Consider the following 65417-nt stretch of genomic DNA (forward strand, 5'->3'; position numbering starts at 1 on the left):
TCAACATATTGAACAGTAGGTCAGTTCAAGCAAAGGGTTTCAAGCGTGCTGTTGTTCCCTCAGAGGGCTGCATTGAACGCACAGAAGAAGTATTTGCTGCAAGTGAAGAAATGCCGCAGTCACTTGAACAGCTGGATGGAACACCGCTCCTTGATGGCAGACGCAAGACTGGCCCCATGGGACTGCTCAGCTCCATCCAGGTAGTACGCTGTCTTCTTGCTGAGATGCGTGATGGCATCCTACCTCTCAGGTACCTCCTTACATACAAGCTTTCACAAGATCATATTGAGCTCTTCTTCAGTGCTGTGCGTCTTCGCAATGGCTGTTCATACAATCCAACACCTCGACAATTCCGCACTGCTTTCCGTCGATTGTTGGTCCATGCAGGAAAAGGCGTTGTGGCGACCAATGGTAACTGTCAGGCACAAGATGACACAGCTGTTGTCACATTACCGTGGCGTACTGCTTCATCAGTATCTGATCTACCTCAAGCCAGTGATCATGAAACTTCCTCCCAAGATCAACAAGAGAGTGTTGAAATGCCACACTCTGGGTGCTTTGTCAAGGACTGTAGTGTGTGCTGTGCAGTTGTGGCTTACATAGCTGGTTTTGTTGTGCGGTCAGTTTCAGAGAGAAATCCATGTGCGGACTGCAACTCTGCTATGAGACATTCTTAGGATGATCCATGTCCAGCTTTGTCACTCATCACCATCAAGAACTACAAGACGTATGAAGAGTGCAATTCTGCTTCAGGTCTGATCTACCCTTCTGGTAGCGTGATGACAATTGTCCTAGAGACAGAGCGACAACTCAGATCTACTAGTCATCAGCTGTCTTCAAAGAAATGCATGGCTACAATCACAACCAAATCTCTGGAAAAGCTGGCTAACCAACCTCTTTTTCCAAGACTGAGTGACCACATGTTTGATGCAGAGGGTATCGAGTCACATTTCTGGTTGCTTATGAAGAGTATCATCCGCCGCTATGCCCTCACACGCGTGAAAAAAATGTGTAGGGACAAACAGATGCAGCTGGGCAAAACAGGTCTGGGCAACAAGTTACAAAGGACAAGAATCTTTCTGAATTCATAAGTGTGAACGTCCGGCACATGGTGGCTTGGAGGTTGTATACAGGTCAAACAGAATGGCTGCCAGTACCGATCCTTGTGGCAGGCCGTTCTTCAGGAGCTGCTAGCGTACATGTCGCCCATGTGAACACAGAATTGTTGTTGCAGCAGGAGCTCAACTGTGTCGCCAGCCCAGCGGGGTAGGACTTTGGAGATTTTAAGTACATGTAGTAGACCTTTGTGCCACACAGTATCGTATGCAGAAGTTAAATCGAGGAAGTCAGCGCCAGTCTTTAAGCGTTGCTGGTATCCATTTTTATTCAATTGATCAGCAAATCTGTTCGCTCGAAATAGACCATGGCAAAAAGACTAAGGTTTTAAGATGGCGATGGTTTTCAGTTGTCCAGGTTTTGGGTAGACTTTTCCCCGAAGTAACCCCTGAAAGGGAGAGTGCTAGCCAGTTTTTTGCTGCATGTCCCAGGTGCTTCAGGAACTTGGGGTGGATGTTGTCATATGCTTGGGCTTTCCCACACTTCAGATCTTTCAAGGCTGTGTTGACTTCTTTGTGGTGATTGGAGTTTAATGTTGTTGTAGTTTGATCTACTGGTTTTGACTTCCTGAAGGAATGTATACTTGTGTAATCTCATGTTTGATCTGTCTGTCAGTCACAGTTTTGCCCACGTTGATGAGATTGCTTGCTACTGCATTTGGTTTGATTGATGGTCTGGTTGAATTGGGGGGTTGTTGATTGGAGCCGAGGTTGCGAATGAGGTTCCAGCTTTTCCGACTTGAGTGTGTGAAGTTCAGGTTGCTGGTGGTTTCCTCCCATTTTAGTTGGCGGGCATTGTCAAGACACTCAATGAGGTGATCAGCAATGTCTGGGTCGTCTGAACTATACTCTGCAAGAAGTTGTTGGCATTCAGAGTTTCGGCACGGGATGTAACTGGGTCTTTGAAATGATGCTTTATAACATGTATAAAGTTAAACATTTTAGCAGGAAACAATGCCTGAGCGTTAATTTTCCATGATAAGTTTGCCTATGGAGTAAAATGTTACATGTAAATGTTAAAGTTTTTTCTGGCATACATCATACTGCACATGTAATGTCACAAGGCTCGAGTCGTCTTCTTATTTTTTAATACCAGAATGAATTCACCAGGAGTTTATGGGTACCTGGTAAGGTACGGGAGAGACCAAATTTGATGTAATTGTATGTAAAGCACTTTGAGACCAAGCACCATTATTATTATGTATGCACAAAACACCATAACGGACAACCCTTTCATTAAGTCTTGTGCATGTGTTCATGGGTGCTTGTCACAATTTTATCATCTTGTTTTATGACTTACAAAACTTGTTCTTGTCAAGATCTTTAAGGATATCTTAAGAATTAAAACTAAAGAAATTTCATCTGAGAAAAAGGTTTTTTGGTTACACAAGATATAAAATGCGTGGGTACAGAATAATTTTTTTATTGGGCAATCAGTTGTGCTTACATGTGCTCATACATTTTCATGCTGCTTCATGGCATGGATGTGGTGATGGTTGCGGGTGCATGGAGATTTATATTTTGTTTTGTCAATGATTTTAGCAACTCATGTATATCCTCTGGCGTTAAGAGTGCTTTTTCTGTGCTTAGGTACTGGGTACGGTCTATGTGCAATAGATGGAGGTTCAGTAAGCAAGAAATTTAATGTCAAGTGCTACAAAATTTGGCCAAGGTAGTATTTGTTTTAGATATGTACTTCACATCTAGTGAATAGACCTACATCAAAATGCTTTAAAAAATTGTACACATTTGACTTCAAGCTTTAATGTCCATTGACCTGTAGAATTGTGCTGTTGTTACTTTTGATTAAAAATATTTTGGGATCTTAATAACCAAAGTATAACATTCATTACTCAGCCTTCCTCACTACAGGTCAGAAACTATTTTTTTTTTAAAAACCTTGGAGTAGACAAGGTACTGAATTTGGAAAAAATACAGGTTGCAGTACGTTTTATGATATATTTATTGAAGTTAATGCTTTCATTGTGTATAATTGTACATACAATTTTACAGTTTGTGTTTGTACCCTTCTGTCTTTTCACAATTATATTTATTCCAAGAAAAATTTAATTCCACAACTTTACCTCTAGTTGTTTTTTTATATGTATATCAAATAACAGCTTATTAATTTTGTACAAAACTGCAAAGTGTAATTAAGAAATTGTACTTGTATAAACAAGTGTATACTATACAATGTATATTAGAATTCATTTGTGTTAATATATTGTAGATTTCTATTTATTGGATGCTCAAGTGCAAAATGGAATTAATAACTTGTAATTGTATAGGCCTACATGTATTACAATTAATTTGTGTTTATTGTACCGGGGTATATTTCTATTTTTGTGGACATTCATGTGTATTCACATTCTGAAATGCACATAATCTGCAAACGGATCATATGAATGGGAAAATATAAACGTGAACAAACAACTTTGTATATTTAGGCTATTTTAATTGATATTTTTGCTGTGTATAATTGTACACTGACATTTTGCAATCTGTGTGTACACTATTATCTTTTCAAAATCATACTTATTTATTTGAAAATGTATTTTACCGTGTATATATTTGTACGCAGATGTTGTACATGTAAATAATTTATAGAAATTATAGCCTATATAAAATTTATCCTTCTATGAATGTTGCTTTGTTTGATTTCAATTGTTACAAATAAATTGAATTTTATCTTGAAAGCTAATTGTGTATAAGTAATACATTGTATCACTTACAACCAACATATGGCAGCTAGTGCTTAGTGGACATGCTGTATGAACAGGCCTTTCTTTTTCATTAGTGGGTAAATCACATCTTTGGCTCTCAATAATTCTTTCAAGTTTTATATAAAGTTATTTAATAAAAATAACTATAAATCAGAGATGAGTCTCCCATTGGATCTAAGACATCATGACGTCACGCTTTGTTTACATGTGCGCTTTCCTATTACATGTTCGTCCCTGCTGGCTCAAATAGGGAAGCACACATGTAAACAGAGCATGTCATTATATTTTAGGTCTATTGAAATGATGAACAGAATCTGTTTGAGAACACCACCATGACAATCAGACCCCGCTTTTTGAAGTAACTGGAGGAATCGTGGCTAACAGTAGTGTAGGCATATAGGTGGGGTGGGCGTGGACATTGGCCGATGTAGCTCCCTGACCTACATACATGTACGTTCTAGATCGCCTGAAACTAAAGCTCAATGGTTCTGGACTAGTGCTGAATAGTAACATGACGTAGCAACCAGGGGCAGATCCGGAGGGAGGGTTTGTGGGTCAGAAACACGCCCCCCCCCTTCTTTGACTGGGCTCCCTTAGTAACAATAAAAGAAATAACGTGCCTGACGGGCCCGACCCCCCCCCTCCAAATTTTTCCTGGATCTGCCCATGGCAACCGATTAAAAAGATTTTTGGTGTAATGAATTGGGGGGCGTGGGGGGGGGGGGGGGCAACAGCCCCCCCCATGAAACCTTGTCGCCCCCCCCCCTCAACGAGATTTTGAGTGTTTTAAAAAATTATCATTGATCTACGTGACGCCCCCCCCCCCATGAAATGTTCCAGCCCCCCCCCCCCCTTCACCCTGAAAAATTCCTGGCTATGCCACTGACTCGACCCTTTGACTTCCCTTGTTTTGTTAGGTCTATTTTATACTAGCAAGTAGCCACCGTACGTAGTATCACTAAGGGAATAACAGTGTGAGGAGCCGGTCTTCACTGCGTGATAATGACCGGGTGTGGGGTAGCCCAGGTTGGACGAAGTCTTCATTGCAATACGACTAACAACGTAGGGAGGAAAGGGAGTCCACCAGGGCTAGGGTGTGGGGGTGACCGCTGTTAATGGACCGAGACGAAGTCGAGGTCCATTAACAGCGGTCACCCCCACACCCGGTCATTATCACGCAGTGAAGACCGGATCCACATACTGTTATTCCCATTAATAAATACCTTTATAACGAAATAAACAATTAAAATGCTCCAATTTTGTGACTTTTTTCCGGCGATATTTCCAGACTTTTTTGTGTTCATGTTCATGGGCCATATTTTAGCTTAACAGCTATAACGACGTAAACTCAACAGAAACTGCTGCCGTAGCAAAACAAATTACAACAATGTTTTCATATCTTTACCTGATGGAGGAAGCTGAAATCTCGTTTACACATTCCTTGAGTCCGGAATTACAAAGATGCTTGGTTTAGGAAAGGTAAATATGTCAGTGGATGAAGTGTTTCAAAGAAAATAAATCGTAGATCTACGTTTTCGTCGTAAACATCTTCAGTATATACTGCACTGCTGTACGATGTCGTTTCAAAACTTCCTTACGCGCGCGCACGCACGCATCCCTAGCAACTGTGTTGCGTACGCGCGCGTCAGTCTCACGCGATGGGGGTTGAGCGCATGTGCAGTGCTCAATTGTTAAAAGCTACCGTAGGACTGTTACTATATTTTGACCAATCATTGGCTTGCATGGGGCTGAACGGGGCTTGGTTCAGGGGCCATTTATTCGCTTGATCTTTGAAGCCGGTCCATTATCACCGTTAATGACCGGCCACGTGATCGAGTCTCGACCAATCAGAAACCATCAACTCTCCAAGGTATTTATTAATATCAAGTGAAACAAACGGGCCGATTTCGATTTCCTCAAAGCATGGAGGAAGGAACACAAGGGTAACTCTCAACCAATTAGCGAGCTGGCCGACCAGTGGAAAAGGCATTGAGACCTCCTGCTGCGCAAGATTTACGACCTTGATAAGGATCCTTTACTCACTGTGTGTGTCTTGCCGCTGCACAAAAAGACAACTTACCTCGCGCCGTACGCGTACTATGCACAAACCATAGCACAAACACATAAAATGATGACAACTCACACGATTCAGACGTGTCAGAAATGCATGACCAACGCAGCACCCAGCATGCCGCGTTTCGCGGCGGTTGTAGGCCTAATTAATTTATTTTGAAATAACACACACAAATACATAGCTGTACAGCATTGTGAAGTGAAAGTTTCAAAGGGTTTTCAGTCACCATCAATGCGTTTTCGACCGAAATTGTCGATTTGTATCATTCCTTCCGATGTTATTCCATTGAGTCGTGCACATTTATTCAAAACTCCCGCCCATGGTTTCATATCTAGTCGGGCGCCGTCAAAATTACGGTACCCTGACGTTGATTTCCATAGGCGCTGTCCGTCTATAGGTTCTTTATGTCTATGGTATTCATCACTGCACCATACACAAACCAAATAGCGCCCTCAATATTGTGTCGGCTATAATTATCTCAAATTCGCTCGTATCGCCCGCCTGCGCCGCGTATTTTTTTCCCAGGAGGACAATTCATGAATAACTCAGTTTTTCCTTTGGATCATTGCAAGGTTCTCGTTCTCCCTTAAATTGAAATTATCTCCACAATACATTTGGAGAAGACAAGTAGTCGGTGAAAATAAGCAGCGACGAGGTGGATTCGAACCAGGGATCTTTGTATCCATAGCTCATCTCGCTTTCCACTAAGCTACTGTGTGGCAACCTCGTCCCCAGTGCTTACTTTATTTCCAACCGCGTTTTCAATATTAAACCATAGAGCTAGGACCCAGCTCCTAGCTCTATGATTAAACCCTGGATAGGAAACTTTCTTCCTGTATTCTGATTGGATACCGCAATTGGCTAGTAATGGATTTTTATCGTGTACTTGGTGCTATATATTCACAACGTGCAGTACGTGTTTTCGCGATCATTCGTCCACGCCTTCTCGAAAATACTAATTTCCTTTCCAATTTGCTCATATTAATATGAAATATGATACTGCATGTTGTCTCGATAAGATCGTAACAGTTTGATTTCAAAAATCGTGTTTTCGTAACTCACGCCGTGCTCGCGCTGCTACGAATTGACTCTGTTTTTACCCCAGACACCGCATACAAAAACAAACGCTAATGTGTAACGCATATCCAGGTACCAGACTGTTCCTCATTTGCATACGTGTGCAAAAATCTTGCACATATGCAAATGATCCAATACCAGGGTGAGAGAGCAGGTAGTGGTGGGCGCGTACTGCTCGACACCCTGGGGACGAGGTTGACCGTGTGGTAGCTCGACGACAACTGTTCTTTAAAATGCTTTAATGTAATTGGTTGACTAAATAACAACAATTGCTGTTGTTGTCATGTTCTGTTCTCACGAATGGACATAATTTCAAGCGCTTCAACTGCGTAGGTTTCAAATACTGAAAAGTAATGCCCCTTTTGTAATGCCTCTGTAGGCCTATTGATACACTTTCGAGTTCAGCGAAAATCGAAGCTCATCACCACACAAACGGCACGGTTAGAACTCAGTGTTGCCATTTTGCAATGAGGCTGGTTCCACGCTAAAATTATCGTTGTGATTTTGTATTCAGGGGGCGGGATTCAGACCAAGGCCAGTCCTGCGTATAATTTGCATATATTAGGAGGAAAACGTCCTAATGTATTCGGGATTCATTGATAGCTACCTGGTCCTACATTCGAAGTCCAAAAGATAATGGAGGGACCGGGAACCAGTCTAATAGCTGCAGGTACGATTTCAAAAATAGTAGTGCGCTCCCACATGATATTTTTTACTTACGGGCGGTTCGAACCGCGCTACTATGCTACGGACAAAGTGATCCACTGTGCCAATCTCCATTGTCTTGAACAAAGACTATTTAAAAGTTTCATCTTGCCAGCTTCATGAAGGTTGCATTCGGTGGAAGTTCATTATGTTGTCTTAAAGTCCATGCAAAAACAACAACATTTCTTTCAACTGCTACTTTGTATTTTCTTAGCAATATAAAAGTTATTCAAATTTTGAATGAGACATCGAACGAAATAAAATCCACCCACGTTTAGTTACTGAATTATTTCTTCACACAATTCAATTATTGGCTGCCAGACAATAGTTCGACTCTCGCAGTGCAGGTTTGGTAATGCGAATAATGGCCTTTTTTCAGAGGGTTGCAGACGGAATAATAATAAGAACGAACGAGGAATTCGCACTGATCTTGGGAATTGGACACCACATTGGGGGCGCTGTTGAAAGGGACGATTTTGAACACTATCGCACAACAGGTGGCGCTATTCGTGGCGGAATATTTGCCGCAGATGATTTCGCTAAGACAAAAACGATTCACGCGGGTTGTAAGTTTGTAACCATACCGAACCAAAAAAGGATAATGAAGAAGGAAATATCAGGTCAAAATTTACTGCAGAAACTCGAGCATCAGAAGTGTTCATTTTGAAGACAATGGAACACCGCCTTGTTGTCAGTATTGAGTAGAGGAATTAAAGGGTGCACACCTGTAGGCCTGTAACTAGGCCCGCCGAGCTAATGAATAAAAGTTATACCCTCAAAATATTCTATATTAGAGAGTTCTGAGAGCCATAACATTGGGGTATTGAAGAGATATGGCAATGAACCTCTGGCCCGGACTCGGGGCTTCTAATTCTGGGCATTTTGGATACAATTGGGCTCGAGAGTGGCGCTATTTTGCCATGTTGTGGAGGGATCGTTTTTTAAGATGGCTACCGTTCCGCTTTGGGGAAAACAGGGGTCGTCTTCTTTGGGCGAGAATTTCTCGAAAAGTCAATGGTCAACCCACCAAAAAATGAAAAGAAGTGGAAAGATAACATGTCGATCATCATTTTTCTGTGCAGCTTAAATACCTGTGAGAGTTCTGAGTACTTTAAAACAATTTTGAAGAATGGGCATTTAGCACTAGTGGCTATGGGAATTTTTTTTGCACTGTTGCACCCTTAAACAATTAGCAGGCAGGTTGAGGTTTTGGCCCGATAAGCCATTGAACAAATTGGTTTCGCCTGACCTTTTCACGGCCACAATGTCCAATCCAAAATATTGCTCGCTGGCTCAAAACATTTTAACAAAGGCATGATTGAATTGTATAGCCCTCGCACTTTACGCATGAACAAAGCTCTTGGTTGGTTTCAGATTCCTTAGATGCCACTTGGTCATTATTATATGGTTCGCTTTCAGCCACGACTGCCGCTTGCCACTAGCTCCTATTAAACGTGTGCCTGTGAGTCAGTTTGTGAGTACGCTAGATGTTTCATATTTTTTCAGTTAAAAAAACTCTGAGTTATAATTTGGGTCAGTTGTGATGATGGTAACCATTTTAAAACAACCTGGTAAATATGTGCTGTAGGACAAATAAGGTCGTGTCCGAATTACCTGGCTAAACGGCTTGAAATTACACACGCGTCTTCGGTAGCGGCTGAAGCCACTTTCCATAGGCTCGGCTGTAATTTCAAGTCGACGCCGGCACGGCCTAGGCTAATAATGTCAGTTTTAGAATTATTGTCTGGCAGTCGATATTGAATTTTGTGAAGAAATAATTCAGTAACTTATGCTTTTCGTTCGATGTCTCATTCGAAAGTGCATAACTTTGATATTTTCTGGGTAAATAATTGGAAAAAAAAATCGATATCATATAGATTTTTCAAAAACAAGTGTCGACGTGAATCTCTAAAATAGTATGCGGGGAATCATCTTGAAGTGCCCCGCGCCGGTATGGTGTAAGGCCTATGTAGACGGTAATTCCTTCCCCCGCTAAAACTGTCCGGGGTACAGAATACCTACCGAAAGTTACAAGTTACAAGTGTTCCCCGGTCCGTTTATTCTGTCCATCTTGCGGTTATCACACTGCCGCTGGAATAAATCTTTGCCAGGGGGTGCTGGAATTTCTAAAGGACGGACAAAATTAATACGAAAGCGGAGCGCAAAGCCCTTACGTCGTGGCTTAATTTGGAATATGGATGCTCTGTGGTGCAATCTGAGGCGATTCCTGGCCACTTTCATTTGACGTTTTTAGCAATAGTTTGCTGGGATTATAAAGACAATTTATTTATTATTTTGTTTTAGATTATACTGTTTCTCTTAAAACGTTTAACTGTGCTGAAAAGTGGAGAACCCTGTATTTTTATCTCCATTTTTTGTTACATTTAATTCTGGAAAAAGAATTGTATCATTATGCACGACATCGCATGTAAATATTATTGTTGCAAGGCTGCTTTCTTACATTTAGTAAATTCCGTCGTGTATGTTTTGTTTTATTTTCCGAGCCCTTACGGCGTGGGGCCACAGGGCCAGGGGTCCGCTTTAAGGCCCGGAAAATGTTGGATTCTGGATGCACTGTGATGAAATATACTGAAGTATACTGAAACTTACAAAACAAGAAAGGATTTTTTTGGGTTCAAGTTAAAACAAATGGTTCCACTGGAAGTGGATGAATTTCTGTTCATAAAAATATTCACATAGTTCTAACTCGCCAAACGATGTAGCTCTCGATATATTTGCAGTTGTATTTGTTTGTTACAGAGAATGGCAGATATAAAAGATTAAAAGACCATATGCATCTTTTGTTTATGATCGGTAGATGGCAGGTTTGGGGCTAGGCAAGGATTTATCGGTATACTGAGTTTTATGAGGAAAAACTTGCAGAGGGTAAAAAACATATGAGGCGCCATGTGTAAATAAATTATTTAACAAAATTATTTATATATAATTTATTATAAATTATATATAAATAAAAAAAGTGTGCAAAAATTATATATAAATAATAAGTTTGCAAATAAATTATATATAAATAAAAAAAGTGTGCAAAAATTATATATAAATAATAAGTTTGCAAATAAATTATATATAAATAAAAAAAGTGTGCAAAAATTATATATATATAATAAGGTTGCAAATAAATTATATATAAATAAAAAAAGTGTGCAAAAATTATATATATATAATAAGGTTGCAAATAAATTATATATAAATAATTCTAGTTTGCCCAAAGTCATATGTAAATAATTAGGTTGCAAAAAAAATTATATATAAATAATGCAGTGGCAAATAAATTTATTTACATATAATGCAAACTGCCAAACAATTATTTACATATAATTGTCCGGGGGGGGGGGGGGGGGGGGGGGGCTCATGCCATATTTCAATGGGGAGCGCCAATAAAATCCTAAAATCATTCACACTATATTAACTAATGCACCCTTGTCAAGGCTATTTCTTCTTTAGGGGCAGATCGTTCGCATGTCAACAAAATCCTTCTTTTTGCTAATGCAATTTTTTTTTTACGGAATTTATTTTTGGGGGGCTAGATGATCTGTATATGCTCTGTGCAGTGTGGTGCAATCTGAGGCATCTCCTGGCCACTTTCTTGAATGAAATGTGCTCTTGTTTAAGGAGATGGGGGTCGGTCATCAAAGCTGATATATCACAAACGTCACATCAAAACTGTAGTTTGACTTTCTTTCGAGATTTGCCCTCTTTAGCTTGATCCATGATTTTGAGTGGTCACTTAGAATCAGTTAAATTCTTAACTGCCTGCGAGCGAGCACGTGCTAGTGTTTTGCACAGCTATGTAGCTGTAAACCTCCGTATATGAAGCGACCTCGCGCGGCATGGCAGCTCGTGCCGACATGACAAAGTGTACAATCTTTTGCCATGGGGTTTTAGAACCAGGTTTTGAGCAGCGGTGTTTATTATTTACATTCTCCATTGTTTCTTCCTTTCCCCTTCTTTCTCATTCCTTCATTTTCTATTTTGCCGACAGCACCATGATTTTGCCGACAAAACTGACTAAGGGGGGGGGGGGGGCATACGATTGTTGTGTAAAGGTTTGTCGACTCGATCATGGAGCTATAAAACACATATGTTTTTTATAGCATGTGTTTTATAGCTCCATTATGAAGCCCGGGAAGGGACAGGGTGGATTTTTTTTTTGGAATTTCCTAATTCGTTCGCACGAATAACTAATTCGTTCGCACGAATTGCTAATTCGTTCGCACGAATTCCTAATTCGTTCGCACGAATTAGTAATTCGTTCGCACGAATTCCCATTTCGTTCGCACGAATTCCTATTTCGTTCGCACGAATTCCTATTTCGTTCGCAAGAATTCCTATTTCGTTCGCACGAATTACTAATTCGTGGGAACGAATTAGTAATTCGTGCGAACGAATTACTGGAGTTATTCGTGCGAACGAATTGGTAATTCGTGCGAACGAATTACTGGAGTTTGCTAATTCGTTCCCACGAATTAGTAATTCGTGGGAACGAATTAGTAATTCGTTGGCACGAATTACTAATTCGTTCCCACGAATTAGTAATTCGTGCGAACGAATTACTAATTCGTTCCCACGAATTAGGAAATTCCAAAAAAAAATTCCACCCTGTCCCTTCCCGGGCTTCATACTCCATGACTCGATACACTTGATAAGGTCAAAAAAAAAAGTCTCCGGTTTCTGGTATGCGCGCGCGTCGCCGCAGCCATGCGCGTCGGCAAAATGAAAACGTTTGTTTTTCAATACAAGATGATGTCTGAAAACCGCCAAACTCACTGGTTTGACTGGAATCCTACTGCTGCACAATTTTAATGTGTTTTTAGATGGGGTTATGATCGAGAATAAGCTTTATGTGGCCTCTCTGGCCTACCATATATTTGCACTAAGTTTAGTCGGGCACCATTTGCAGTCATCAGCCGACATTTGAAGCCAAAAAAAAAAAAAAAAACTGGTAAAAAAAAAAAAAAGCCGCGTCCACTTTTGGGGCAAGCTCCATACCAGAAACCGGAGACTTTTTTGGGGGGCCTAAGGGATGTACTTACGTGAAGCCTTCTCGAAACTTTGCCTGATCTGGTCATGATCGACGTAAGTGTTCAGGGGCAGATCCAGGAATTGTTGCAGTACCATACTTTCAATGGGAGCGCTGGTCAAATCTACGGAAGACGGATAGTGCCACTCAATAAGTCTGACTGTATTTTTTTGGACACGTGAACATATTTTTTGTGTACAGCGGCCGCCACTAATATGTGGTGGCCGCCACATAATAAGTGGCGGCCGCTGTACAAAAAAAATATTTTCACACGTACAAAAGTCTGAATATATATTTTTTTGTACGTGTGAAAATATTTTTTTGTACAGAGGATAAGTGGCGGCCGCCACATAATACACGTAATAAGTGGCGGCCGCTGTACAAAAAAAAAAATTTTTCACACGTACAAATTATTCAGACTTACTGAGTGGCACTATCCGTCTTCCGTACAAATCAGACAATCATGAACACTATATTACATAATAGTTCACAAATATCACCGTACCCCAGCTGCATGGGCGTCGCGAGGGAGGGGCAAGAGGGGGAAACTTGCCCCCCCCCCCCCTGGAAAAGAAAAGAAAAAAAAAAAAAAAAAAAAAAAAAAGAGGCGCGAAGACAAAGTGGTGTAAATTTAATGAGTTGGGGGGGGGGGGGAAATGTCCCTGCCCCCTCTAAAACTGATAAATCGAGAATGTGTTGAGAAATACAAGCATTTTTTGGCAAAACATTTTTTTGCCCCCTCTAGAAAAAATCCTGGCGACGCCCATGCCCAGCTGGCTCAGTCCGAATGTTGGGCACAGGCGGACATTATTACTGGTAAACTTCTCATCATTTGTGGGTGTCAGAGCAGGGATGGGGGTGGGTTTTTTTTTTTTTTTTTTTACATTGTTTTAAATATATATCTATAAAAAAATCGAGTCAGAGCTGTTTTTTTTAACCCCAAACCCCCCTTCTGGATCCGCGCCTGGTGTGTTGTACAGTTAACAGTCCCTTTTCTGTTAATATTTTTTTTATAACTTTTGTTCCAATCCTCAACAAAAGCTGAAGTCTCACAAAATCATGTCTTTCCTATCCTGCCTCTCTATCTAGGCAGCAGCAGAGTAGTCAGTGCTATATATAAAATAGTATTAAACTATTAAATTATAAAATATTATGACTCAAACCTCCTCCATATAACCCTAACCCCCCCCCATCCACCATAAAATAATATTAAACTATTATATTATAAAATATTATGACTCAAACCTCCTCCATATCACCCTACCCCCCCCCCCCCCCCCAATCCACCATAAAATAATATTAAACTATTATATTATAAAATATTATGACTCAAACTTCCTCCATATCACCCTACACCCCCCCCCCAATCCACCATAAAATAATATTAAACTATTATATTATAAAATATTATGACTCAAACCTCCTCCATCACCCCGAGTAACACCCCCCCCCCCACCCCAAATGGGTTAACAAGGAATTATAGTCTTTGTATTCAGGCTCTTAGCAATAGGTAAGAGTGTGATTATTTGGGGAGGGAAACATGTTCAGGTAAATGCAAAACATCTCACACATGGCGCGCGTGTTGGGACTATTGACTATTGAAGAGTCAAATTGTATGGTAAGTCATACAAAACGAACACAATGTCATTGATGGTTGCTCGGTACAATGCACATTTCCAATGCTTTGTAAAATCGGAGGCTAAAGTTCAGTTACAGTCCACTTATCGTCATAGGGCTATACAGTGACGTTCGTTATTGTAGCAGCTGGGGAGCAAGGGCGGATCCAGGGGGGGGGGCCAAAGGGGGCCATGGCCCCCCCCCCAAAACGAAACCAATTTTTTTTTTTTTTAATGTGACATCGCAATAATGGCAGGCAATGAGTACACCACCATCTTTTCCTCAAAAAAATTTGTTAAAGTGGTCAGAAATTGCCTCAGATCGCACCACAGAGCATCTAGAATCCAAAATTTTTTGGCCCCGAACCCCACGCCGTAATTTTTTAGACCCACTTTTTACAAATTTTTTTTTTGGCCCCCCCAAAAATTGTGTTCTGGATCCGCCCTTGCTGGGGAGGGGGGTGCTGGAGGGGCTTTAGCCTCCCCCCCCCCATTTTTTAGTTAGGCCCCCACCCAAAAAATCCATAAAAAAAGAAATTGCACTACCAAAATGTAAGAATGTGACGTACATGCGAACGGTCTCTCCCGGCCCCTGAATAACTAGTCGTGAAAAGGGTGCATTTGTACACTTTCAGTTAATATAGTGTGCCTGATTGTAGGGTTTTATCAGCGCTCCATATTGAAAATATGGCACGAGCCCCCATGTGTATTTCAGTCGAATGGACCACGGATCCTACACACAAGGATAAACGATTTTAACTGTTCCGAGCTCCAGTACAAAATGCATTGAGCGGGCTTGCCCTAATTGGTTAGACGCGGAGGCAATGTCAAATTACAATAACAAAAATAATACTCTATTCCGTTCTAAAGTTTCCCCCCGGAGCACGATCACAATATCGCATTGCATGCCGCATGCAGACGTTGCTGTTTAAGTCGAGTCCAAAAAATACAAATGTGTATTTCAGTCGCATGGACCACGGAGGATAAACGATTTTAACTGTTCCGAGCTCCAGTACAAAATGCATTGAGCGGGCTTGCCCTAATTGGTTAGACGCGGAGGCAATGTCTAGAACATAACAAAAATTAGAACGCTACTCTATTCCGTTCTAAAGTTATAATTAAAAGTAATTTTTTAAACTCTTTGTAATTTGATACCCGATGACGGCATGATGACGTCAAAGTTGTCGTCATTCTTCGACCAGGTTTCAAGTTCATACTAGGTTTATCATCCCGCGAATCGTTTGAAAGAAATTATGTTCGTTTTGAAATTTGAGACCCGTGTTGTCTGTATTTTAAATCCTCCTGAATTGACCTTCCGGTAGACCCGGAAATAAAGGTCAAGTGACTTGACGTACGCAACCAAAAATATTTATCAATTAATGATCTATGAACATAATTGATCGTTTTTGTTCAAGAGTTACAAGTTAAGTTTGTCAATTTTGAAATAAAAATCGCTTGTACTTTGATACCTGATGACGTCATCATTACGTCAGAGTAATATGCACCACTCGGGATCAGGGTTGATATATGTTCAAAGTTATAAGTTTATACTATAAAGAAAACAGAAAACAGCGGAGAATTATTGTCCGGAAAAAGAAGATTAATTTGTACCAGTTTAAAACGGTGACCGGGTCGTACCCGAATTAACCTGATCACGCAATTAACATCGCCAGCTGTCACTTTGCTTGTACAAAATTATACTCCTAATTCTATTATATGTAAAATGTATCATATTCAGCTTCATTTTCGCTACCCTTCAGCAACTAATTTTTTTTTTTTTTGGATTAATTGTACCATGCAGTATTTAACTATTGACCAATATTTTTGCGACTTCCCGGTATTTATTTCGGTTAGACTATCGTTTCCCGACAGCTGTGTATATGCGCGTTAATTATAATGGTCTTCCCTTCCGAATTTATTTATGCAGCAAATGCGGCCTTGTTCAAATTCGCACGGAATGTATATATTGGTTCCTTTCTGTATATTTTGGTTTCGTTCTATATATTTTGGTTTCGTTCTATATATATTTGTTTCGTAATAAAGTCATAAAGGGCGCCTCATAGGAATGTAATGACGCTTAAGATTAACATATTCAACTATATACTAAAGCTCATTCAACTCTAACGTGTCACTGTGTGTACACATGAACACTTAAAGGTATAGTCCATCATTTGTAATTTGTGCAATTTGTTCGTGTGAAGCAACACACCTACTCAAAATCTGAAGAAGGGTGCTGAACAACTAACCTGATGAAGTTTCAGCTCAGCTTCAGCTGTATATTTCGAGAAAAACAGCATTCTAGGATCTCGATTTCAAATCAAAAGCTGCTGAATCATGTTTTGAATTGGGCCTGAATTCAGCGTCCAAGACCTTAGATATAGAACTTAAAATAACTAGATCGGACGCGCGTTCGAATGCGCCATTCGCTGTGCACAAAACTTCTGGGTTATTCATGGACGCGCTGCATGCAAAGTCACGTGAATAGGGACACGCGCAAAGGGCAGCTGGTGAATGATGGACGGAAAAATATCGCCAACACTCCCACCTGAATTCAGCTATGCGTTGAAGTTCTTAAACAACAGGTTGACATTTTTAACTACGATTTTTGACAATGTGACATTTCACATTCCTTTGAAAAGTTACACATGGGTTTGCCTCTGTGTCTTATTTGGGGCTAAATTGGCGACTGTGTTGAAGGTAATTGATTTTCAGCCTAGGATACTAATATGTACCGAAAAGTAGCCACATTGTGTTCTCATATCTTTAACAAAGGCAAATGTCAAAAGCGTAATTAAATGTCAACCTGTTTTATGAGATTTCCCCCTCTTTTTGGCGAGCTGCGAAGCAGAAGCGAGCCTATGTAATACCAATTTCCGTCCGTCTGTCCGGGCGCCCGGACGTCCGTCCGTCCGTCCGTCTGTCCGGCCGTCCGCGTTCAGATAAAAATGTTGAAGTTTTTGGTTCTAGTTAACTTGGGGAAAAAAAATAAAAGCAGTTGTCATGTATCATCTCTATAACTTCAGTTAGGTTCATATCATTGCAGTAAATTCAATGATTTTTTTGAGGAATTTTAATTCAAGGAAATGTTAAAGTTTTTAATTGTTACATGTTCATGTATACTGGTATAACATGTACATGTGTGTATACCGGTATAACATGTACATGTACATTATGCATTTTGGGGATGTGCATGAGCTTCTGGTTTGATCTTTTAGTTTATGGGGTTGGAGTAGGGATGGGGTAGGGGAAGGTGGGGTGGGGTGGGTTGGGGGATAGGGGTTGGAGTTAGGGTTTGTGTGAGTAGGATGAGTAGGGGAGCTAGGATGGGTGGGGCGGGGTGGGTGGGGTGGGGTGGGGTGGGGAGAGGGGTTGGAATACTGGGTTTGGGTGGGGTGGGGATTTGTAGGGGTGGGGTGGGAACAGGTAGGGAGAGACAGGTAGGGGGAGACAGGTAGGGAGAGGATGGGCATGGATGTAGGGGTTGGGTTAGGAGGGGGTTGGGCAGGGGGCGGGATATAGGATCGGAGTAGGGTTGGGTTGGGGATGGGTTGTTGTAGGGGTTGGATAAGGGGAGGGGGCAGTATATAGGGATCAGAGTAGGGGTTGCATGGGGGTCAGGTGGGATGTATGGGTGGGGGAATGGGGTGGGCGGGATATTGGAATTCGAGTAAGGGTTAGGGTGGGGATGTGTAGGGTGGGTAAGGACAGATAGGGGAAGATAGGGTAGGTGGGTGTAGGGGGTTGGGGTAGGGGAGTGTACGGGTCAGGGGAGGGGGAAGGAGATAGGGATTGGAGTTTGGGTGGGGTTGGGATGTGTAGGTGATAGGGTGGGGATGGTTAGGGGAGGATGGAATGGGTGTGGGTAGGGGGTTGGGTGGTGGAGGGGGCGGGTTGGGGATGGGGTAAGGTTTTGGGATGGGGTAAGGTTTGGGGGAGGTGGTGATGGTGCTGTGTCTACATGTACATGTATACCCATTCTTGTTCTGCATTTGTGGCGACTGCACAATAATACAGTGACGGCTAACCTATATACACATGTATTTATTAGGTAATCTGTTGACTTTTTATGTTGACATTTAAAAACTGACCCCTACACCTAGGCACATCAACAAGAATCCTGATCCCCTTCCATCATGCCCATCCCCAACCCTACCTTCAGCCTCCCTTCCTGCCTTGAACAGCGAGCCATGGCGGCTTCGCCGTTCTAGTTTAAAATGTGCAATAAAAATCAACCGTTACTTGCCTATCAGACAAAACATAAACTTTTAATTTTACCAACATCAAAATGAAATAACAGAAAATCATTTTGTAAATGAGCAACGATAAAAACGGGCACTCGAAATATTGCTTTGCTTTAATACTGCTAACATCAATAGGAACATTACATTTGAAATGAATGGATGACTACAAAAACAAGTCTCTGGCCATCTGTTGTGAATACTGAACAAACTAATACTTAAATAACTTTTAGGTAATAAACAATTTATATACAATGAAAAATTACTCGTTAGCTAATAAATACACTGATGAAATGGCAGTTCCATATCCATAGCCATTAATCAAGGTGTCAAGAATATCATTGCTCATGAAAAAAATACATTTGGTTGTCACCATCCGAATATTTATATAAAGGTCTAGCCTATGCAACTACCAGCAGGTGAGTATTGCTTCCCATAAATTTATGAACCAGAATAAGTAATCCAATATATCTTCCTCATATGCATGAACGCAAACAGAGGGCTATTCAATCTTTCAATTTCTGAGGAGCAACAATAAGACGATAACGAAATACTAAGCGAAACTTGTTAAATTTTAGCTATGGTCCACGCACGAGGCCCAGTTATGCATGCGTGGCCAGCTATCTCCTCACTGTACGCACAGTCGGCAGTGCAATCTTCTTTCTGACGAAGACGTACGCTTTTGTCGAGCAGTGCAAACTTCTTCATCTGTTCACTATGATTGTGATTCGTTGAGCAAGGCGCAGTTTTCCCAGCTCCAGCAAAGTGACTTCCAATTGCAGAATAGGAAACTGTGTTTCCATCTGGTCGGCCATCTCTGGAGTAACAAGTTGCTCCTCTTACAGGCCTTTTACCACCTCTTTGACGGATAAGATCTTTTTCGACATGATCGTCGATTTTCCTGCCGGAGTTGTCTGTTTTCCTGTTCAAGCTTGGAATATATAGCCTTCCTGCTACTTCCGAGGGTAGATCCATTTCTGGTGGTAGACTGTATGCATGCTCTATCGCTGATGTTTGTTTTGCCGGTACAGCCGTGCACTGAAGCAATATCTTCGACGGGGGCTTGGGTCGGTTCTTTCCTTGCTGTTGGCAGCTTTTCTCTCTCGTGCTGAAGTCCATACACGAGACTGTAGTCTTTCTACGAAATATTTAAATACATGACAGTAATTATCGATAGCCTATCCTGGCCCCAAGGCTCATTGTAATACTTACAGGCTTCAAATGAGTCGGGTAGTCTTCAAAGATTGACGGTATGGCATCGACACGCAGACGTGTTTTCCCCCATTCCACCTTGAAGCACTCTGCAGGGAAATGGTCGCTGCAAAGACGATGGTGCTTTGTTGGATTCCATTTGCTGCCATTTGGAATATTTCTCATTGATGTGTTCAAACTAGGAGAATGGTGCATTTTCTTTAATCACCCACATCCCACAACAAAAAGTGACTCCCAATCCTCGTTCCCCGCGGACTATTATTGAAAAGCAGGAGAGGGGAGGGTGATGTTAGGCCAGAAATAATTGTTATTCGATGTTCAGGATCAGGGGTACCATCTTAACTTTTAAAACAATACACTGAAAATATTTTAAGTAGGCCCTGCGCGGTTATTACAAAATTCGGAGGATCCTTTGGATCACACATGGGGGTTTTCTCCACCGCCCATTCCTGTGATTTATGCCCATTTGGCATTGCGTAACGTAGCTTATATTGAGTTAATTTTTATAAAAGCTGTCTTGTTCGAAATGCACTCTCAAGAGATAAATTCTGTGTATTAAGTTACTCACACATGATGTTAACTTCTTGAGAGACTGTCCTCCGGGTCCCTTTCTCCGTCTTCGTTGAACTTTGCTGCCGCACAGATTGCCACCATTTTCAAGCAGTGATGGAGTACAGTACAAGTGATCGTCATGCCGAAGAAATGCGCGTTTAAACTTTTGACCCTATTCACGTGACCAATGGCAGCGTCCTGTCAAAACGCGCGTATCATACGCGTGTCCGATCTAGTTTTTTAAGTTCTATATCTATGTCCAAGACACGTTCTTATTACTGAGCCGAATGCAGCTACCCGATGTCGCGCACTGATCCGACGAATTATAGCAACCGCACGCGTGCGTGTGCGTCGTGTCAACGCTTGCGCGCGCTTCGCTGAATAAAAAAAACGAACTACTAACGGAAATTTCCAACAGTGCGTCTTAAGAAGCACAGTTGGAAAGGCCTTCTTTCGTTGATTTCTTCAAAATAACAGCATGCCAGAAAGAATAATTTCCCAGGGAGTTTAGTCCCCTTACTATCTTTCAGCTAAATACGTTTTTCAACACTAATTACGTCAGTCACTTTTTGAATAGCTGCAAATGATGAACTACAGCTTTAATTAACTAAAGCATATGCGTCCAATACAAGAAAATAAGATGTACACTTTATGCAGCATTTTTGACCAGGCTTTGCAAGGCGTACAGTAAGTCATTTAATACATTTATAATCAAGCTTTTGTGATGATCCAGGCAAATTAACGTAGGTCCTATTTAAAATTTCCGTTCTACTTTCGTCACGAATTGTTCGTCCATTCAAGTTAATGGTAACTGGAACGCGAAATTGCTTTATGGGGCAAATCCACACCGACTAAATTTGAATGCCAATTTGATGGAGACATTTTCGCTCGTACCCCCGCCCTGCAAACAGGACGCTGTGATACTCTGATGAATCGCAGAATCTTGTGAAGGAAGTGGCCTATGACCTAATATATATAAAGCATCTGGCTGCAGCTGTTCAAGACCGCAGTTAGACAATGTGCGCAAATGCCATCCGAAAACTTCCCATAGAATTGCGCACATTCCATACCGGATGTGATTTCTGTTTCATTGCGGACCATGTGGACACAATATTGAGCGTCGCATAATGCAATCCGACCGTTCGTGATTCGAAATGGAGCCTGAGCGAGTGACGGGAATTGTAAATTTACAACACAGATAAGTTTTACAAAATTTCCTACATTATGACGCTTTTCAACGAGAAAAAACATCTCTAAACTGGAATTAAAGAGTAATGAATCAGTCTTAACGGCCGTTGCAAACCTTGCAGAGTCATAACCTTGATGACGCGCAGATCACTGGTCACGCAAAATCCATGAATTCATCAGAGTATCCCAACGTCCTGTTTGCAGGGCGGGGTACGAGCGAAGGAGACATTGAGCTGCGCGTACATCTCCAGAGGGCGCGAATGCTTATGGTTGCAGACCAGTAAATAAACTTCCATAGACCCCAATGGTAAATGCTCACACTTCAGAAATTCGGGAAAAATACTCACAACTCTCCAAGGTGTTCGAGACACACATCAAATTAAAGCTTATTTCATCATCTTTCATTTTTTTTTGGGGGGGGGTGGTTAACTGATGACTTTTAGGAGAAATTTCCATCCGAAGATGATCACCCCTGAAAATAGTCCTCAAGCCCATCGCCATGTTGAAAAACGATGCCTACACTCCATTGCAAAATAGAGCGCTTTAAGGGCCCCAATTTCATCCAGATTGAACGGAACTACAAGCTCACAGTCCTGTGCACGGCTTCCACCCATATTTCCACAAACCCTCAAGTTCATGGCCCACAGCATGCTCAAATACTGCAGATTTTGAGGGCTTGCAAATCGTGATTTGGCCGGCGCAGGCAATTCGGACCGATTTACTGGTCTGCAACCTATATGAAATTTATCCGAATATGTTTAGCCGTCACTGGGCCCCGTGGATCATAGGGCGTTGCGTGCGGGCGAAGGAGTCGTCCACTTTTTAGAGTATTACTCACTCGCACTTTCGTAACCACGGGAAGAGCATCCAATCAACGGTTCATTGAGCGGGAAGGGGCTGGAACAGGAGCCTAGTCTTGCTAAAGAACAGTCCTCCTCAGCTATACTCATAATTTTGATAAGAAAACAAGATTTTTGAAAGAACGGAGTCGCGGTATAACGCCGCAATTATTGTTTGCGTACAGGCTACAAACAGAAATATCACGCGTACGTTTATTGAAGCCATCATTCGCTCAAATATATGCCATAGCTTATCATCGTGGAGGTTATAGCTTTCTGGTTACCCTTCATTGCAGTGTTGGAGCAACTATGGGTTGTCTGTCGGCTCAAGTTCGATCGGGATGGTGTGCTGTGCTCTCCCTGCACATGACCTGGCTGGTCTGGACTGGTCTCATCAAGGGCCTTGGCGTGATGCTGCCCGTCTTGCAGGAAGAGTTTCAATCGAGTACGTGGCTGGTAGGCTGGACTATCGCCATCATCAACGGAATCAGCGACTTTGTGGGTAGGTCGAGAGGTTACTTCAAGTATAGATAAGCACTTAATTAATAAGGATGAGAGAATGTACTATCCAGGCGCCACTTCTGAGTTTGTGTACAAAGTCTATGGAGAGATAGTCGAGTGCACTTTCAAAGTATTTTCTAACAAAATTGGAAATGTTTCTCAGTCCAAAATTCATGTCTTTTCAAAATTTTTTGCAGTGACTGACCTGCGATGAATATGACAAAAAGTGGCGTCAGGATGCAACATTTTTTCCAGTTGCTATACTTAGTTTCGACCCTCTGAACAAAATGTTGCATTTGTAAATCAAAAGGAAGCGAAATATTTGCGCAAACGAAATGACCATACTCTTCCAGATATCAAATCATTTATGAATGAGGCGATATTAAAGTATGCTCCTTTTTATTATTCACGCGGAAAATCTGTACTAATTTTGGGGAATCTGGTAATATTCAGTCAACAATGTCAGTGTGACAGCTATAAAGTGGAGATTTTAGCGAGGTACGTTTATTTTAACGCCAGCTTTAATTTCTATGCACAATTTCCACCATGTAGAATAATTCATTCTGTTTGCCAGAATTAAATTAAGCATCATATTTCGTGAAACATAGATTTTTTGTCTTCTGGTTTGCAATACTTGTGTTTCCTGAAGTCAATTTTTGTGTAGTTTATTTGAGCAACCTCTAATTCTCCACTGAGGCACTGATATGGCAATATAACGATTTACTTGAAAAGAAGCACCCTCGGTTTTGTTCAAGTTATCTTGTATTCGTGGTGATTAATGATGTGCGACAAAAAGGTTCAAAATGACGTAACATTGTTTGCGAAACATACGTGTTGTGCGTACCACTTCCCTGAACAGCTGTTAAAGTGTTATTAAAATGAATAATATGCATGAGGTGACATGCGTAATTTTTGCTAATTTAAATCATCGTTACCAGCAAATAATATCAAAATTATCTTGTATTCGTGTGCGACATAAACGTTCGCATACGACATCAATTAATCTGTAATAATTGCGAAAGGAAACATACATGTTCTGCATACCATTTTCAGTTGTAATATTAAATGAATAACAGCATGCAGTATAAATTAAGGTAAATTAATCTTCGTTCCTTTTTGGGGGGATGGGGAGGGGGATACAATGAGTGTTGCACTAGGTCGCTCGTCCTGTGAATCGCACGGGCTGGGCTCTCGGGCGACGATCATGGCCCAATTTCACGGCTTTTCAGTATGAAAAGAATTTGCACTAACTAGGCCTATTCCAGAAAGTTCCGCGTAAGCGTATTTTCGCGTGGTAGCAAGTAGTCTGGTTCCGAGAACAAAATATTCTGACTTAATTTTTCTGATCTTCAGAAATACTAATAATCTGTTGGTCTGGGAACCAGACTAGGTAGCAATGACTTTTTACGTGTGCGCGCATGCGCACATCTTGTGCTTACAAACAGGACGACGCTGGGAACGGCTGATCTTGTTTGAGCTCTGACTGGATACATTTTGCGTGACCTGTGACATAGATGCTGCACACAAACTCGCTAGAGCTGTGAAGCATACTTAGCGCGCAACCTCGTCCCCAGGGCTTACTTGATTTCCAACCTCGTTTCCAATAGTATGCCTTGTAGAGGAAACGTTCTTCCTGTATCCTGATTCCATACCGCAATGAGCAAGAACTGGATTTATATCGTGTAGTTGGTGTTGTTATTTCCAACGTGTTTTCACGTTCATTGTAATTATAACGTCCACACCTTCTCAACAAGAATCCTTTCCTTTCCAATTCGTTCATTTTAATATGAAATTTGAAACTGCATATTGACTGGATAAGATAACATGTTTACTTTGAAAAACATCGTGTTTTCGTAACTCACGCCATGCTCACGCCGCGACGAATTGATCGTGCCCTTACCCCATACACCACAAACCAATAATACAAAAAACGCGCTGATGTAAAGCACGGGATGACACCAGAGAATTCCTCATTTTGCATCCGTTTTAAAACAATTTTCACCATGCAAATGATCCAATACCAGGGTAAGTAGTGGAGCTGCTAAGCGAAAAATCGTGCACTTTGTGGTAAAAGCATGAAATTTGGCATGTGGGGTCAAAATGGGCTAAAAATCATTTTGAGATCGGGACCCATCCTGGATCTTGCCCATTTTGGGGGCGGAGCTTGATTTTTCAAAAAAAGGGGGTGCAAACAATACAAACTCATGAAAACTGAATTTAACATCAAATTTCCTTGTTTTTTTTACGCTTTGAAATAAACTCAAGTAGAAATAAGACATTCTAGAATTCTAACACCTGTTATTTTCCACCCATTTTGTGGGCGTGGTCTAAATGGTAAAAGAGGCGGTATATCTTAGCAGTTTGGTTCTAATATGGAAAACATCATTCAGTTTGGTGGTAAAATTCTAAAAATTGGCATGTCCAATTGAAATGGGCTACACATAATTTTTAGAGGTGAACGCATCTTGGATCTTGCCCATTTGGGTGGCGGAGCTTGATTTTTCAAAAGGGGAGTGCAAAAATAGAAAACTCAGAAAACTGTATTTTACATCCACTTTGTTTCTCATGCTTTGAAACAAAGTGGATGTAAATTCTAACATTCTAACACGTGTTATTTTCACCCTTTGCGGGCGTGGCCTAAATATGTAAAGAGGCGGTACATTAGAGCAGCTTGATTCAAACGAGGGAAAATCATCTTTCTTCTCATTGTCTTCTCTATAGGTTTTTTTTTTTGGGGGGGGGGGTTGCGAGCTACAGTGCCTGGGGCATGCACTTTTGAGAAATCCTTGGTTTCATTACCAGAAAAAAATTATTTAACGTTTATACTTCGTTTCGTATGAATAAAAAGGAGTAAATGCTTCAGATTTCAAATATGCACTTGTCATTCACAAGGCTGGGTTGGGGCAACCTTGAAATTATAAAGCAAATAATTATATGTTAATCGCGTAAAATTAATATTAACTAAGTTCATAGGGTACAAATGATACCATGTTCGTATGAATAAAACATGGCATTTGCTTTTACTTCCAATTTTGAAGCAGTTTACTCGCATCTGTATGAATGAAAATTAAGCAAACACTTTTACTCAAAACCATTTGCTAAAATCTGAAAATAATTAGTTTTTACCTTTTAGGTTTTGCTACACTATAAGCGTTTACTAGTATGAATATAAAAGAAGTAAATGCTTCAGATTTCAAATATTTACTTGTCATATTTCTGAAGTTCTTAATCTACAGAACTGTAAGTCCGATTGGGTTGAAACTTGGTATGTGGCCAGACCGGGATGTGTTATAGATAAAAAAAAAATGAAGTGACGTCTGATGACACCATCCTGAGATTTTTTATGAATATTTGAATTTTTGGACCGTTTAGCCATATCTCACGAACGCAACATGCAAAGTTAAAAATTCTTTTTTGTATTTGGTTTGTTAGGTAATAGGTATTTGCACAACATTTTTGAAAAACTTGGGTAGGTAGATATGGTACTTGTATGCAAAGTCCGAAGTGACGTCACGATGACGTCATCATTTGATTTTTTTAATGATTTTTAAATATTTATGATTTTATTCTGCTTCCAAAATTGCACACTTTCTTTCATCGGATAACCATTAAACTTGGTTCAAACCAAGACCACAATGACAAAATGTGTATTGAGAAGGGTTTTACAGATGACGTCATTGCAGGGCATGTGACGTATGTGACGTCAAGTGATAACATTATATTTTAGGAATTATTCTAAGCATTTGAACAACCTTTAACTGCATGAAGCACTATGACAAGTGACTGCAAAAGGACCAACGAAACATAAACATTTGTAAAATGCCAAAAGCCCTGTGTTCTGTTTGCAAACAGACATGGTGTTTCATTTTTTTATTTTTAATATGACGTCACGTGACATGTGACGCCATATTAAAATTGCATATTTTGAAGGCCAATATCTACAGAACCACTGGTCCGATTGGGTTGAAAGTTGGTATGTACCTAGACCGGGATGTGTTATAGATGAAAATTGAAGTGACTCATGATGACCTCATAATGGGTTACGTGACGTCTCGTTAGAGATTAATAGATTTGATCTTTAAAAATCAATATAAAAAAAATCAATATAAAATCAATATGATTTTCGTGGGATATGATAGAATTATCGAGGGTCTTCATTTTTTATATTATGTGCAAAATGTTATTTTGTAATAAAGTTTTGCATGTAGTACTTTCAAAATCTAGGATATGAAAGCCGATTCATAAGCTTTCTTTTAGTACAAGAATCATTCAAATCACTCATTATGTACTTTTCAAGTTACGGAATTTTAAACACAACCACTGTTTTAAAGTTCTGTCCACGTATCACAAAAAATGGTGTGTGTTCTTTCAGCAAAACGAAAACAATTCCAGCGCATCCCCCTATATGTGAAGTGTTTTCGTTTTGCTGACAGAACTTTGAAGACGGTGTTTGTGTTTAAAATTCTGTAACTTGAAAAGTACATAAGTGATTTGAATGATTCTTGTACTAAAACAAAGCTTATAAATTGGGCTTTCATATCTTGATTTTGATAGTGCTTCATGCAGAACTTCATTAAAAAAATGTGTCCTGCCATTTGGATTTCCTTTTTTTTGATTCACCCTGTGTAAGTTACTTGTAGACAATCATACCAATTTAGATATGATTTTTTTTATAGCCGCCTACCTTAAAATGTAGCTCCACCCCTAAAGGGCAACAATTAGTCTTGCAACCGTTTAAACTTATCTTTACAGTGTATGGTAAACATAGTTAAAAGAAATGGAAAAGTTGTGTTTTTACCAGCAAAAATTTACAGTTTTAGAGGTGGGAGGAAAACCCCAGAAGAATAGTCTGGGGAAAACCCACGGAATCAGGTAGGGACTGAAAACCCAATCCACGTGTAGACCATGGGTGCCGATGCACAGCGCATTGTGCACGTAAACGGCATTGCGTTCGTCACGTTTGATGCGCTTTTTTTGTATCGGTCATCCAGCACGTGACCCTCCCCTGTGCCGCTTTCCGTTTCGGTTACGATAGTTTTATTTTCTGCAAACCTATAAACGTGTAAAGCTTTACATTTTGCAGGCCATTTACTCAAGAGCAAATGGTTTTTAGTAAAAGCCTTTGCTTAATTTTTATTCATACCGATGGGAGTAATGCAAATGCCAGTTTTTATTCATACGAACTACCGTATGGTATTATTTGTACTTTTTCGCGATTAACATTAATAAATGCAGTAATTTTTGCGCAGAATTATGTACTTTTATATTTTTAAGGTAGCCCCAACCCAACCTTGAAATATGACAAGTAAATATTTGAAATCTGAAGCATTTATTCCTTTTTATTCATAAGAAACGAAGTAAACGCTTATAGTGTAGCAAAAGCTTAAAGGTAAAAAGTAATTATTTTCAGAATTTAGCAAACGGTTTTTAGTAAAAGTGTTTGCGTAATTGTCATTCATACAGATGCGAGTAAATGCTTCAAAGTGGTAGCAAAAGCAAATGCCATGTTTTATTCATACAAACATGGTATCATTTGTACTTTATGAACTTTTATTAAATGCAGTATTTTTTTTGCAGAATTATTTTACTTTATAATTTCAAGGTTGCCCCAACCCAGCCTTGTAAATGACAAGTGCATATTTAAAATCTGAAGCATTTACTCCTTTATATTCATACGAAACGAAGTAATCCTCAAAAGTGCATGCCCCAAGCACTGTAGCTCGCAAACCCCGGAAAAAACCGTAGAGAGAAGACAATGAGAAGAAATTACAGTTTTAGAGGTGGGAGGAAAACCCCAGAAGAATAGTCTGGGGAAAACCCACGGAATCAGGTAGGGACTGAAAACCCAATCCACGTGTAGACCATGGGTGCCGATGCACAGCGCATTGTGCCCGTAAACGGCATTGCGTTCGTCACGTTTGATGCGCTTTTTTTGTATCGGTCCTCCAGCACGTGACCCTCCCCTGTGCCGCTTTCCGTTTCGGTTACGATAGTTTTATTTTCTGCAAACCTATAAACGTGTAAAGCTTTACATTTTGCAGGCCATTTACTCAAGAGCAAATGGTTTTTAGTAAAAGTGTTTGCTTAATTTTCATTCATACAGATGCGAGTAAATGCTTTGAAAGTGGTAGAAAAAGCAAATGCCATGCTTTATTCATACAAACATATGGTATCATTTGTACTTTATGAACTTTATGAATACAGTAGTTTATGAGCAGAATTATTTTGCTTTATGATTTCAAGGTTGCCCCAACCCAGCCTTGTAAATGACAAGTGCATATTTGAAATCTGAAGCATTTACTCCTTTTTATTCATACGAAACGAAGTAAACGATTATTAGGCCAAAAAAGGCTCTGGTTTCTGGTATGCGCGCGCGTCGCCATAGCCATGCGCGTTGGCAATGTAATATGATGTCTTTCAATGTAAGATGATGTCTCAAACCACCAAACTCACTGGTTCGACTGGAATCCTGCTGCTGCACAATTTTAACGTGTTATTTCTCATAAAGTTATTTCTCACGTCTAAGTTTATTTCAAGCATGAAGAACAAAGGAAAATGGATGTTAAATACAGTTTTTCTGAGTTTTTTTATTTTTTGCACTCCCTTTTTGAAAAATCAAGCTCCGCCCCCCAAAATTGTGCAAGATCCAAGATGTGTTCACCTCTTAAAATTATTTTCAGCCCATTTTAACTGGACCTGCCAATTTTCAGGATTTTACTACCAAACCGAAAAATGTTTTCCATATTAGAACCAAACTGCTGATATATACTGCCTCTTTTGTACATTTAGGCCACGCCCACAAAATGGGTGGAAATTAACTGGTGTTAGAATGCTAGAATGTTATATTTTATGTTTAAGTTTATTTCAAACCATAGAAAAACAAGGAAAATGGATGTTAAATACAGTTTTTATGAGTTTGTATTGTTTGCGCCCCCTTTTAAAAAAAATCAAGCTCCGCCCCCAAAATGGGCAAGATCCAGGATGGTTCCCGATCTTAAAATGAATTCTAGCCCATTTTGACCCCATTTGCTAAATTTCATGCTTTTACCACAAAGTGCACGATTTGGGCCAAAAATGGACCTAAGCAGCTCCACTAAAGAGAGCAGGTAGTGGAAGGCGCGTACTGCTCGACACTACTGGGGACGAGGTTGCGTAGCGCGCTAGTTGCATATGCGATGCGTGCGAAAGTCATGATACGTTACACAGAATGTCATTCATACTTCCTTCACAAGATTCTTTGAAGCTCATCAACCCCTCCCAGCGCCCTGTTTGCAGGGGAGGGGGGGGGGGGGGGCTACGAGCGAAACACGGGATTAGCGCACAAGTTCGTCGGTATACAGGATGAGTAAAACAATTTCCGAAACCCAAATATCGGGACCATTGTTTTAGTGAAGTTCTGCATGTAACACTTTCAAACGAAAAAAAAAAATCACATAATGTGATTTTTTTTTCGTTTTGAAAGTGCTACATGCAGAAAGTCGTTCTGGAAATGGTTTAAGTTTTAGCGAGACACTCGAAAAGTTTCCCTGATGCCCAGTGTCTTCCTATAATGTCAAATAATTCACTACAACGTGTCTCCATGAGATATTTGTTGTTTTTGCATTTCAACAGAATGCCTATTTAAGTTATGAGATCTTACACGTTATACAAACAATAATCAAAATGTGTTTGTTTGTTGGTTTCATTGTTGGTAGTTTGTTTTTATTTTGGCTGACATGTGAAGGCGATGATGTCATGCATCCCAGCGATTTTTAATTTAATATGTTGCATAACATCCATGGCGCGTGGTGCAATCGCCACTGCTCTCTCGCCCTATAGTAGCATGTAGCACTTTCCAAATCTAGGATATGAAAGCCCAATTCATAAGCTTTCTTTTAGTACACGAATCATTGAAATCATTCATGTACTTTTTAAGTTACGGAATTTTAAACACAACGGTACCACCGTTTTAATTAAAGTTCTGTCCACGGATCACACAAAAAGGTGTGCGTTCTTTCAGCAAAACGAAAAACAATTCACACACATCCCTAATAGCAACATATTAAAGAACGACTTTTGGTGTCGAAAGTTTTCTAAACCGTTTCCCGGGGTCGAGAATTTAGTAAAAATTATAAGTTCGGGGAAAGGAACGTATTTAGAAATGGTGTTATAGGTGGGAGTTTGTTGGGCTTTTATTCAGTAAACAAGTCTATTCTCGGTAAACGTTATGTGCCACAGGATTGTGAGTTGGAGTTCTACACCCAACCAAGCGGTTCTTCTCAGAACCACACTTCTTGATAATAATAATGATAATAATAATACCGGAGTCTTATGTAGCGCACGTATCTACCATAGTACCAACTCTTGGGTACTCAAGGCGCTGGAAGTTATGTAGATTATTAAAGACAGGTAAATTAAGTTTTATGAGAAATATGACGCCCACTAAGTAGCACCTTATAAGGGTTTACAAGGTGCTGCGGCGCATATTGCAGCCACTGCCAGAAATACTGGGGCAAAGCCCTTCTCTGAGCGATAAGTGTTGCTGGGTTCTTTAACGTGCACTACACAACACACGGGACCTACGGCTTTACGTCCCATCCGAAGGACGAAGCAATAATGGTAAAGAGAGCACAAGCACCATGTTCCCACGCTCAGGATTCGAACCCATGTACCACGGCACACGAGTCGAACACCATAACCATCGGACCACAGTACCCCAAGAAGAGATTACTTTCCACATGGTGTTACCCGCAATCTTTCTACTTTAGAATATTGACGATGCTTACCAACATTTTGTTATATTCTTGATATAAATAGGACCTTTTGCCGGGCCGCTGGAGATGAAATTTGGACCCCGGATGGTCATTATGATGAGCGGTGTGCTGATTGGTGGATCTCTAGTGGTGGCCTCCTTGGCAACATCTGTCATACAATTTGCTGTGTCTTTGACTCTGCTCTCAGGTAACGAAACTGGTCGATAGTAATGTGGATGCTAAGCTGCACCTCACGAATTCAGAATGGCACACAAGTCACCCATGTTGAATCATCCATTGCCTCCTTAAAAAACATTAATGTTTAAACCATTGATTCTTCCATTGGAGATGAGCCTTTGACTTTCCGAAGTCCCGTCTAAATTATACAAAATACCTATTCTACAGACTTTGAACAGGCCTTTGCAGGTTTATTCAGATACTGATTTTATAGCTGCTCAATAATCATTGATTAATTGATTATAATTTGGAAGAGCTTGTGCAAACGAAACACACTGGTTTTAGAGACCGAGTCCAAACTGAACCATCTCCCTGAATGTGGCTCACTTTCACCAACATTGAATCGTGAAGTATTTTGGGTTTTTTGTGTTCCGACACCCCTATGTTCCGACAACTCAACCTATGTTCCGACACCCCTATGTTCCGACACCCCTATGTTCCGACACCCCTATGTTCGGACAACTCAACCTATGTTCCTACACTCCTACGTTCCTTCACCCTATGTTCCGACACCCCTATGTTCCGACAACTCAACCTATGTTCCGACACACCTGTGTTCCGACACCCCTATGTTCCGACACCCCTATGTTCGGACAACTCAACCTATGTTCCTACACTCCTATGTTCCTACACCCCTATGTTCCGACACCCCTATGTTCCGAAAACTCAACCTATGTTCCGACACACCTGTGTTCCGACACCCCTATGTTCCGACACCCCTATGTTCGGACAACTCAACCTATGTTCCTACACCCCTATGTTCCGACACCCTATGTTCCGACACCACTATGTTCCGACTACTCAACCTATGTTCCGACACCCCTGTATTCCGACACCCCTATGTTCCGACACCCCTATGTTCGGACTACTCAACCTATGTTCCTATACCCCTATGTTCCTACCCCCTATGTTCCGACACCCCTATGTTCGGACTACTCAACCTATGTTCCTACACCCCTATGTTCCTACACCCTATGTTCGGACTACTCAACCTATGTTCCGACACCCCTATGTTCCGACACCCCTATGTTCGGACTACTTAACCTATGTTCGGACTACTCAACCTATGTCCCTACACCCCTATGTTCCTACACCCTATGTTCCGACACCCCTATGTTCGGACTACTCAACCTATGTTCCTACACCCCTATGTTCCTACACCCTATGTTCGGACTACTCAACCTATGTTCCGACACCCCTATGTTCCGACACCCCTATGTTCGGACTACTTAACCTATGTTCGGACTACTCAACCTATGTCCCTACACCCCTATGTTCCTACATCCTATGTTCCGACACCCCTATGTTCGGACTACTCAACCTATGTCCCTACACCCCTATGTTCCTACACCCTATGTTCCGACACCCCTATGTTCCGACTACTCAACCTATGTTCCGACACCCCTGTGTTCCGACATAAATGTTCCGACAACCTGCACATAAGATTGTGTTTCTCCCGGTGAGGGTTAGGGGTAGGATTAGAGATATGGATAGGGATAGGGATCGGGATAAGGATAAGAAAATGTGCAGTCGGAACATTGGGGTGTCGGAACATAGGGTTGTCGAAACATAGGGGTGTAACCAATACAACTGTACGTTTTGTTGGAAATGCTATTTTTTTTCTGAATGGGGAAGACCGGCCTGTTGATCTCCTTACGTTATTTACAAACTGAAATAATTTGGGTTGAATTTGTTTAAATGTTTCCTCTCCGCAGGCTGTGGTATAAGTTTTGCCAATATCCTGACCAGGGCGATGGTGGGGCGGTACTTCACGACACACTACACCGCAGCTAACGGCATCGGGCACGCGGGCCATTCGGTAGCTCTCATTGTCTTCGCACCTCTGACTCAACTCCTCCTGGACACCTATGGTTGGAGGGGAGCCATGCTGCTCCTGGGCGGGATCTGCATGCACCTTGTCCCGTGCGGGACCCTCTTTACCGACAGGCCGACGGCGCGAAGACACGGTGGTGCGAGTGGCGACGAGTACGAGCCGCTCCCTGGCGATTCCGAGTCTCCGCCCCACAGTTCCAAATGCTGCTGCTGCTGCCTCGAACTCCAGTTCAGTGGTGCGCGTTGCGCTCAGAATTTCGGCCTGGAGGTCTTTGAGAAAGCCTCATTTTACCTGACGGCGGTCCTCTTCATTTGCAACCGCTTAGTCAACGACCTGTGGGTTATCTACTTCGTGGACCACGTTTACGCTAAAGGATTATCCGGGCAAGACGCCGTGACTTTCACCGCAGCGGCTGGAGTGGCTAATCTGGTTGCGAAGGTAGCTCACGGACCTGTGGTGGACAGGGGTTGGATGGGGCTCCGGACAATGATGGTCGTGACAATAACCGTGGCTGCCGCTTGCCTCTTCACTGATCCATGGATGAACACCTACTGGTGGCTAATGGTCAATGCTGTGGTTTTCATGGGTGCAGCTGGCGTGATTGGTGCGCTGCTAGATGTGTATACCAAAGACCTGCTCGGTGCGGATTATCTTGTCAGTGCTTTCAGTTGGATGGGAGTCTTGAGTGGATTTGCCACAACCAGCCTTGGATTCTTACCGGGTAAACTTTAACAACTTCCCTTGTTAACATCAGCAAACATCCATTTTTGGAGAAGCCTTAATGGACTCCCGGCCAGAGAGTTACTTTGTCAATACCGATTATGCTTGTTAAAATAGTCCGTGCACGGACATTCAATATCCATGTACGTGCGATGAGTTCTCGTCTCCACATTTTGCAGACTGGACTTGATATTATAAAAGCAACCTTAAACCCTATTATATTTGTCTGACAATCTGTCGAAGACGATTAATATACTGCCGAGCATTCAATTAATGATTTTCTTGTTCGGTATGATTCAACCGGCTAGCCCCCCCCCCAAAAAAAGGTGTGCGTTCTTTCAGCAAAACGAAAGCAAATCACACATCCTTTAATGTGATTTGTTTTCGTTTTGTTGAAAGAACACTTACCTTTTGGTGATCCGTGGACAAAACTTTAAAACGGTGGTTGTGTTTAAATTCCATAACTTTAAAAGTACATGATGATTTGAATGATTCTCGTACTAAAAGAAAGTTTATGAAATGGGCTTTCATTTACTAGATTTTGAAAGTGCTACATGCAGAACTTCACTAAAACAATGATCCCGACATTTGGGGTTGTTTTGTTACTCACCCTGTATTACAGTTAAATGCTCTTTCATTTGCCTTGAGAAACTAGAGGAAACGCATGGCAGTGAAATGTTTTTATTAAGCCTGAAGCGTACTTAATCCAAAGAACAAATCTTGAGTTGATTTTGGCTGGTCTATTTTCAGGTTGGATGTATGATGTAAGCGGAAGTTACGACGGCGCGTTTATTCTGATGGGAGGTATCTGGTCCGTGTCACTCGTTGTCATGGTGATGGAAGGTGTGATGTACAAACTAGGGTGGATCACCAGAGATTCCGACAAGAAGTGAACCATATTTACCTCGGGTCACCGAATTGTATTGAATGGTCAACGGTTTGACTTCAACTGGTTGTATCACTCAAATGATTGTATCACTCCAACCGATAAAGACCTCGTATATTATATATAGGCCTAGTAGACAAACAGCGGATGGTGCTATGTGGTCTACTCCAGTGGCGTAGCCACGGGGGGCGGGCCCCCCCCCCCCCCCCCCACTGAAAAATTCCTGGCTACGCCACTGGTCTACTCACAAGAGGCCACTGCTCTTCATGTAAACAATCCTTAATGCCATTACAGCCGTATGGTTGCAAAGTGCGATTTCTAAAGGTTACGTAACACTTTATTTTGAATAAAACTATAAATGCACAAAGGACTTGTTCACACAGGCGGGCGAAATCTTTGAAAATTAATTTCTCCCGTTTGGAAGCCCGTATCTTCTTGCAAATTTTAGGGTTTACTTCCCTTAAAATGATCCAATTATGTGCTAAAATCGTTGTGATATGTTCATTACCTTTCGTTGAAATTGGAAAAATAGGCCTGCCTACGTGCATTTTTGAAAGTTGTAGCACCGAACATGGCGTTTGCAAGATTTGTCAATCTTTTCAAGCCTCACGAATATTAATAAGGTTCCTAATATCCATTATGGTGTACAGCACACATTTGGAGAAAAGCCTCCTTCACGAGTTATTAAGGGAATAAAATGTGTGTAAGGGAGGTATTAAAACACTCTGTTTAAGACCGGTGGGAATCTGGATGGGTGATAAATACCCTCGGCTTCGCCTCGGTTAATTATCACCCATCCAGACTCCCACCGGTCTTAAACAGAGTGTTTAATACCGACCGAACACATATTTATTCCCATTCATAAATACCTTTTTGGTCGAAAAAAAATCTTTTCCCTCCAAAATTCAAAACATGTCAAAAACTAGACGTCACCAACCATTTTGTTCAACAAGTTTACTTCGTGTTTCACGAAACACCCCTCTGACTATAATATGGAATGCCCCTCCACAACTCGTTACCTTTTATAGACATTGGCGTGCGCGTCGCGCGTACTGCGCGATGTCGTGCAAAACGCAGCTGGGCTGGTGTAGTGTGAATTTCGGACCATGAAATACTGATTCACTGGTAGTACATTGCGCATGCGTTAGTGAGGAATGTGAACTTTCAACCAATGAAACGTTAAAAGGCACTGGATTTCATGGGAGTCCAAATTTCATGTGACACTGGGAAAGTTTTTAAGACCAGCTTGCCATGTCTTTATCATCCGTTTAAGACCGGCACGTGACGGGCTTTCGACCAATAGGAATGCGTAAACTGTCTTAGGTATTTATGAATAATTGATAAATCGGTCAACCGTAGCGAATACGGTGCTTTGCTGCACCATACAGGTGGGTTGGGTCGGAAAGAAATCCTCGTCGACATTTTCCTTGGAGACAGTTCAAGGTGTAATCCCAGCGTTTGCAACAACAGATTAAGCTGAATTTCGGAATATACTTAGATGATGTAAGTGTCCAATTACTCGTGAAATAACAACTTGGAGAAATTCCTAGAAATTGATGTAAATACATATATTTGGGGACGTTTTCGAACGATTTCTTCCCGACTTCAAGTCAGCTTTACCAGTAACCAGTATTGAGGTTTTGACATCGATGACGTCGATTTTTTCACTGACATGAACTTAAGACTTTCTTCTTCCGTTTTAATTTAACATTTCAATCATAATAAGCTAAGTTTTCTGAGGAACACAACGTTCAAAATGCCATTTTTTGGGGGTGCATGAATTTCACTGCTCTGTTATAGCGTCTAAGTACGTAATCGGATTAGCTTAGCTCATCAACGGCAGAAACTTCGCTTTCGCAACCATAGGGCTGATTATTAGGCTGTTCAAAGTGAGATTATTAGGCTGTTCAAAGTGAAGCCATATTATACACCCACCTCAACAACGATGGAATTACTTGCATAAACAAACTTTACATAATTACAAGGTATTCCTATTCGACTGAATGTATTTATTCTCTGAAAGACAATAATTACATTATGTTAATAACAATATATTGTTTTGCAAAATTTCATATTTACATGAAAATGGTTGTATGTTAAATGTATTTATTCTATCACACCATGGGAGTATAGTTATACACTGGCTCCCGCACCACATTCAAATGGAGGGATTGGGAACCAGCGCGTAGCTTCGTTTGAATTTTTTTGTTCAGGGCGGAATGGCTAATGAACTATGCAGATTCTTCACATGATGTTGTTGTTGTTGTTGTTGTTGTTGTTGTTGTTGTTGTTGTTGTTGTTGTTGTTGTTGTTGTTGTTTCTTAGCGAATTGTTAGTTCTGTGTGCTCAATTTTAACGGAACAAAAAACCTACTTTTTCCCCCTATTTTGTGAGTTTGCAACCCTCTGAAAACAGGTGTTTTGGGGTTGCTTTTTGCGGCTCTAATGCACCAAAACCGTCTGTATTATTGTTCGAGCATAAAACTAATACGACATTTTGTACATACATGTATTTATTCTTCCGTAACTAAAAATGGTCTGGTTTTGTTTTGGTTTGTTGTCTCATTCAGAAAAAGATAAGTTTTGTATAGCCAGAAAAAGAAATCAAAGGGAGATACACTTCGAAAGGGAAACTTGATTCGGCGAAAACAATCCCTCCAAAAGTACAACCGATTTCAAAACCTCTTGATCCTACTTCAGTAAGTTCTAAGAGCGATTTGTGATTGCAAACTATTTCTTGTAATCGATAGATTGCATAATCATATGGAATATATTATATGTTTCTTTTACGTTGGTGGAGGAAACAAGGTTTTGTATTGCAATAAACTTATGAAGTTGTCCGAAGAAGGGCAACAACGGTCTTTCAATTTCAGTTTAAATAAAATGTTTCTGCCCCTCCCCCTTCCAATGAACCACTTGGGATGGGCGTCATCTGAGTGGTTCTTCCCACTTTTATCTAACCAATAGGGCTCTCTCATTGACCCACGCCTATATTCGGAAACTGGGAAAGTCAGCGTCGCCATTGTAGTAGGCAAAGATAGTAGACTAGCGCCTGTGCCGCGCGTAGTAGCTGTATTAGTTGAGATGGATGGCAAAAACTGTAAGAAAACGCGTGCCAACACCCAGTGCTAGGTCAGCAATTTAATATGACCACTACAGCCCCGATTATCCAATAGGCACAGTAGGCACTGTGTATAGGGCCTACGAAAAAATCGGGGGCCCACGAAAAAATCGGGGGCCCACGAAAAAATCGGGGGCCCACGAACAAATCGGGGGCCCACGAACAAATCGGGGGCCCACGAACACATCGGGGGCCCACGAACACATCGGGGGCCCACGAACACATCGGGGGCCCACGAACACATCGGGGGCCCACGAACACATCGGGGGCCCACGAACACATCGGGGGCCCACGAACACATCGGGGGCCCACGAACAAATCGGGGGCCCACGAAAAAATCGGGGGCCTACGAAAAAACCGCAGTGTGCCATAAAACACATTATAAGCCTACACACACACCCACACGCAGAGAAAAGTTTTTAAAAACTTTTAGGGTCTCTCTCAGAATTTTCGATTTCACCAACTGACGCTGTACATTTAGACCCTACGTATACAATTTACGTTTAAAGTCCGTCGTTCTGAAGCACGGTGCCAACCATCGGTGGGGGACGGCGGGACATGTCGTCCCCCTCCCCCTAACTCTTTTCGTCCCCGAATAAAAACAATTAAAGCCTATACATTTGATTTTATAGCTCAGAATAGCTGATTCGATGACTCCAAAGTCGAAAATGATGGTTAAATAATGATCTTTTGCAAACCTTTTGTTGTTTAAAGTTTTCAGAAATTGTCTTAGATCGCACCCCAGAGCGTCTATAATCAAAAAAAATTGTCGGGGCCCTTTATAAGTGGGCCCCGAAGCCCACGCCCTTTAGGCTTCGCACTAACATTAGTTCTGATCAAGAAACACCATCCCCCACTTTTGACAAGCGCTTTGACGCCCTTGGTGAACACTGGTCTTCGAAACACCTAATCCTGTCCTAATTATGACAACCGTACACGGCACATGATCAATGTGTCATTTTATAAAGAATTCGCAGTCATTTTTGCGTGAATATTAGCCCTACTGTCTAGTTTACAATGCACGATGTCGTTGCTACATGTAAGTGCTAACCAAACGCTAACTGCAATGATGGCCAATCACCGGGAAATCGGATGGTCACGTGATACTTTAACGTCATACGATCGGACCCTATATTAATATAAGTACTTATTACTATCAACAAAAACCCTTCCCTGATACAAAGCTATACAATAATATTACAAATGTTATGCAAATCTTAGTTCATTGCTTATGGCCTTATAGTTCTCTCTATATGTGGTGACTTGGACGCCTCAAGCCCAGCGATCACTTCCCTTTCTTAATAGTCTCTGCCCCTCCCTCTCCAATGAACCATTGGGATGGGCTTCATTTGTGTGGTTCTTCCCACTTTCATCTAACCAATAGGGCCCTCTCATTGAGACACGTGACCCGGTCTTAACTGGAAAGTCGGCGTCGCCATTGTAGTAGGCAATTCTAAAGTTTAAAATATCTTAGTGTAGGCAATTCAAAAGTTGAAAATTTCTTATATAAGTGATTAACAACATGCAAAGATTGTGGCATGGCCCTGCACCGAGGAGATCCTCGGAGCACTGGGAGCAGAAACACGACGGTCTCGCTCCCAAAAATAATTCATCATCGGCATTTAGCTAATTCTCCGTCCCGTTTATCAAACCATTTTTGTGGCCAAAAGTAAGTCCCTTGATTTAAATAGTTTAACATTTACTGCAGTTCAAAACTCGCTCGATCCGACTGAACCAGACGATTCCGCGTGAAATTCATTCAATGGAAGCGATCGAGTTTTCATTCAAGTTTTCACTGGAGTGGTTCCAGTGGCGTAAGTCCGTGTCGGCCACTAGGAGGAAGTGGGAGGGGGTTGATGGGGGTAAAAAAAAAAGGGATGAGCATAATACTGTAAAATCAAAAAATAAATCGGGACAGTAGGGGGCGCTGTTCATGATAAACAGCACATTTATAACTTGCACGTTTAAACTTAAATGAAAACGGGGCACTTAAAGCTTTTCTACGGCTTGTTCTCCGTTTTTCAAAACCATTTAATACATTTGAACCGTTGAAAAGTTACGTCATAACCTACTAACATCACGTAGCAATCTCGGCGCTGGTATATATAACCTTAACCTTACAAATAAAATGGTGCACCGATAGCTTTTCTACAGCGTGTCCCAATAAACATTGTGCATGAGGAAATCACTGATTTTCTCAAAAGTTGGTCAGACTAGCTAATCAAGTGTTATAGAATTTTTAAGCCTATGGTCATGTTTATAATTGGTGAAAAAAATTAACAAAATCCAAGGATGCAAACCAGAGATATCTTTGATTTGGTAAGGCTATGTGTTTTTCGACCTGCACAATGTAATTTCCACACTTACTATTTGCTTGTATTACATTGGGTTATTGGTATGTGTTACGCAGTGCTTTAAATCATTGCATGGCCTTTATGTTGCATTTGGATAAGAGTGTTCATAGATAATAATCAAATCAATACCACTTGGAATGCCTATTATCAGGTTTTTAGGACCTGAAAGGACATGAACATGCGATCTTCTTTGACAGCTGAAATGTATTGGCCTAAGCTTAACTACAGGATTCTAATTGTGCAGGAGGAAAATAATAAAGCCTTACAAAATCAACGATATCTTTGGTTTGCATTTATTATCAGTCGTGGTCACAGAAGATAATGTCTTTATTTGAACCAGGCATCAATCCTCGGTAGTATAGTAGTTAGTATCTCTGACTGTCACTCAGGAGACCGGGGTTCGATTCCCCACCGGGGAGGTAAAGATTTATTTTGTGTTGAAATTTTGAAATATCTGTTGTGGTCAAAGAAGATAATGTCTTTATTTAAACCAGTCATCAATCCTCGGTAGTATAGTGGTAAGTATCTCTGACTGTCACTCAGGAGACCGGGGTTCGATTCCCCGCCGGGGAGGCAAGGGTTTATTTTTGTTGTTAACATTTTGCAATATCTGTCGTGGTCAAAGAAGATAATGTCTTCATTTAAACCAGTCATCAATCCTCGGTAGTATAGTGGTTGGTATCTCTGACTGTCACTCAGGAGACCAGGGTTCGATTCCCTGCCGGGAGGCAAGGGTTTATTTTGTGTTGACATTTTGCAATATCTGTCGTGGTCAAAGAAGATAATGTCTTCATTTAAACCAGTCATCAATCCTCGGTAGTATAGTGGTTAGTATCTCTGACTGTCACTCAGGAGACCGGGGTTCGATTCCCTGCCGGGAGGCAAGGATTTATTTTGTGTTGACATTTTGCAATATCTGTCGTGGACAAAGAAGATAATGTCTTTATTTAAACCAGTCATCAATCCTCGGTGGTATAGTGGTTAGTGTCTCTGACTGTCACACAGGAGACCGGGGTTCGATTCCCCGCCGGAGAGGTAATATTGTTTGTTTTGTTTTGACATTTTGCAGTATCGGTCGTGGTCAAAGAAGATAATGTTTTTATTAAAACCAGTCATCAATCCTCGGTAGTATAGTGGTTAGTATCTCTGACTGTCACTCAGGAGACCGGGGTTCGATTCCCCGCCGGGGTGGTAATGTTGTTTGTTTTGTTTTGACATTTTGCAATATCTGTTGTGGTCAAAGAAGAAAATGTCTTTATTTGAACCATTCATCAATCCTCTGTAGTTTAGTGGTTAGTATCTCTGACTGTCACTCAGGAGACCGGGGTTCGATTCCCCGCTGGGGAGGCAAGGAATGTTTTTGTTATTGACATTTTGCAATATCTGTTGTGGTCAAAGAAATTAATGTCTATATTTATACCATTCATCAATCCTCGGTAGTAAAGTGGTTAGTATCTCTGACTGTCACTCAGGAGACCGGGGTTCGATTCCCCGCTGGGGAGGCAAGGATTTCTTTTTGTTGTTGACATTTTGCAATATCTGTCGTGTTCAAAGAAGATAATGTCTTTATATAAACCAGTCATCAATCCTCGGTAGTATAGTGGTTAGTATCTCTGACTGTCACTCAGAAGACCGGGGTTCGGTTCCCCGCCAGGGAGGCAAGGGTTTATTTTTGTTGTTGACATTTTGCAATATCTGTCGTGGTCAAAGAAATTAATGTCTATATTTAAACCAGTCAACAATCCTCGGTAGTATAGTGGTTAGTATCTCTGACTGTCACTCAGGAGACCGGGTTCGATTCCCCGCCGGGGAGGCAAGGGTTTATTTTTGTTGTTAACATTTTGCAATATCTGTCGTGGTCAAAGAAGATAATGCCTTTATTTAAACCGAGTCATCAATCCTCGGTAGTATAGTGGTAAGTATCTCTGACTGTCACTCAAGAGACCGGGGTTCGATTCCCCGCTGGGGAGGTAGGGTTATTTGTTTTGTTTTGACATTTTGCAATATCTGTCGTGGTCAAAGAAGATAATGTCTTTATTTAAACCAGTCATCAATCCTCGGTAGTATAGTAGTTAGTATTTCTGACTGTCACTCAGGAGACCGGGGTTCGATTCCCCGCCGGAGAGGCAAGGGTTTATTTTTGTTGTTAACATTTTGCAATATCTGTCGTGGTCAAAGAAGATAATGTCCATATTTGAACCATTCATCAATCCTCAGTAGTATAGTGGTTAGTATCTCTGACTGTCACTCAGGAGACCGGGGTTCGATTCCCCGCCGGGGAGGCAAGGAATGTTTTTGTTGTTGACATTTTGCAATATCTGTCGTGGTCAAAGAAGATAATGCCTTTATTTAAACCGAGTCATCAATCCTTGGTAGTATAGTGGTCAGTATCTCTGACTGTCACTCAGGAGACCGGGGTTCGATTCCCGCCGGGGAGGCAAAGATTTATTTTGTGTTGATATTTTGCAATATCTGTTGCGTTAATATACAAATAACGAATGTTTGTGAGTGCGATGGTAAGAATAATTTCATGAGGTGACAGATTGAATGTTCTATTCCACGAGGCGAAGCCGAGTGGAATAGAACATTCAATCTGTCACCGAATGAAATTATTCTTTCCATCGCACGAACGTAAAACATTCGTTATTTGTTTTATACAACACCTGAATAAATTCTCGTCATTTGATTGGTAAATTATAAACTACAATTTGCTTTGATTTAAAGATGTTGAACTACCCCTTCACGAAAATGTTTGAACCCAACGCTGTAAGGCTGGCTCTTTGGAACAATACGCGCTACGCTGAACGCGCACACCAGCATGCATTTTGCACGCAAATACCGCGTCATGGAACAAGCGCAAACTGAAACGGTATAACGCATGGGTATAACGCATGGTCGCACCGTGCATTATACCGAATAATAATATGTCACATGATCTACAATTCACCAATCAGATGACGGGGATTTATTCAGGTGTTGTATAAAAGAAGATAATGTCTTCATTTAAACCAGTCATCAATCCTCGGTAGTATAGTGGTTAGTATCTCTGACTGTCACTCAGGAGACCGGGGTTCGATTCCCCGCCGGGGAGGCAAGGATTTATTTTTGTTGTTGACATTTTGCAATATCTGTCGTGGTCAAAGAAGATAATGTCTTTATTTAAACCAGTCAACAATCCTCGGCAGTATAGTGGTTAGTATTACCGTCTGTTTCTAAATAATGGACCGGGGTTCCGTTCCCCGCCCGGGAACTTTGTTTTGAAAAAAACCTTCTAGGGTCTTTTGATGCATTAAAGCTATGTGTGTTTTCCAAACGTCGGCCTCGTTGCGTTGCGTTTCAGGGTTTTGGTTTCCACTCGGCTCTGAAGTCCATGTCGTTTTCGGCTTCAGAAAAAATAACCTTTAAATTATCAAACTATAACGTTTTATCTCTTTTATTTTATTTAGATTTCAATTGCAGAAAATGGACCCGATACTGAGATTTGCGTTTCCATGTTATTACGGAAACCACTTATTTGAAAGGATTTGAAAACCCATGATTGATTATTTGTTGAGCCCATAGACATAAAGAACCTATAGACGGACAACAGGGGGCGCAAGACCGTAATTTCAGTGAAGCCGCCATTTTTAAAAACCATGGGCAAACTTGTTCGGCACGTCACACATAAAGCGCACACAATACGCGGCTGTCTGGTGAGGTCCTCCAAGCAGAACGTCACAGTGAAGGGTAAGTTGTAGTATTATCGCCTTTTATGACAGTAGAACCAACCTGAAAATGTGTACATATCATGTATGAAATATCTGGGCATTGAGCAAGGGGGAAAAAAGCAAGTTTTTTAGGGAATTTCATTGGATATTTTGCAAATAAAAATTGATCCAGACGCCACTTTTCTGGTTGACATGGTTGTGCACGATTCAATTGTAGCATTTGTTATCATCTGTCCCAGTCACTCACTCACTCAGGCATGTCAGGAAAGAATGTTGTAACCTGACGCTACTTCAATTCAGCGGTTGTGTACAAAGTCTATGGAGAGTCAAGACAATTTTCTAAATATTTCCTAACAAATTTGTGTTTCTCAGTCCCAGATTCATATCTAATGTCTTATCATCATTTTCGCAATTACTGACATTCATTGAGACAATATATGAAGAAACAAAAAACAGCGTCAGGTTGCAACATTCCTTTCCTCACGGAGTCATGGCAATGTTTAGTCCGAAAATTTGGGACTCTCTGTATGAGAGTCCCAAAACTTAAGGTATTGAAAACATGCAAAACAAGAAAATAGACTGGCACCTCAAACAACCAGTCTTTCAGTACTGCATCAATCAACCATGCCAAAAGAATTTAAGAAACATGTGGCATGAAGCGGGAACTAGTCTCAATTTACTACACATTTCTCCATAGTAAAGCCACCAGACTATTGACACTGAATGAAGAGGTCAGTCTTTCCAAATAGTTGGACCATGGTTGGACATGTACCAGTCTAGTATTTAGTCCCATTGTGGAATCACTTGACTGCCCTCTCATGTGCAAAATATTGAAGAAAAGTCTCCTTTAAAAATTGAATTGAGTCTGCAAACTTGGTAGGTGAAATACTGAGGACATATTCTTTGCCCCAGTGCAATTTTTGGAGAAATTTGCTGGCTAAACTGTGAGTAAAGTGGGCCTGATTTAGTTTTGCACGTTTCAGAGCACTCCAGAGCCCTGTCTGGGCAATGTTGAGCAGATTAATTTAAAACTTGCACAAATTTGCAAGAGTGGACCCTTTTCCTTTGTCAGGATTGTCAACAATTTGCATAACAGTTATTAAGAACTTAATAACAATGTCACAATGTGGCCAACCAGAACATATCAACTGCCAGAAGAGCATAGAATGATCTAAAGAATACAGCATTAGTGTATTCAAATTTTGTTGGAATACTGTCAAGCTATAAGTAATAGGAGTGTGTCACATGATGTTTTACATTTTACATGACTTTTGAATTTTTTTAAGTAATTTTTTAAGCGGCTTAAAAAGATTTGAATGGAAAGATTGCCATTTATATACGAAGTTCACTCAACACCCTGTGTACAAACCCTATGAGATTGGACTGAAAAATTCTAAGTGTTTTCTAAGAAAATGCTTGTATTTTCTCACTGCTCAAATTGACTTTGATGGCATGAAATTGCTATCTGGGGGCTTGTTAGTCAATACAGAGGAAAATTAGTGAACTTCGTAAATGGAAATCTTTCCGATTTGAATCAAATCATTTAAATCAAACAACCCTGGCCTTTGTCCTTTATAAATATTCATGAGTTCATTATCTTGTTAATAATGCCATTGAAATGTGCATGTACACAGATTTAAAGATCGCTTGGGGAAAAAATGTTGCAATCTGACGCCACTTTTTTCTTCATACATAATCTCAAAGAAGGGCCATTCATTGCAAAAATGGTAATAAGACATGATCCTGGGACTGAGAAACATTTCCAATTTTGTTAGTAAATAGCCTACTAAAAAACTTCTTGATTCGATAGATTTTGTGCACAACTGCTAAAGTAGCGTCAGGTTACATTGTTCTTTCTGATCGCGCATACACATTTTGAATTTGCACAAGTTCTAAATTTGTGTTCAACACCATTAAAAGTCATTCATTTCTTTGCTACTTGCAGTCAAGTCTGAAGTTTGGACAACTTTCAGTGACATTCTATTTTCCTATTCCGTGTTCATCCTCAACTTAGCTCTAATTTGGAAGTGCCTATAATTATAAAGATATTACATACACCATGTAACTTGATAACGAAATATTTTTGTAATAATATAAGATCATTTTTAATAAACCTTTGTTTTCTTTTGTATTTGTTTTGCAGAATCTAAAGTGATGCACAAACAATGCCTCGAACCTGTGTAGCATGGGGGTGTAAACAGCAATATTCACAAGAATCAAAAGCGAATGGAATTACATTCCACTATATTCCGAAGGACCTCACCAGACGACGCCAGTGGCTTCATAACATGCGTTGGGATGGCTACGATCCAGCAAGGCAAGATGGAGAGATAAGTGAACAACTGGAGAGATAAGTGCGAATCTCTGCAAGCCAAGATCAATGCACTCCGAGTCAAAAACTGTCGAAAATCCCTCGCAAACTCAGCACTCCGAGGGCTTCTGACAGACATAAAGCGCAAGGAGCTGCTAAGCGAAGAAGATGCCTTGGCATTGGAAGAGCACTTTGAAGGTAAAATTATAACAATATTTTTTGATGCATGGAAACACTACAATGTACCTATGTCACATATCAGAAAAAAAACAGTTCTAGTACAAAATGTACATATGAAGTTAATAGTTTGGATAATGGAATACCAGATATCCATTAAACAAGCTTTGAGAAAATAACTTCAAAAAGAACTTTTATACCGTGCACAATTGTGAAATTTGCATAATTAATAATTTCATGAAAGTCCTGAAAAATTTAATTTAAAAACTGTTCGAATTGTCAGGTGCATGGGCTTTGTGCATTTCTTTTCTGTAAAATTGGCTCTATGTTTATAAATCTTAATTCAATCAGGCTACTCCTTAATGCAGTCTGAAAAGCACTTTTCTTTTAATTTGTGTTGAAGAAATTGATGAAGGTGATATGCATGTAGAGGGATAACAAGTTAAAGGCAAAACTTATTTTACAAACGATGGTTCTCTTTGCACTGTCCACACTTAGGTTCAAAGCTGACTCTGGTGAAATCTCTGATGAGCAAAGGCAAGCATGTGACAGAATACGGGAAGGAGGTACGTCAGTTTGCAACAACACTGTACTTCTACTCTCCAAGAGCCTACACATATGTACGGAGGCTCTTCCAGCTGCCATCTGTGAGTACACTGCGATCTTGGGTCACAAACATCCATGCTCTCCCAGGCTTTTCACAACATGCTCTCAACTATCTGAAGGAGAAGTGTACATCTGGAGATGAGACCTACCAGGTGAGGGCTCATTTTTTTAAGAAGTTTTTGCAAGGTATTCAATAAATGTGAATCATTATAGGTTTTGCCCTTCACCGATATAAACACTGTATACTTGGTGTGTTACCACACAAGTAAAAGTTGGAAAAAATCACTCATGTAGGACTCAAACCCACGGCCTCCTGCTTTCTACACGTAGTGCAGACGTCTTACCACTCCACCTCAGAGCTTGCTTGATCAGTTGGCTGGTTCCTCTTGTAATTGCTGTACCAGCTGCTATATGTACATGTACATGTACATCAGATTCAAAGCAGTCAACGATCCCGCAGTCTCTGTGGTCAAGTGGTAGGACGTCTGCACTAGAAAGCATGAGGCCATGGGTTTGAGTCCCACCCAAGTGATTCAAAGCATAACTGTTATTCAGCGTTACAGTAAATAATCGTCCGATATTCATCAAAGAGTCGTCGGATTTCATCTCAAAAAGTGTTTAAAACAAAAAAGGGCAGGGGTATGATGCAGTTTTAAAGAAAAAACAAGTTGGCGGTGGACTGTATAGCTACAGTGTACTTCGAAATTTCAACTGCTATTTTCGAGGCTAATTCATAATTATTTCAATGAATTTTCCATTTACAACTTTACACATTGTATCGGTATTATAGTCTCGTTTACATAATTTTATGGCATAAAACTGGCTAACAAAGGGCGCTTCTTATTTTGCGATGACCACTAGACACGTTGTAACTCGAGTTGTGATGTGTCGTAGTGCTTCGTGAAATCAGTTGCAGGGGTGTTGCTGGACACCAATGAAATGTCAATGAAGCCATCTCACATGAAGAGTTTCATACTTTGAAGAAAATTACCTAATGAAAGAATAAACAAACTATAATTTTTTTCAACCCTGTACATTTTAAAATTAAAACTGAGGATAAGCATTCAATCAGTAATGCCCACGATCATTGAATGATATCTTCTGTTGTTTTAACAGGTTGCTGCTCTGGTAATAGATATTATGCATCTTAAGCAACACATAGAGTATGATCAAGGTCTGAAGCGAGCATTTGGATACGTTGACTTGGGCATCTTGGCAGAGGAAGACAGTGAAGAAGTTGCTAAAGAGGCTGTGGTTGTCATGCTTGTAGGACTAAGGGGTCATTGGAAAATACCAGTGGCCTATTACCTGGTTAATGGCATCACAGCCGCTCTACAAGCAGGCATAGTGCGAGACACAATCATCCAGTGCCAAGCGTTCAACCTGCGTGTGCTGTCGGTGACTTGCGATGGGACTGAGCACAACATCAAGTCAATGAAGCTTCTAGGTGCAGGTTTCAATAAGGATCAACTCCGGCCTTACTTTGAACATCCCACACGCCGAGGCACATCGGTCTACGTGTTCCTTGACCCGCCACACATGATCAAGCTGATCAGAAACCTGCTGCACAAATTCAAATCACTGAAGTGGCCTGGCCATGGAGTTGTCCAATGGGAGATGCTGGAGCGGCTGAACAGCCTTCAAGAGACTCATCAACTTCAACTGGCTAACAAAGTCACCAAGAGGTGAGTTGATTAAGCAACTATTTATAATGCTCACAAAAACTGGCAACATTTTAGAAAGCTGTAAACTGGTAAGCAAATAATTTTGTTCACTTTAGAATTTGAGGTTGTTTTTAACAATAAGCACAAGTTTAGTTTACAAAATTGGTTATTTGTGTTGCCCATTTGTTAGAAAAAGAATTGCTGACAAGTTAGTATGAGTTTCCCACTCCAATGTTATAGATAACAGCAATTTAGAATCAAAACCAAACAAGACAAAAATTCCTGCTTACCAGTCTTACAAAATTGGGCCATGTATAACAAATAATGACTGTTTCAGATTTTCCTTAATACGCTTGTGTTTTTACCGAAGAAATTTTATTAAAAACTTTTCATGGGACACTTCAATTTTCTAGAGGAGTGAAAGTCAATTCAATTCAAAAATTCAATCCCAAATACATGTACTTTATTTATCATTAAAAAAAGGCAATTGCAAATAAGTTACAAGTGTTTGACCAAGCGCTTTTATTTTTTGATCTAGAAGATTGTCCTCATGTACTATAGATTGTGAAAGATTATTAAATGAATGTTTGTCATTTTTACAGACACATCAACTTTGACTACCAGAAGATGACGGTCAAACTAGCTGTGCAGTGTGTTGCAAGCCGCTCAGTAGCATGTGCCTTGAGGTTTTGTCATTTCAGTAGTGTGCCTGGTTTTGAGAGTGCTGATGCTCTAGCTACAGCAGATGCAATTGATCTGTTAGATAAAACCTTCAACATATTGAACAGTAGGTCAGTTCAAGCAAAGGGTTTCAAGCGTGCTGTTGTTCCCTCAGAGGGCTGCATTGAACGCACAGAAGAAGTATTTGCTGCAAGTGAAGAAATGCCGCAGTCACTTGAACAGCTGGATGGAACACCGCTCCTTGATGGCAGACGCAAGACTGGCCCCATGGGACTGCTCAGCTCCATCCAGGTAGTACGCTGTCTTCTTGCTGAGATGCGTGATGGCATCCTACCTCTCAGGTACCTCCTTACATACAAGCTTTCACAAGATCATATTGAGCTCTTCTTCAGTGCTGTGCGTCTTCGCAATGGCTGTTCATACAGTCCAACACCTCGACAATTCCGCACTGCTTTCCGTCGATTGTTGGTCCATGCAGGAAAAGGCGTTGTGGCGACCAATGGTAACTGTCAGGCACAAGATGACACAGCTGTTGTCACATTACCGTGGCGTACTGCTTCATCAGTATCTGATCTACCTCAAGCCAGTGATCATGAAACTTCCTCCCAAGATCAACAAGAGAGTGTTGAAATGCCACACTCTGGGTGCTTTGTCAAGGACTGTAGTGTGTGCTGTGCAGTTGTGGCTTACATAGCTGGTTTTGTTGTGCGGTCAGTTTCAGAGAGAAATCCATGTGCGGACTGCAACTCTGCTATGAGACATTCTTAGGATGATCCATGTCCAGCTTTGTCACTCATCACCATCAAGAACTACAAGACGTATGAAGAGTGCAATTCTGCTTCAGGTCTGATCTACCCTTCTGGTAGCGTGATGACAATTGTCCTAGAGACAGAGCGACAACTCAGATCTACTAGTCATCAGCTGTCTTCAAAGAAATGCATGGCTACAATCACAACCAAATCTCTGGAAAAGCTGGCTAACCAACCTCTTTTTCCAAGACTGAGTGACCACATGTTTGATGCAGAGGGTATCGAGTCACATTTCTGGTTGCTTATGAAGAGTATCATCCGCCGCTATGCCCTCACACGCGTGAAAAAAATGTGTAGGGACAAACAGATGCAGCTGGGCAAAACAGGTCTGGGCAACAAGTTACAAAGGACAAGAATCTTTCTGAATTCATAAGTGTGAACGTCCGGCACATGGTGGCTTGGAGGTTGTATACAGGTCAAACAGAATGGCTGCCAGTACCGATCCTTGTGGCAGGCCGTTCTTCAGGAGCTGCTAGCGTACATGTCGCCCATGTGAACACAGAATTGTTGTTGCAGCAGGAGCTCAACTGTGTCGCCAGCCCAGCGGGGTAGGACTTTGGAGATTTTAAGTACATGTAGTAGACCTTTGTGCCACACAGTATCGTATGCAGAAGTTAAATCGAGGAAGTCAGCGCCAGTCTTTAAGCGTTGCTGGTATCCATTTTTATTCAATTGATCAGCAAATCTGTTCGCTCGAAATAGACCATGGCAAAAAGACTAAGGTTTTAAGATGGCGATGGTTTTCAGTTGTCCAGGTTTTGGGTAGACTTTTCCCCGAAGTAACCCCTGAAAGGGAGAGTGCTAGCCAGTTTTTTGCTGCATGTCCCAGGTGCTTCAGGAACTTGGGGTGGATGTTGTCATATGCTTGGGCTTTCCCACACTTCAGATCTTTCAAGGCTGTGTTGACTTCTTTGTGGTGATTGGAGTTTAATGTTGTTGTAGTTTGATCTACTGGTTTTGACTTCCTGAAGGAATGTATACTTGTGTAATCTCATGTTTGATCTGTCTGTCAGTCACAGTTTTGCCCACGTTGATGAGATTGCTTGCTACTGCATTTGGTTTGATTGATGGTCTGGTTGAATTGGGGGGTTGTTGATTGGAGCCGAGGTTGCGAATGAGGTTCCAGCTTTTCCGACTTGAGTGTGTGAAGTTCAGGTTGCTGGTGGTTTCCTCCCATTTTAGTTGGCGGGCATTGTCAAGACACTCAATGAGGTGATCAGCAATGTCTGGGTCGTCTGAACTATACTCTGCAAGAAGTTGTTGGCATTCAGAGTTTCGGCACGGGATGTAACTGGGTCTTTGAAATGATGCTTTATAACATGTATAAAGTTAAACATTTTAGCAGGAAACAATGCCTGAGCGTTAATTTTCCATGATAAGTTTGCCTATGGAGTAAAATGTTACATGTAAATGTTAAAGTTTTTTCTGGCATACATCATACTGCACATGTAATGTCACAAGGCTCGAGTCGTCTTCTTATTTTTTAATACCAGAATGAATTCACCCAGGAGTTTATGGGTACCTGGTAAGGTACGGGAGAGACCAAATTTGATGTAATTGTATGTAAAGCACTTTGAGACCAAGCACCATTATTATTATGTATGCACAAAACACCATAACGGACAACCCTTTCATTAAGTCTTGTGCATGTGTTCATGGGTGCTTGTCACAATTTTATCATCTTGTTTTATGACTTACAAAACTTGTTCTTGTCAAGATCTTTAAGGATATCTTAAGAATTAAAACTAAAGAAATTTCATCTGAGAAAAAGGTTTTTTGGTTACACAAGATATAAAATGCGTGGGTACAGAATAATTTTTTTATTGGGCAATCAGTTGTGCTTACATGTGCTCATACATTTTCATGCTGCTTCATGGCATGGATGTGGTGATGGTTGCGGGTGCATGGAGATTTATATTTTGTTTTGTCAATGATTTTAGCAACTCATGTATATCCTCTGGCGTTAAGAGTGCTTTTTCTGTGCTTAGGTACTGGGTACGGTCTATGTGCAATAGATGGAGGTTCAGTAAGCAAGAAATTTAATGTCAAGTGCTACAAAATTTGGCCAAGGTAGTATTTGTTTTAGATATGTACTTCACATCTAGTGAATAGACCTACATCAAAATGCTTTAAAAAATTGTACACATTTGACTTCAAGCTTTAATGTCCATTGACCTGTAGAATTGTGCTGTTGTTACTTTTGATTAAAAATATTTTGGGATCTTAATAACCAAAGTATAACATTCATTACTCAGCCTTCCTCACTACAGGTCAGAAACTATTTTTTTTTAAAAACCTTGGAGTAGACAAGGTACTGAATTTGGAAAAAATACAGGTTGCAGTACGTTTTATGATATATTTATTGAAGTTAATGCTTTCATTGTGTATAATTGTACATACAATTTTACAGTTTGTGTTTGTACCCTTCTGTCTTTTCACAATTATATTTATTCCAAGAAAAATTTAATTCCACAACTTTACCTCTAGTTGTTTTTTTATATGTATATCAAATAACAGCTTATTAATTTTGTACAAAACTGCAAAGTGTAATTAAGAAATTGTACTTGTATAAACAAGTGTATACTATACAATGTATATTAGAATTCATTTGTGTTAATATATTGTAGATTTCTATTTATTGGATGCTCAAGTGCAAAATGGAATTAATAACTTGTAATTGTATAGGCCTACATGTATTACAATTAATTTGTGTTTATTGTACCGGGGTATATTTCTATTTTTGTGGACATTCATGTGTATTCACATTCTGAAATGCACATAATCTGCAAACGGATCATATGAATGGGAAAATATAAACGTGAACAAACAACTTTGTATATTTAGGCTATTTTAATTGATATTTTTGCTGTGTATAATTGTACACTGACATTTTGCAATCTGTGTGTACACTATTATCTTTTCAAAATCATACTTATTTATTTGAAAATGTATTTTACCGTGTATATATTTGTACGCAGATGTTGTACATGTAAATAATTTATAGAAATTATAGCCTATATAAAATTTATCCTTCTATGAATGTTGCTTTGTTTGATTTCAATTGTTACAAATAAATTGAATTTTATCTTGAAAGCTAATTGTGTATAAGTAATACATTGTATCACTTACAACCAACATATGGCAGCTAGTGCTTAGTGGACATGCTGTATGAACAGGCCTTTCTTTTTCATTAGTGGGTAAATCACATCTTTGGCTCTCAATAATTCTTTCAAGTTTTATATAAAGTTATTTAATAAAAATAACTATAAATCAGAGATGAGTCTCCCATTGGATCTAAGACATCATGACGTCACGCTTTGTTTACATGTGCGCTTTCCTATTACATGTTCGTCCCTGCTGGCTCAAATAGGGAAGCACACATGTAAACAGAGCATGTCATTATATTTTAGGTCTATTGAAATGATGAACAGAATCTGTTTGAGAACACCACCATGACAATCAGACCCCGCTTTTTGAAGTAACTGGAGGAATCGTGGCTAACAGTAGTGTAGGCATATAGGTGGGGTGGGCGTGGACATTGGCCGATGTAGCTCCCTGACCTACATACATGTACGTTCTAGATCGCCTGAAACTAAAGCTCAATGGTTCTGGACTAGTGCTGAATAGTAACATGACGTAGCAACCAGGGGCAGATCCGGAGGGAGGGTTTGTGGGTCAGAAACACGCCCCCCCCCTTCTTTGACTGGGCTCCCTTAGTAACAATAAAAGAAATAACGTGCCTGACGGGCCCGACCCCCCCCCCCTCCAAATTTTTCCTGGATCTGCCCATGGCAACCGATTAAAAAGATTTTTGGTGTAATGAATTGGGGGGCGTGGGGGGGGGGGGGGGGCAACAGCCCCCCCATGAAACCTTGTCGCCCCCCCCCCTCAACGAGATTTTGAGTGTTTTAAAAAATTATCATTGATCTACGTGACGCCCCCCCCCCCCCCCATGAAATGTTCCAGCCCCCCCCCCCCTTCACCCTGAAAAATTCCTGGCTATGCCACTGACTCGACCCTTTGACTTCCCTTGTTTTGTTAGGTCTATTTTATACTAGCAAGTAGCCACCGTACGTAGTATCACTAAGGGAATAACAGTGTGAGGAGCCGGTCTTCACTGCGTGATAATGACCGGGTGTGGGGTAGCCCAGGTTGGACGAAGTCTTCATTGCAATACGACTAACAACGTAGGGAGGAAAGGGAGTCCACCAGGGCTAGGGTGTGGGGGTGACCGCTGTTAATGGACCGAGACGAAGTCGAGGTCCATTAACAGCGGTCACCCCCACACCCGGTCATTATCACGCAGTGAAGACCGGATCCACATACTGTTATTCCCATTAATAAATACCTTTATAACGAAATAAACAATTAAAATGCTCCAATTTTGTGACTTTTTTCCGGCGATATTTCCAGACTTTTTTGTGTTCATGTTCATGGGCCATATTTTAGCTTAACAGCTATAACGACGTAAACTCAACAGAAACTGCTGCCGTAGCAAAACAAATTACAACAATGTTTTCATATCTTTACCTGATGGAGGAAGCTGAAATCTCGTTTACACATTCCTTGAGTCCGGAATTACAAAGATGCTTGGTTTAGGAAAGGTAAATATGTCAGTGGATGAAGTGTTTCAAAGAAAATAAATCGTAGATCTACGTTTTCGTCGTAAACATCTTCAGTATATGGTGGTGTACCCTAACGTGGCGCACTTCGAAGCATACCCAAATTTCCTCGTGTAGTGTTGCCAAACCTTTGTTGACAAACCTCAAATTCATGCAGTGAAATACTGGTACTTTTACCTTATTAATGCTTGCTATTTAACCTCTGTGAACAATTTCGGTTTCATAAAATTTAAGCCGAAATTAAAAAACGGTGGCGTCCGGAAATTGGGCACAATTTGGCGGAGTGTTCCCTAACGTGGCGCACTTAAATAAATCTCGGGAAATTCCAAATTAACATTTAAGAATTTCTGAAAACTTGATAAATTCTGATAAATCATTATTATCTCTACTTACATACCCAGCCAGATGTTTGTCACAAAATTATTTTCTTATTTTTCGGGGCATTTTCAAAGGGTTAACTTTGCACTTGAAAATAAAATCGGAAATCACGCCAAAATAAGTTTTCTTTTAACTTTGTAGCGGGTAAATAAATTCGCGATTTATGAACGGGAGTGTTTATAACTTGATGAAATTTCACTGTCTGTGAAATTTCAGTTAAAACTTTTGCTCTAGCTAGGCGCTACAGGCGAGAAATCGAAAGTGCGCCACGTTAGGGGGCGCGCCACGTTAGGGTACATCAACAATATACTGCACTGCTGTACGATGTCGTTTCAAAACTTCCTTACGCGCGCGCACGCACGCATCCCTAGCAACTGTGTTGCGTACGCGCGCGTCAGTCTCACGCGATGGGGGTTGAGCGCATGTGCAGTGCTCAATTGTTAAAAGCTACCGTAGGACTGTTACTATATTTTGACCAATCATTGGCTTGCATGGGGCTGAACGGGGCTTGGTTCAGGGGCCATTTATTCGCTTGATCTTTGAAGCCGGTCCATTATCACCGTTAATGACCGGCCACGTGATCGAGTCTCGACCAATCAGAAACCATCAACTCTCCAAGGTATTTATTAATATCAAGTGAAACAAACGGGCCGATTTCGATTTCCTCAAAGCATGGAGGAAGGAACACAAGGGTAACTCTCAACCAATTAGCGAGCTGGCCGACCAGTGGAAAAGGCATTGAGACCTCCTGCTGCGCAAGATTTACGACCTTGATAAGGATCCTTTACTCACTGTGTGTGTCTTGCCGCTGCACAAAAAGACAACTTACCTCGCGCCGTACGCGTACTATGCACAAACCATAGCACAAACACATAAAATGATGACAACTCACACGATTCAGACGTGTCAGAAATGCATGACCAACGCAGCACCCAGCATGCCGCGTTTCGCGGCGGTTGTAGGCCTAATTAATTTATTTTGAAATAACACACACAAATACATAGCTGTACAGCATTGTGAAGTGAAAGTTTCAAAGGGTTTTCAGTCACCATCAATGCGTTTTCGACCGAAATTGTCGATTTGTATCATTCCTTCCGATGTTATTCCATTGAGTCGTGCACATTTATTCAAAACTCCCGCCCATGGTTTCATATCTAGTCGGGCGCCGTCAAAATTACGGTACCCTGACGTTGATTTCCATAGGCGCTGTCCGTCTATAGGTTCTTTATGTCTATGGTATTCATCACTGCACCATACACAAACCAAATAGCGCCCTCAATATTGTGTCGGCTATAATTATCTCAAATTCGCTCGTATCGCCCGCCTGCGCCGCGTATTTTTTTCCCAGGAGGACAATTCATGAATAACTCAGTTTTTCCTTTGGATCATTGCAAGGTTCTCGTTCTCCCTTAAATTGAAATTATCTCCACAATACATTTGGAGAAGACAAGTAGTCGGTGAAAATAAGCAGCGACGAGGTGGATTCGAACCAGGGATCTTTGTATCCATAGCTCATCTCGCTTTCCACTAAGCTACTGTGTGGCAACCTCGTCCCCAGTGCTTACTTTATTTCCAACCGCGTTTTCAATATTAAACCATAGAGCTAGGACCCAGCTCCTAGCTCTATGATTAAACCCTGGATAGGAAACTTTCTTCCTGTATTCTGATTGGATACCGCAATTGGCTAGTAATGGATTTTTATCGTGTACTTGGTGCTATATATTCACAACGTGCAGTACGTGTTTTCGCGATCATTCGTCCACGCCTTCTCGAAAATACTAATTTCCTTTCCAATTTGCTCATATTAATATGAAATATGATACTGCATGTTGTCTCGATAAGATCGTAACAGTTTGATTTCAAAAATCGTGTTTTCGTAACTCACGCCGTGCTCGCGCTGCTACGAATTGACTCTGTTTTTACCCCAGACACCGCATACAAAAACAAACGCTAATGTGTAACGCATATCCAGGTACCAGACTGTTCCTCATTTGCATACGTGTGCAAAAATCTTGCACATATGCAAATGATCCAATACCAGGGTGAGAGAGCAGGTAGTGGTGGGCGCGTACTGCTCGACACCCTGGGGACGAGGTTGACCGTGTGGTAGCTCGACGACAACTGTTCTTTAAAATGCTTTAATGTAATTGGTTGACTAAATAACAACAATTGCTGTTGTTGTCATGTTCTGTTCTCACGAATGGACATAATTTCAAGCGCTTCAACTGCGTAGGTTTCAAATACTGAAAAGTAATGCCCCTTTTGTAATGCCTCTGTAGGCCTATTGATACACTTTCGAGTTCAGCGAAAATCGAAGCTCATCACCACACAAACGGCACGGTTAGAACTCAGTGTTGCCATTTTGCAATGAGGCTGGTTCCACGCTAAAATTATCGTTGTGATTTTGTATTCAGGGGGCGGGATTCAGACCAAGGCCAGTCCTGCGTATAATTTGCATATATTAGGAGGAAAACGTCCTAATGTATTCGGGATTCATTGATAGCTACCTGGTCCTACATTCGAAGTCCAAAAGATAATGGAGGGACCGGGAACCAGTCTAATAGCTGCAGGTACGATTTCAAAAATAGTAGTGCGCTCCCACATGATATTTTTTACTTACGGGCGGTTCGAACCGCGCTACTATGCTACGGACAAAGTGATCCACTGTGCCAATCTCCATTGTCTTGAACAAAGACTATTTAAAAGTTTCATCTTGCCAGCTTCATGAAGGTTGCATTCGGTGGAAGTTCATTATGTTGTCTTAAAGTCCATGCAAAAACAACAACATTTCTTTCAACTGCTACTTTGTATTTTCTTAGCAATATAAAAGTTATTCAAATTTTGAATGAGACATCGAACGAAATAAAATCCACCCACGTTTAGTTACTGAATTATTTCTTCACACAATTCAATTATTGGCTGCCAGACAATAGTTCGACTCTCGCAGTGCAGGTTTGGTAATGCGAATAATGGCCTTTTTTCAGAGGGTTGCAGACGGAATAATAATAAGAACGAACGAGGAATTCGCACTGATCTTGGGAATTGGACACCACATTGGGGGCGCTGTTGAAAGGGACGATTTTGAACACTATCGCACAACAGGTGGCGCTATTCGTGGCGGAATATTTGCCGCAGATGATTTCGCTAAGACAAAAACGATTCACGCGGGTTGTAAGTTTGTAACCATACCGAACCAAAAAAGGATAATGAAGAAGGAAATATCAGGTCAAAATTTACTGCAGAAACTCGAGCATCAGAAGTGTTCATTTTGAAGACAATGGAACACCGCCTTGTTGTCAGTATTGAGTAGAGGAATTAAAGGGTGCACACCTGTAGGCCTGTAACTAGGCCCGCCGAGCTAATGAATAAAAGTTATACCCTCAAAATATTCTATATTAGAGAGTTCTGAGAGCCATAACATTGGGGTATTGAAGAGATATGGCAATGAACCTCTGGCCCGGACTCGGGGCTTCTAATTCTGGGCATTTTGGATACAATTGGGCTCGAGAGTGGCGCTATTTTGCCATGTTGTGGAGGGATCGTTTTTTAAGATGGCTACCGTTCCGCTTTGGGGAAAACAGGGGTCGTCTTCTTTGGGCGAGAATTTCTCGAAAAGTCAATGGTCAACCCACCAAAAAATGAAAAGAAGTGGAAAGATAACATGTCGATCATCATTTTTCTGTGCAGCTTAAATACCTGTGAGAGTTCTGAGTACTTTAAAACAATTTTGAAGAATGGGCATTTAGCACTAGTGGCTATGGGAATTTTTTTTGCACTGTTGCACCCTTAAACAATTAGCAGGCAGGTTGAGGTTTTGGCCCGATAAGCCATTGAACAAATTGGTTTCGCCTGACCTTTTCACGGCCACAATGTCCAATCCAAAATATTGCTCGCTGGCTCAAAACATTTTAACAAAGGCATGATTGAATTGTATAGCCCTCGCACTTTACGCATGAACAAAGCTCTTGGTTGGTTTCAGATTCCTTAGATGCCACTTGGTCATTATTATATGGTTCGCTTTCAGCCACGACTGCCGCTTGCCACTAGCTCCTATTAAACGTGTGCCTGTGAGTCAGTTTGTGAGTACGCTAGATGTTTCATATTTTTTCAGTTAAAAAAACTCTGAGTTATAATTTGGGTCAGTTGTGATGATGGTAACCATTTTAAAACAACCTGGTAAATATGTGCTGTAGGACAAATAAGGTCGTGTCCGAATTACCTGGCTAAACGGCTTGAAATTACACACGCGTCTTCGGTAGCGGCTGAAGCCACTTTCCATAGGCTCGGCTGTAATTTCAAGTCGACGCCGGCACGGCCTAGGCTAATAATGTCAGTTTTAGAATTATTGTCTGGCAGTCGATATTGAATTTTGTGAAGAAATAATTCAGTAACTTATGCTTTTCGTTCGATGTCTCATTCGAAAGTGCATAACTTTGATATTTTCTGGGTAAATAATTGGAAAAAAAAATCGATATCATATAGATTTTTCAAAAACAAGTGTCGACGTGAATCTCTAAAATAGTATGCGGGGAATCATCTTGAAGTGCCCCGCGCCGGTATGGTGTAAGGCCTATGTAGACGGTAATTCCTTCCCCCGCTAAAACTGTCCGGGGTACAGAATACCTACCGAAAGTTACAAGTTACAAGTGTTCCCCGGTCCGTTTATTCTGTCCATCTTGCGGTTATCACACTGCCGCTGGAATAAATCTTTGCCAGGGGGTGCTGGAATTTCTAAAGGACGGACAAAATTAATACGAAAGCGGAGCGCAAAGCCCTTACGTCGTGGCTTAATTTGGAATATGGATGCTCTGTGGTGCAATCTGAGGCGATTCCTGGCCACTTTCATTTGACGTTTTTAGCAATAGTTTGCTGGGATTATAAAGACAATTTATTTATTATTTTGTTTTAGATTATACTGTTTCTCTTAAAACGTTTAACTGTGCTGAAAAGTGGAGAACCCTGTATTTTTATCTCCATTTTTTGTTACATTTAATTCTGGAAAAAGAATTGTATCATTATGCACGACATCGCATGTAAATATTATTGTTGCAAGGCTGCTTTCTTACATTTAGTAAATTCCGTCGTGTATGTTTTGTTTTATTTTCCGAGCCCTTACGGCGTGGGGCCACAGGGCCAGGGGTCCGCTTTAAGGCCCGGAAAATGTTGGATTCTGGATGCACTGTGATGAAATATACTGAAGTATACTGAAACTTACAAAACAAGAAAGGATTTTTTTGGGTTCAAGTTAAAACAAATGGTTCCACTGGAAGTGGATGAATTTCTGTTCATAAAAATATTCACATAGTTCTAACTCGCCAAACGATGTAGCTCTCGATATATTTGCAGTTGTATTTGTTTGTTACAGAGAATGGCAGATATAAAAGATTAAAAGACCATATGCATCTTTTTGTTTATGATCGGTAGATGGCAGGTTTGGGGCTAGGCAAGGATTTATCGGTATACTGAGTTTTATGAGGAAAAACTTGCAGAGGGTAAAAAACATATGAGGCGCCATGTGTAAATAAATTATTTAACAAAATTATTTATATATAATTTATTATAAATTATATATAAATAAAAAAAGTGTGCAAAAATTATATATAAATAATAAGTTTGCAAATAAATTATATATAAATAAAAAAAGTGTGCAAAAATTATATATAAATAATAAGTTTGCAAATAAATTATATATAAATAAAAAAAGTGTGCAAAAATTATATATAAATAATAAGTTTGCAAATAAATTATATATAAATAAAAAAAGTGTGCAAAAATTATATATATATAATAAGGTTGCAAATAAATTATATATAAATAATTCTAGTTTGCCCAAAGTCATATGTAAATAATTAGGTTGCAAAAAAAATTATATATAAATAATGCAGTGGCAAATAAATTTATTTACATATAATGCAAACTGCCAAACAATTATTTACATATAATTGTCCGGGGGGGGGGGGGGGGGCTCATGCCATATTTTCAATGGGGAGCGCCAATAAAATCCTAAAATCATTCACACTATATTAACTAATGCACCCTTGTCAAGGCTATTTCTTCTTTAGGGGCAGACCGTTCGCATGTCAACAAAATCCTTCTTTTTGCTAATGCAATTTTTTTTTTACGGAATTTATTTTTGGGGGGCTAGATGATCTGTATATGCTCTGTGCAGTGTGGTGCAATCTGAGGCATCTCCTGGCCACTTTCTTGAATGAAATGTGCTCTTGTTTAAGGAGATGGGGGTCGGTCATCAAAGCTGATATATCACAAACGTCACATCAAAACTGTAGTTTGACTTTCTTTCGAGATTTGCCCTCTTTAGCTTGATCCATGATTTTGAGTGGTCACTTAGAATCAGTTAAATTCTTAACTGCCTGCGAGCGAGCACGTGCTAGTGTTTTGCACAGCTATGTAGCTGTAAACCTCCGTATATGAAGCGACCTCGCGCGGCATGGCAGCTCGTGCCGACATGACAAAGTGTACAATCTTTTGCCATGGGGTTTTAGAACCAGGTTTTGAGCAGCGGTGTTTATTATTTACATTCTCCATTGTTTCTTCCTTTCCCCTTCTTTCTCATTCCTTCATTTTCTATTTTGCCGACAGCACCATGATTTTGCCGACAAAACTGACTAAGGGGGGGGGGGGGGGGCATACGATTGTTGTGTAAAGGTTTGTCGACTCGATCATGGAGCTATAAAACACATATGTTTTTTATAGCATGTGTTTTATAGCTCCATTATGAAGCCCGGGAAGGGACAGGGTGGATTTTTTTTTGGAATTTCCTAATTCGTTCGCACGAATAACTAATTCGTTCGCACGAATTGCTAATTCGTTCGCACGAATTCCTAATTCGTTCGCACGAATTAGTAATTCGTTCGCACGAATTCCCATTTCGTTCGCACGAATTCCTATTTCGTTCGCACGAATTCCTATTTCGTTCGCAAGAATTCCTATTTCGTTCGCACGAATTACTAATTCGTGGGAACGAATTAGTAATTCGTGCGAACGAATTACTGGAGTTATTCGTGCGAACGAATTGGTAATTCGTGCGAACGAATTACTGGAGTTTGCTAATTCGTTCCCACGAATTAGTAATTCGTGGGAACGAATTAGTAATTCGTTGGCACGAATTACTAATTCGTTCCCACGAATTAGTAATTCGTGCGAACGAATTACTAATTCGTTCCCACGAATTAGGAAATTCCAAAAAAAAATTCCACCCTGTCCCTTCCCGGGCTTCATACTCCATGACTCGATACACTTGATAAGGTCAAAAAAAAAAGTCTCCGGTTTCTGGTATGCGCGCGCGTCGCCGCAGCCATGCGCGTCGGCAAAATGAAAACGTTTGTTTTTCAATACAAGATGATGTCTGAAAACCGCCAAACTCACTGGTTTGACTGGAATCCTACTGCTGCACAATTTTAATGTGTTTTTAGATGGGGTTATGATCGAGAATAAGCTTTATGTGGCCTCTCTGGCCTACCATATATTTGCACTAAGTTTAGTCGGGCACCATTTGCAGTCATCAGCCGACATTTGAAGCCAAAAAAAAAAAAAAAAACTGGTAAAAAAAAAAAAAAGCCGCGTCCACTTTTGGGGCAAGCTCCATACCAGAAACCGGAGACTTTTTTGGGGGGCCTAAGGGATGTACTTACGTGAAGCCTTCTCGAAACTTTGCCTGATCTGGTCATGATCGACGTAAGTGTTCAGGGGCAGATCCAGGAATTGTTGCAGTACCATACTTTCAATGGGAGCGCTGGTCAAATCTACGGAAGACGGATAGTGCCACTCAATAAGTCTGACTGTATTTTTTTGGACACGTGAACATATTTTTGTGTACAGCGGCCGCCACTAATATGTGGTGGCCGCCACATAATAAGTGGCGGCCGCTGTACAAAAAAAATATTTTCACACGTACAAAAGTCTGAATATATATTTTTTTGTACGTGTGAAAATATTTTTTTGTACAGAGGATAAGTGGCGGCCGCCACATAATACACGTAATAAGTGGCGGCCGCTGTACAAAAAAAAAATTTTTTCACACGTACAAATTATTCAGACTTACTGAGTGGCACTATCCGTCTTCCGTACAAATCAGACAATCATGAACACTATATTACATAATAGTTCACAAATATCACCGTACCCCAGCTGCATGGGCGTCGCGAGGGAGGGGCAAGAGGGGGAAACTTGCCCCCCCCCCCCTGGAAAAGAAAAGAAAAAAAAAAAAAAAAAAAAAAAAAGAGGCGCGAAGACAAAGTGGTGTAAATTTAATGAGTGGGGGGGGGGGGGAAATGTCCCTGCCCCCTCTAAAACTGATAAATCGAGAATGTGTTGAGAAATACAAGCATTTTTTGGCAAAACATTTTTTTGCCCCCCTCTAGAAAAAATCCTGGCGACGCCCATGCCCAGCTGGCTCAGTCCGAATGTTGGGCACAGGCGGACATTATTACTGGTAAACTTCTCATCATTTGTGGGTGTCAGAGCAGGGATGGGGGTGGGTTTTTTTTTTTTTTTTTTACATTGTTTTAAATATATATCTATAAAAAAATCGAGTCAGAGCTGTTTTTTTTAACCCCAAACCCCCCTTCTGGATCCGCGCCTGGTGTGTTGTACAGTTAACAGTCCCTTTTCTGTTAATATTTTTTTTATAACTTTTGTTCCAATCCTCAACAAAAGCTGAAGTCTCACAAAATCATGTCTTTCCTATCCTGCCTCTCTATCTAGGCAGCAGCAGAGTAGTCAGTGCTATATATAAAATAGTATTAAACTATTAAATTATAAAATATTATGACTCAAACCTCCTCCATATAACCCTAACCCCCCCCCCATCCACCATAAAATAATATTAAACTATTATATTATAAAATATTATGACTCAAACCTCCTCCATATCACCCTACCCCCCCCCCCCCCCCAATCCACCATAAAATAATATTAAACTATTATATTATAAAATATTATGACTCAAACTTCTCCATATCACCCTACACCCCCCCCCAATCCACCATAAAATAATATTAAACTATTATATTATAAAATATTATGACTCAAACCTCCTCCATCACCCCGAGTAACCCCCCCCCCCCACCCCAAATGGGTTAACAAGGAATTATAGTCTTTGTATTCAGGCTCTTAGCAATAGGTAAGAGTGTGATTATTTGGGGAGGGAAACATGTTCAGGTAAATGCAAAACATCTCACACATGGCGCGCGTGTTGGGACTATGACTATTGAAGAGTCAAATTGTATGGTAAGTCATACAAAACGAACACAATGTCATTGATGGTTGCTCGGTACAATGCACATTTCCAATGCTTTGTAAAATCGGAGGCTAAAGTTCAGTTACAGTCCACTTATCGTCATAGGGCTATACAGTGACGTTCGTTATTGTAGCAGCTGGGGAGCAAGGGCGGATCCAGGGGGGGGGGGCCAAAGGGGGCCATGGCCCCCCCCCCAAACGAAACCAATTTTTTTTTTTTTTAATGTGACATCGCAATAATGGCAGGCAATGAGTACACCACCATCTTTTCCTCAAAAAAATTTGTTAAAGTGGTCAGAAATTGCCTCAGATCGCACCACAGAGCATCTAGAATCCAAAATTTTTTGGCCCCGAACCCCACGCCGTAATTTTTTAGACCCACTTTTTACAAATTTTTTTTTGGCCCCCCCAAAAATTGTGTTCTGGATCCGCCCTTGCTGGGG

At 40.8% G+C, this 65417-nt stretch overlaps 1 protein-coding gene and 8 non-coding genes across 9 annotated transcripts; all 9 read left to right on the forward strand.

Moving 5' to 3' along the window:
- The first annotated feature begins 9102 nt into the window (after positions 1–9102).
- On the forward strand, positions 9103–35471 carry LOC119743623 (monocarboxylate transporter 11-like). The gene is made up of 5 exons (XM_038220035.1): positions 9103–9168; positions 22674–22879; positions 31675–31818; positions 33563–34402; positions 35152–35471. The coding sequence occupies exons 2-5, from the start codon at positions 22687–22689 to the stop codon at positions 35292–35294; spliced, it is 1320 nt and encodes a 439-aa protein (XP_038075963.1). The 5' UTR covers positions 9103–9168; positions 22674–22686; the 3' UTR covers positions 35295–35471.
- A 5791-nt stretch (positions 35472–41262) lies between these two features.
- Trnad-guc lies at positions 41263–41334 on the forward strand. Its single transcript has one exon. It is a non-coding gene; the product is annotated as a tRNA-Asp (tRNA).
- Positions 41335–41880: 546 nt separating this feature from the next.
- On the forward strand, positions 41881–41952 carry Trnad-guc. Its single transcript has one exon. It is a non-coding gene; the product is annotated as a tRNA-Asp (tRNA).
- Positions 41953–42036: 84 nt separating this feature from the next.
- Trnad-guc lies at positions 42037–42108 on the forward strand. The gene has a single exon. It is a non-coding gene; the product is annotated as a tRNA-Asp (tRNA).
- An 83-nt stretch (positions 42109–42191) lies between these two features.
- On the forward strand, positions 42192–42263 carry Trnad-guc. The gene has a single exon. It is a non-coding gene; the product is annotated as a tRNA-Asp (tRNA).
- Positions 42264–42659: 396 nt separating this feature from the next.
- Positions 42660–42731, forward strand: Trnad-guc. The gene has a single exon. It is a non-coding gene; the product is annotated as a tRNA-Asp (tRNA).
- An 84-nt stretch (positions 42732–42815) lies between these two features.
- Trnad-guc lies at positions 42816–42887 on the forward strand. The gene has a single exon. It is a non-coding gene; the product is annotated as a tRNA-Asp (tRNA).
- An 84-nt stretch (positions 42888–42971) lies between these two features.
- Trnad-guc lies at positions 42972–43043 on the forward strand. Its single transcript has one exon. It is a non-coding gene; the product is annotated as a tRNA-Asp (tRNA).
- Positions 43044–43780: 737 nt separating this feature from the next.
- Trnad-guc lies at positions 43781–43852 on the forward strand. The gene has a single exon. It is a non-coding gene; the product is annotated as a tRNA-Asp (tRNA).
- Positions 43853–65417: the final 21565 nt, after the last annotated feature.

Source organism: Patiria miniata, unplaced genomic scaffold, assembly GCF_015706575.1.
Source record: "Patiria miniata isolate m_02_andy unplaced genomic scaffold, ASM1570657v1 HiC_scaffold_6, whole genome shotgun sequence".
Classification (NCBI taxonomy): domain Eukaryota; kingdom Metazoa; phylum Echinodermata; class Asteroidea; order Valvatida; family Asterinidae; genus Patiria; species Patiria miniata.

Coding starts and splice junctions, on each gene's coding strand:
- LOC119743623 (XM_038220035.1), top strand. CDS start 22,687: ATGGGTTGTCTGTCGGCTCAAGTTCGATCGGGATGGTGTGCTGTGCTC. Junction 22,880..31,674: donor CGGAATCAGCGACTTTGTGG/GTAGGTCGAGAG, acceptor TGATATAAATAG/GACCTTTTGCCGGGCCGCTG. Junction 31,819..33,562: donor GTCTTTGACTCTGCTCTCAG/GTAACGAAACTG, acceptor TCCTCTCCGCAG/GCTGTGGTATAAGTTTTGCC.